The 72089-nt window shown below is 33.3% G+C and overlaps 1 protein-coding gene and 2 non-coding genes across 3 annotated transcripts; all 3 read right to left on the bottom strand.

The window, feature by feature from the left end:
- Positions 1-14465: 14465 nt before the first annotated feature.
- On the bottom strand, positions 14466-14573 carry LOC131169730 (small nucleolar RNA R71). Its single transcript, XR_009140629.1, has one exon. It is a non-coding gene; the product is annotated as a small nucleolar RNA R71 (small nucleolar RNA).
- Positions 14574-49097: 34524 nt separating this feature from the next.
- Positions 49098-54334, bottom strand: LOC131179325 (probable flavin-containing monooxygenase 1). The gene is made up of 5 exons (XM_058145954.1): positions 53838-54334; positions 53509-53746; positions 50219-50394; positions 49754-50112; positions 49098-49628 (listed from the first exon to the last, which is right to left on the bottom strand). The coding sequence occupies exons 1-5, from the start codon at positions 54273-54275 to the stop codon at positions 49283-49285; spliced, it is 1557 nt and encodes a 518-aa protein (XP_058001937.1). The 5' UTR covers positions 54276-54334; the 3' UTR covers positions 49098-49282.
- Positions 54335-70589: 16255 nt separating this feature from the next.
- LOC131169655 (small nucleolar RNA R71) lies at positions 70590-70696 on the bottom strand. The gene has a single exon (XR_009140548.1). It is a non-coding gene; the product is annotated as a small nucleolar RNA R71 (small nucleolar RNA).
- Between the last annotated feature and the right edge of the window lie 1393 nt (positions 70697-72089).

Genomic DNA, 72089 nt, shown 5'->3' with positions numbered 1-72089 from the left:
TGTTCAACTAGCTACGCACTGGGGTGGAAACTTCGTGTCCCACATCGGAAACGGGAAGAAAAGATTTGGGCCATATATGTGGGAGACTTCCTCACCTGGTCAGCGCGCTTTTGGGAATGAAACCTCCCAAGGGACAAATCCGTGAGGCCCATGGGCCAAAGCGGACAATACTAACTAGAGAAGGATTTGGGCTGTTACACCCCTTACCAGTTTATTGTATAGCCGAGCAAGAAGTGCCACATTCGGTGCCGGAGCACCCTATCATGTCTTGTCATGTCTATTATAAATTTTAATGTCATTTAAATCAGGTAATTTATGTGAAGAATTTTTTTTTTATATATTTTATTTATGTGGAGACCCGGACAGATCCTCCTCTGTTTTATTAGCATTTAGCGGGTTCCACTATCACCTGTTAACATATTCATAGTCATCTCACATATTTCCATATCATATTCTCTTTTATCATATCATTCACGACTATTTATGAGATCTCAAAATGAAGTGTCATCTATTGCATTCATATGGAAATTCATAGATAATAAATTATAAGTTTTCCTTTCAAGTCCAAAATGAAATACATCATAAACTAGTAAATACATCATGACTAAACATAATGAACCAAAATACTAGTCTATACATGAGCCCTACCAAAATACAAAAGACCGGTTTTACCGATGTGGGATTTGCCTAGGGTGTTACAATCCACCCCCGTTATGGGACTCAGCGTCCTCGCTGAGGTTTGCCTGCACGCGGAGCGGCTCTGATACCACAAATGTAATGGTCTGGCCCACTAGTGATATTGTCCTCTCTGGGCTGAAGCCCTCACGATTTTAAAACTCGTCACTAGGGGTTACGAACCACCAACTTATAAACCCAGCATCTCTCCCGTGTTTTGTCGATGTGGGATTTGCCTAGGGTGTTACATCTCCAGTACCTACGCGATGGAAAACCAACGTGCTAAGCATAACGCTTAGTGGTGCATAATTTATAATAGCAATAATTTAATAATTCAAAATAATATATACAACTCATAATTTCTCGGTCTTTTACTGTAACACCCTAGGCAAATCCCACATCGACAAAACACGGGAGAGATGTTAGATTTATAAGTTGGCAGTTTGTAACCCCTAGTGACTCATTTTAAAACCGTAAGGGCTTCAACCCAGAGCGACAATATCACTAGTGGGCCGGGCTATTACATTTGTGGTATCAGAGCCGCACCGCGTGCAACTTTGAGCGATGTCGGCAAAACACGGGAGAGATGCTGGGTTTATAAGTTGGTGGTTCGTAACCCCTAGTGATGCGTTTTAAAAATCGTGAGGGTTTCGGCCCAGAGCGGATAATATTACTAGTGGGCCAGGCCATTACATTACAATATCACCATCGCTCAAGGTTGCACACGGAACGGCTCTAATACCACAAATGTAACGGCCCGACCCACTAGTGATATTGTCCGCTCTGGGCCGAAGCCCTCATGGTTTTAAAACGCGTCAATAGGGGTTACGAACCACCATCTTATAAACCCATCATCTCTCCCGTGTTTTGCCGATGTGGGATTTGCCTAGGGTGTTACAATCCACCCCCCTTATTGGACTCAGCGTCCTCGCTGAGGTTTGCCCCACCATCGCTCAAGGTTGCACGCGAAGCAGCTCTGATACCACAAATGTAACGACCCGGCCCACTAGTGATATTGTTCGCTCTGGGCCGAAGCCCTCACGGTTTTAAAACGCGTCATTAGGGGTTATGAACCACCAATTTATAAACCCAGCATCTCTCCCGTGTTTTGTCGATGTGGGATTTGCCTAGGATGTTACAATCCACCCCCCTTCTGGGACTCAGCATCCTCGCTGAGGTTTGCCCCACCATCGCTCAAGGTTGCACGCTGAACAGCTCTGATACCACAAATGTAACGGCCCGGCCCACTAGTGATATTGTCCGTTCTGGGCCGAAGCCCTCATGGTTTTAAAACGCGTCACTAGGGGTTACAAACCACCAACTTATAAACCCAGAATCTCTCCCGTGTTTTGTCGATGTGGGATTTGCCTAGGGTGTTACAATCCACCCCCCTTATGTGACTCAGCGTCCTCGCTGAGGTTTGCCCCACTATCGCTCAAGGTTGCACGCGGAGCGGCTCTGATACCATAAATGTAACGGCCCAGCCCACTAGTGATATTATCCGCTCTAGGCCGAAGCCCTCACGGTTTTAAAACGCGTCAATAGGGGTTACGAACCACCATCTTATAAACCCAGCATCTCTCCCGTGTTTTGTCGATGTGGGTTTTGCCTAGGGTGTTACAATCCACCCCCCTTATGGGACTCAGCGTCCTCGCTGAGATTTGGCCCACTATCACTCAAGGTTGCACGTGGAGTAGCTCTGATACCACAAATGTAACGGCCCGGCCCACTAGTGATATTGTCCTCTCTGGGCCGAAGCCCTCACGGTTTTAAAACGCGTCAATAGGGGTTACGAACCACCATCTTATAAACCCAGCATCTCTCCCGTGTTTTGCTGATGTGGGATTTGCCTAGGGTGTTACATTTACATTTTTATTGCTCTTTGGAAATAATTAACATTATCGGGATCTTTTATGATTACTTATTATATTTTAGGTCTTAATTAATTTTTTTATCAGTGCCCAAGAAAACCTATAACAAATTATAAAAGCTGGATGCACGGGTGTATACTGGTTAGATAGCCATATGTCTATCTAGTATACGTCTGTCAGGCACGAGGCCAGCTGTCGAGCACGAGACCCGCTGTCAGGCTTGTAAAGCCAGAAATAAAGTAGGCACAATGGCCAGTAAGTAGGCATATAGCCTGTAGAACAATCATACTAGACATATATTATCAGTTCATGATTTTCCTGAGGCGTGATCGCTATCTGTAGTCCCTAATTGGTATACCAATTTATCCAAACTAAATAAATAAGTCTAGGTATACTATGGGCAATTAAACATTTTTAATTAATTTAGCACTATTCACTATTACTATTTTCTAGTACTGTTCATTGGTACCATTAATTTCATATTAATAGGATATTAGTCCGAATTTACATATTCATATCATTTTTAATACTAAATTTTCCTTATGAGTATTTTAATTATCCTATATAGCATTTTTCCCATGAACCTTTCTTTAGGTTCATGTTGATGTGTTATTTTTATCTAGGAATTTGACTAGGTTAGGATGTCTATTTAGTCACACTTCCTTCATAACAATTGCTCCTCTATGTTTAAACTTGAATTTTAGTTTTTGAATCACTGAATTTGGGGTTATAGAACTCAAGTTATGATCAAAATACCAAAGGAATAGTATTTTGGGACAATTTCTGGGTTGGCAGTTTTAGTGACTAAACTTGTGCTAACAATTTGATTTGGTTAAAGGCAAAACTGGGTCAAGTGACCTTCATGAAAAGTGTAGCCCTATGTCTAAGCTTTCCATTGATGAAATTTTAGGTCATTTGGACCAGTATAGAGAGAGTTATGACCAAATGAACATGTACTGTTCATTTGGTCATTTTCTGGGTTGGCAGTTTCAGTGACCCAAATTGTGCTAACAATTTGAATTGGTTAAAGGCAAAAATGGGTTAAGTGGTCTTCATGAAAAGTGTAACCCTATGTCTAAAATTTCCATTAGTGAAATTTTAGGTCATTTGGACCAGTATAGAGAGAGTTATGACCAAAATCAACACGTACTGTTCATTTGGTCATTTTCTCGGTTGGCAGTGTTTGGTCATCTGGGTTTGGGCAGAGAATTGGTCATGATTTTGACAGAATTTGGGCAGGGTTTCTCCTTGAAAAATGAAGGTTTGGATGTCCCAAAACACCTCCAATTGGCCTCATACCAATTGGAGTCACACATTGTCAGTTAGGGTTCAACAAACACACTGGACTCATTGAGTCCCAACCTGCAGAAAATTTGACACTCCCAAAATTCAATCTCCTCCTTCTCCAAACTCCAAATAAGCATACATGTCACTTCTATTATCATCAATCTCAACACAATTAGGTCAAATTCAAAAATGTCACAAAATCCTCAATTTCAAGTGCACAACCCTAATTTCAAACATCAAATGCATATATATAACCATGAAATCAATTCCCACATATAATACCTTGTTAATTAACTTCCCTAACTAAACTAAAACCAACAAAATCTATCATTTTCATGGTTCCTCTAGGGCTGCCAAATTCAAGAGTTTCTTTCCCAAATTTTTCTTTTTAATTTCATGTAAATCTTCACTTGGTTTAGCATGATTTTCATGCTTAAAGAAGAGATTAAGAGTTTTGAGCACTAACCTTTTTGGGTGTCTTGCCAAACTTCAATTTTTTTTGCTTCTTTTTGGTATCTATAGCTTCCTTAGGGTGTAGGGAGTATTTTTTGTAAAGGGAGCTATGAGTTTTGGTGTGTGGAAGCTTGGAAAATCAAGCTTGAAAGCTTAACAAAAATGGTGGACTTGAGGGGCCAAGGTGGGCGGCACAAGGGACAGGGAGAGAGAAAGAAGTGGAGGAAGAAGAGGAAGGTGGTTGGGGTTTGTTGTAGCGGCCCGGCCCACTAGTGATATTGTCCGCTCTGGGCTGAAGCCCTCACGGTTTTAAAACGCGTCACTAGGGGTTACGAACCACCAACTTATAAACCCAGCATCTCTCCCGTGTTTTGCTGATGTGGGATTTGCCTAGGGTGTTACAATCCACCCCCCTTATGGGACTCAGCGTCCTCGCTGAGGTTTGCCCCACCATCGCTCAAGGTTGCACGCGGAGCGGCTCTAATACCACAAATGTAATGGCCCGTAAGTAGGCATATAGCCTGTAGAACAATCATACCAGACATATATTATCAGTTCATGATTTTCTCGGTAGGCAGTACTGCTATCTGTAGTCCCTAATTGGTATACCAATTTATCCAAACTAAATAAATAAGTCTAGGTATACTATGGGCAATTAAACATTTTTAATTATTTTAGCACTATTCATCACATTATTTTCTGCATCTGTTCATTGGTACCATTAATTTCATATTAATGGGAAATTAGTCCCAATTTACATATTCATATCATTTTTAATATTTAATTATCCTTATGAGTATTTTAATTATCATATATAGCATTTTTCCCATGAACCTTTCTTTAGGTTCATGTTGATGTGTTATCTTTATCTAGGAATTTGACTAGGTTAGGATGTCTATTTAGTCACACTTCCTTCATAACAATTGCTCCTCTATGTTTAAACTTGAATTTCAGTTTTTGAATCACTGAATTTGGGGTTATAGAACTCAACTTATGGTCAAAATACCATAACTGGTCCGTTTGCCTCTAAGCTGTCCAGAATTTACAATTCCTGGTCAATAAACTTTGACTAGTCATTTGATCATTTTATGGTCATTTTTAGACTTAGGTTCCTTCACAAGATATGTTCCTCTATGTCTTAGGGACTCCCAGGTACAATTTCATAATTTTTTAAGCTTGGTATAGTGAGTTATGGTCAATGTATTAACCTGGACTCTCAGTCCTATAAGGGCAAAAACTAACTTCAGGGTAGTATGTTTGACCCTCTTTTTAGGGTCTTTACACTTGGAATTTGGCAAAGGTGTCTAAATCAATGTTGTAGCCCTAAGTATCATGTTTCCAGATCATATTGGCACATCTCAAATGGAATTTCCTAGTGGGAGTTATGGCCAAATGAACACACGGGTATCAAATGGCATTCTGGGTTCAACTTAACATTTTCCAGATTTCAATTCCTAACTTTGGCTAATATTTTCCCTTGAATGCAATGGTTTCTAGAGCTTGGTCAAAACATAAAAATTGTTGTTCTGTGTCTTATAAAACTTTTGGCACTAGTTTCACTCACTTTTCAGCTTTGGAGACCAAGTTATGGCATTTTTGCCAAAACTGGTCAAGCATACCAAAGGAACAGTATTTTTGGACAATTTCTGGGTTGGCAGTTTTAGTGACTCAACTTGTGCTAACAATTTGATTTGGTTAAAAGCAAAACTGGGTCAAGTAGTCTTCATGAAAAGTGTAGCCCTATGTCTAAGCTTTCCATTGATGAAATTTCAGGTCATTTGGACTTAATTTATTGTACTTAATTTTGTTTTAAATTTTCATAAGCTTATTTTTCTTTTCTTTAAATGCCATAAGTCTTTTTATTTTCCTTTCTTTTCTTTTCTTTCCTTTTCTTTTCTTTCTCTTCCCATTTTCCAAATTCAAATTCATAAAATTAATTTATGTTAATTATTCTATTTCCAAATTTTAATTTGACATTTAAGTCAAAATTCACCTCTAGGGGTAAAATGACCAAAATGCCTTTCATGGTACTCATCGGGTTATTTTTATTATTTTATACCAATTTATAAATTCTCTAAACTTTAATTTATTTTTCTTTAAATTTTTCCTATATTTTCTTAACATTTATTTCTTCAATTTATATCTCCTCACTATAGTTTAGGTGTAGTTCCAGACATTTTGACTGTCCGAACAGACATTAGTCGTCAGAACAGTAAAATGTACGGACTACCTACGGCGAGGGCATTACATCTTCATTTTAACAATTTTTATAATATCCATAATGGACCACTATGGATCAAAAATGTTTGGGCGTGAACATATCACGTTTTTTAGGTGGACTACTATTGCTATGTACCAAGACATAATTAAAATGATTGATTAAAATTATAAAAATGTACAAATCTTTTTTGGTAAATATGCATGATTCTTTAAATCTAACATGTCAGTAGTACCACTCAAATATTTAATTTTGATTTCAATTATGTATAATCAAACTATTAAAAGCTAAAAGAATAAAAATACTTATGGATTTAGGATTACAAATATTTTACTAAAATAATAAAAATACTTATGGATTTAGGATTACAAATATTTTACTTCATTTTAACTTTTTTAATAATATACATACAGGACCACTATGGATCACAGATGTTTGGGTGTGAACCGTATAACGTTTTTTGGGTGGACTGTTATTGCTATAAACCATGACATAGTTAAAATGATTGATTAAAATTATAAAAATCTACACGTCTTTGTTTGTAAATAAGCATGATTCTTTAAATCAAACATGTCAATGGTCCCACTCAAATATTTAATTTTGATTTTAATTATGTATAACCAAACTATTGAAAGCTAAAAGAATAAAAACTTTTATAGAATTAGGATTACGAATATTTTTTTTCATTTTAACAATTTTTATAAAATCCATAATGGACCACAGATTACAAATGTTTGGGCGTCAGCCATATCACGTTTTTCAAGTGGACGGTTATTGCTATGAACCAAGACAAAATTAAAATTATTGATCTAAATTATAAAAATATACAAATCGTTTTTGGTAAATAAGCATGATTCTTGAAATCTAACATGTCAGTGGTCCCACTAAAATATTTAATTTTGATTTCAATTATGTATAATCAAACTATTAAAAACTAAAAGAATAAAAACATTTATAGAATTAGGATTACAAATATTTTTCTTCATTTTAACAATTTTTGTAATATTTATAATGGACCACTATGGATCACAAATATTTGGGCGTGAACGATATCACGTTTTTTAGGTGGACTGCTATTGCTATATACTAAGACATAATTAAAATGATTGATTAAAATTATAAAAATGTGCAAATCTTTTTTGGTAAATAAGCATGATTATTTAAATCTAACATGTCAGTTGTCCCACTCAAATATTTAATTTCGATTTCAATTATGTATAATCAAACCATTAAAAGCTAAAAGAATAAAAACATTCATAGGATTAGGATTATAAATATTTTTCTTCATTTTAACAATTTTTATAATATCCATAATGGACCACTATGGATCACAAATGTTTGGGTGTGAACCATAGCACGTTTTTTAGGTGGACTACTATTGCTATATACAAAGACATAATTAAAATGATTAGTTAAAATTGTAAAAATCTATAAATCTTTTTTGGTAAAAATGCAAGATTCTTTAAATCTAACATGTTTGTGGTCCCACTCAAATATTTAATTTTGATTTCAATTATGTATAACCAAACCATTATAAACTAAAAGAAAACTAAAAGAATAAAAACATTTATAGAATTAGGATTACGAATATTTTTCTTCATTTTAACAATTTTTATAATATCTATAATGGACCACTATGGATCACAAATGTTTGGGCGTGAACAATATCATGTTTTTTAGGCGGACTGCTATTGCTATATTCCAAGACATAATTAAAATGATTGGTTAAAATTATAAAAATATACAAATATTTTTTGGTAAATAAGCATGATTCTTTAAATCTAACATGTAACACTCTAGGCAAATCCCACATCGGCAAAACACGGGAGAGATGCTGGGTTTATAAGTTGGTGGTTCGTAACTCCTAGTAATGCGTTTTAAAACCGTGAGGGCTTCGGCCCAGAGCAGACAATATCACTAGTGGGCCGGGCCATTACATTTGTGGTATCAGAGCCGCTCCGCTTGCAACCTTGAACGATGGTGGGGCAAACCTCAGCGAGGACGCTGAGTCCCATAAGGGGGGTGGATTGTAACACCCTAGGCAAATCCCACATCGACAAAACACGAGAGAGATACTGGGTTTATAAGTTGGCGGTTCGTAACCCCTAGTGACGCGTTTTAAAAACCATGAGGGCTTCGGCCTAGAGCGGACAATATCACTAGTGGGCCGGGCCGTTACACATTAAGAAACGGGCTTTAAAGAAAATTCTCCCTCAACTTCAATTAAAGAAACCAAAAAACTATGATCCTTCTTTCTTTGAGCCAAAGCCTTTGGACTATTTGGTGCATCTGGCCTGTAGTATTTACATATTGGAAACAATTATTTCAGAGCCCAGTACTGTTGAAATTGCATCCATCATTAACTTGAAAGTTCCAACACTAAGTAAAGAAGGAAATATCGATGGTACTTAGGCTAAGGGACAATTTGCTATAGAGAAAACTAAAAAGGAAAATGATGTGGTAGGGATGGAATGCTCAAGTCAACAGTGCAAGACGTGAAGCATAGAGCTCAGAATGTCTCTCAAAAAGCGGATGTTACTAGTCCTAATTCTTTATCAGAGGGGTCGAACAAGGAAGATAATATTCATAGCACATATATCCTTTATAGAGAAAAAATAGTGGACAAAGAATCATTGGATTATTCCCTGGCTGAGGCTTCAATGGCTAGCCTAAAGCCATCACAGGTGCCATGAGGATCCTAGCTTGGAACTGCTAGGGAATTGGGCAAGCCCAGACAGTTCGAGCTCTTTTTGAGCTCATACGTTGACATCGCCCCTCCATTGTGTTTTTTATGGAGACAAGAAACAAGAAGAAGTATATTAAAGATTTAAAAAGAAGAATGGATTTTGATCATGTCCACTATGTAAAATCGCAGGGCCTTTTAGGAGGTTTATGCTTATGGTGGAACAATGAAGTGAACTTGGCTATACATAAATCCTCTCCTAATTTTGTAGATACTACTATGCAAATGGAGGGAAGTAATTTTATTTGGCAGGCTATTTTTGTTTATGGATGTCCAAATTAGAGGAACAGGAGAGATTTTTGGAATCAATTACATGCTATCTCATCTCCTCTATCCCTTGCATCTTTTTGGGTGATTTTAATTCTATTGCCTCCCTAGATGATAAATGGGGAGGTGTTAATTTTTCTTTCTCACAGACGAGAGACATGTATAACTTCATTGAATCAATGGAGCTTATGGATCTTGAATGTAAGGGTCCTTATTTTACTTGGTTCAATGAATAATTCGGAAGGGCAGCAATCTTAGAAAGTCTTGATAGGGATTTAGCATCCATAGAATGGAGAGAAGCCTTCCCAAAGGCCTATGTTCTGCATGAAGCCCTTATCAGATCAGATCATTGTCCTCTGGTCTTGTGTTTACATGACTTTCTAATGCATAAGAAACATTTCTCATTTAAATTTGAAGCTAAGTGGATGCTTCATTCAGAGTGTTAGGCTGTTATCTCTTCAGCATGAAATCATCAAATCATCCGATCGCCAATGTTTTCAATTATGCAAAAGTTGAAAATGTGTAGAGGAGCTTTAAGCAAATGGAGTAGGGAGCACTTCAAAAAGGAACTATTTGGAAATCAATCAGTTGACAAATCATCTCAAGACTTTGTATAAGAATCCATCAAATGAAGCTAAAAAGTTGATTAAATATCAAATTCTATCCCGTCTTAAAGAGTTATGGAGTATAGAAGAAATTCACTGGAATAAGAGATCCCGCATTAATCGGTTACAAGAGAGTGATCGTAATACGCGATTTTTCCATGTTTTAACCATGCAAAGAAGACAGAGGAATGTTATTTTGAAACTTAAAATGATAAATGGCAACTGGGTTGATTCAGAAGCTAAAATTCAAGATGAGATTATTTCTTTCTTCCATAATTTATACTCCAACTGTACTATATATGGGGAAGATGAAGTTGTTAGTCTCTTACCTAATATTGTGACTCTAGAGATTAATATGAAGTTGATGGCCATTGTTCAAGAAGATGAAATCAAAGCAGTCGTGTTCAGTTTGGGAGGATTGATATAACACCCTATGTTCTAGAGTGCGTTCTCACTGCTCGTGACGATGTCCATGACACTAGGATGCTTGGAATTATATTTAAATGTTAGTGAGGAGACATAAAATAATGAAATACAAGAAAGGAAAAATAATAGCAATAAAATGTAACCAAGTTAAATGAGTCAAAAACCGTAGCGATGGGTGACCGCACCGGGAAGTTGCGGCGTGGACCGTTGACTAGCCTTGGACCGCGGGAAACCCTGAAAAATATTTTTAAGACTTAAATGAACATCTATTGAAGTATAAATGACATTAGAAATGTCAAAGAAAAATTAATTAATTAGTACAAAGAAAAACGAAAAATCGAGAAACCAACAAAAATCGGTGTTATCGAAAAATCGGGAATGCAACCCGAATAGGGGCATTGTGGTCATTTGACATCCCGAGTTGCCTTTTGACCTAAATGTCCATTAAAAATAAATGATATTACACTTTGAAAATGTCATGAAAAATTAAAAGGAGATACATTATGTAAATAGTGAAAGTGTGGTAGCCAAATTGCAAAAATTAGAAACTTTAAATAAATAACCATTAAATTATTCCTAAGTACTCCACTAACTCTCATCTTGAGCCACCTATATAAGTAATTGGGACAGATTATTCCACTAAACCATCTCATTTTCTTTAAGCTTTCATCCATGGCCGAAATGAAATCCTCCCAAATTCACCATGGCCGTTTCATGCATGAGCTCAAGTTCTCCATGATCAAGCCATTATTTCTTCAAGCTTCCTTCATGAAAAATGATCCTTACACCATGGGCAACCTATAGGCGCAAAAAGGAGAGGAAATTTCAAGGATTTGTCAAGCTCAAGTTGATGTTAGTGCTTAATCTTTCCATTTTCCTTCAATAATCCTTGTGTTGAGCTTTGGGTAAGTTGAATTGCTAGGAAAAATTGAGGAAATGATGAGTATTGGTGAACCTTAATTTTGGCAGCCATGGAAATGTAGGGTTAGTGACTTATTCTTATATGTATTGGATAGGAATTAAGGTTGATTAACTCAAATAAAAGTTGTAGTAGGTTAATGTCCAAGTATGTACATATTAGTGCTTGAATTAAGGGTTTGAAATGGGACCTTCATGCTTTGGCAAACTGCCATGTTTGGCAGCCTATAATATCATGAATTTGTGTGTGAATATGAAGTTTATTAATGAAATATGATAGTGTTAAATTATGGGCAGCATGTGTAAGTGATATTGAAGTATGAGTATATTGAAGTGTATGTGTAATATTGATATTGAGATATGTTGAATTTTCGTGGAAGTGAATGTTGGGCTTGAATGGTGAATTGTGTGCATTGAGCACTTGAGTTTTCTACCCAATATGCTTGCTGGAATTGTGTACAATATATATATGGAAGTGCCATTGATTGAATATTGAAGTAATGAGGAGGAGAAGGAATATCAAATTGGAAGTGTAAGTGTTTTGTGCAGGTTGTGTATTGATGGCAGTACCTAAATTAGGTCATAAGTGCCAAACTGTGAACCCAATTGGTATGAGGCCAATAGAGGGTAAAACTAGACCCCAAATAGGCCAACTTTCATGTAGAAATGTTACTGATGCACACATTTTGCATAGTCATTTAGGTCTAATTTCATAACCATTTTATTTGATTATTAGTCATTTTTAGTTAGTTTCATTAGTTAATTAGTTAGTTTTTCATAATTGTCGATTTTGGATTAATTTGTAATTTTTACTTTGTTTTGTAGGAAAAATGGTGTTTTGAAGGACTAAAGAGAATTTTGCCATTGATGAGTGCCTTCCAGCAAAGGATGTCAAAACAAGTTTTCAAGCTGAAATATGATTGACCAAGCTGCATAACTTGTCGCATAAGCTATGCAGATTTGCATAAGAAGAAAGATCACTGTTCGAACCAAATGAAATGTGCATAAGGAGACCGCATAGCTTATGCACATTCTCGCCTCCTTATGCACATTCACGAAATTGTGCATAACCTATGCACCAAGTCATGCAACCGCATAAGTGACCAGATCCGGTAAAATCAGATAAGGGACTGCATAACTTATGCGATCCACTTATGCGATCCTTGAAGAGTTCATTAATGAGTGGTGAGATTCCCTCAAATAATTCCTCCTAGAACATACTATTTTAGGGCTCCATGTCAGAAAAATGCTATATATAGTCTCATTTTCCCATTTTAGAGGGGAGACAAGGAGCAAAGAAGAAGATGAGGAGGCTGAGCAGAATTTGAGGAGTCATTTTCACCTTCCACACCATTTTCAACCAAGATTTGCAGATTTCTTTCTTTCTTTACACTTTTCTACATTTCTAGTGTTTAATTTCTTACTTCTTAGCTTAGATTAAAGCTTTATTTCCATTTAAACTCATCATATCTTGTAAGCATTATGGATAGTGAGTAGTTTACTTTTGATTCTAGAGTAAGGGTTATAATATTTGAGATATTTTGTGGATTTTGATTGGGTAATCCATATTTTGTGGTCTTAATGAGTTTTATTCATTTCTTGTATGCTTAATGACATGCTTAATGAAGGATCCCATTGAGTAATGTTCTTAATCCATGGTTGAAGCACCGAAAGGAGAAGGCCTTGTGATAGATAATCAGGAAATTGGACTTAATTAACTTAGACCTAGAAATAGGCTAAGGATTAAGAGGATTCACAGATTAATTAAAGAACTTAATGGGTCTTAATTAATTCTAACTCCACGAAAGTAGGATTAGTTTGATTAAGGCACTCTTTGTCTCACTCGAAAGGGAATTCAAAGGATTTAAGAATTAATCTCCTTAAAACCCATAAGTTTCATAAAATTGGATAACCGATTTAAATCCCAAAATAGCTCGAATATGAAATCCCGAACTCCGGAATCACCTTTTTACCATTGTTAATTTCTAATCGAATTTAATCATTTGCCATTTTAAATATTGCCATATTTGAACTTGCTTATTTCTATTTGATGCAACTTTAGTTTAATTAATACATTGTTGAATAGAATATTAATTTTGCACATTTAGATTTCATACTCCATTACCCATTAATTCATTATTTTAATTTCATAAATACTTCAATTTAGTCAACTTTTATATCGAAAATTCAATCATTAACACAACTCCTCGTGGGATCGATATTTTCTATACTACTTGTAATGACCCGTGCACTTGCGGTTGGGACGCATCAAGTTTTTGGCGCCATGTCGGGAGTTGTTTGTTTAAGATTGAATTCTTGATTATTTTAGTTGTTTTTAGTTTTATTTTTGCAATATTTTCATTTTGTGTTTGTTTATTCTTTTTCAGGTACTTTTAACCTTTTATGAGAAGAGCTAGAAGCACAACTGACGCATCCTTATTGTTCAATCCTGAAATTGAAAAGTTTTGTAAAGCCAACAAGAAAGAAACCAGAAGAAGGAAAGAAGCTTTGAGAGAGACTGAATTAGAAGCAGACATGGCTGATGAAAGAGTTAGAATTGATGTTGGTAATGCTGGAAATGGTCAAAACAATGAAAATGAAGCCCAAGGGGAAGAAGTTGTTAATGCAAACGTGCCTAGGGGAAGTATGATGGATCATGCTTTTCCACGTTTTGATGATTTGAGAGAGAGCATAGCAAGACCAAGGATTGATGCAAATAGTTACAAGATGGATTTTGGAGTTCTTCAAATGATTCAAAATTCTCAATTTGGAGGACATCCTTCTGAAAATCCACACACACACCTGAAGAAGATTGATATGATTTGAGACATGCAAAAACAATCTTGAGTGTCTGATGATGCAGCAAGATTGAAGCTATTTCCATTCTCTTTGAAAGATAGAGCATTGGATTGGCTTGATTCTTTACCTCACAACTCCATTACAAATTGGGAGCAACTCACTGATGCATTTCTTGCACAATATTTTCCACCTGGAAAAACTCAAGAGTTGAGGAATCAAATGACAGCTTTCAGACCAAGAGAAGATGAAACTCTTTATGAGTCATGGATGAGATGGAAGGAATTAGAGAGATTATGCCCACATCATGCCATTCCAAAATGGATGATAAATCAGAATTTCTACACAAATGTCACTCCTGCAATCAGAGGGATTATTGATGCTCAAACAGGAGGAGAATTCATTATTAAGCATGAAGATGAAGCTTATGAGCTATTGGAGAAAATTGCAAAGAATACTCATCTTTGGAGTAGTCCAAGAGGACCAGCTCCAACTCAGAAAAGGCAAGCTGCTGGAATATATGATCTTGATCCATTCAACATGATTAATGCAAAGTTTGATGCACTTACAAATGTCCTTGCTAAGAAGATGGAAGATTTGAGTATGTTGGTTAGTTCATCATCATCAGCTGGAAGTTCACAACAAGTGGCTTATGCAGAGGAAACAACCAGCTGTGGAGTAGATTATGGAGAACAAGCAGCATATGTTGGTAATTATGGAAACAAGCAAATGGGGAATCCTTATTCTCAAACTTACAATCCAAATTGGAGGAATCATCCCAACTTTTCATGGGGAAATCAGCAAAGTCAAGTTCCAAATCAGCAGAATAGGCAACCATTGCCTAATTTTCAGCAGAAAAATATGAACCCTCCAACAAAACAGCAAGAACGAAATTCCACCACTGAAGCTTTATTGCAACAGATTCTTGCCAACCAAAATAAGCATGATGAGGAGATGAGAGAGGTGATAGCAAGGTTGGAGCAGATGCAAACACACAAGAATCTTTGGAAAATCAGTTGCACAACAAGCATCTTCCTCAAGTGCCAAATCTTTTGGAAAGATTACAAGTCAAACAGAAAATAAAAGAAAGCAATGTAAAGATATTAATTTAAGACTTGGTAAAGTAAAAAATGATGAGAAGAGTGAAAATGATGAAGAGAGAAAATGAAAAAATACGATGGGAGTGAAAAACAAGAGAGTGTAGAAAAAATGTAAGGAGAAATTTGAAGAAAAGAAGAGAAATACATACCTCCTGAGCCCTATAAGCCACAACTTCCCTTTCCACAAAGATTTCACAAAGCCAAGCTTGATAGGCAATTTGGGAAGTTCTTAGAGGTTTTGAAGAAACTTTACATAAATGTGCCTTTTGTTGATGCTCTTTCACAAATGCCCTCTTATGCAAAATTCTTGAAAGAAATTATCTCAAACAAGAGGAAACTTGAAGATGATGAAACTATAGCTTTGGAGGAAGAATGTAGTGCTATCCTCCAAAGGAAACTTCCTCCAAAGCTTAAGGATCCAGGGAGTTTTTCAATTCCATGCCACATTGGAGAATCATGTTCTACAAAAGCCTTATGTGATTTAGGGGCTAGTGTTAGCCTTATGCCCCTTTCCATCTATGAGAAGCTCAACATGGGAGATCTAAAGCCAACCCCACATTCTCTTGATTTAGCCGCGGAACAATCAAGTATCCTGAAGGGATTTTGGAGAATGTGCCCCTGAAGGTTGGAAAGTTCTATATACCTGTTGACTTTGTCATCTTGGACATGGAGGAAGATTCTAATATTCCAATTATCTTGGGGAGACCCTTTCTAGCTACAGCAGGAGCATTGATTGATGTTAAGGGAGAAAAGCTGACTCTTAGGGTTGGTGAAGAGCAATTGGTTTTCAATATTAATAACACTATGAAAAAGCATCATTCTGAAGCTGATACTTGCTTGAGAGTTGATATTATTGATGAGCTGGTTGAAGAACACTTCAGAAAGAAATATCCAGAAGATCCACTTGAAAATTGTTTGGTTCATGGAGGAGGCATAGATTATGACAACCCTCATGTAGCTGCATATGCTCAACACTTAGAGGGAAGTCCACCATTCATTTCTGCTCCAGTTTTTCAACTCACACAAAAGGAAAAAGCTGAATTTAAGCAATCATCATTCAAGGAAGAAGATGCACCTAAGGTAGAACTTAAGCAACTTCCTTCTCAGCTCAGGTATGAATTTCTTGGCACTAATAACACTTATCCAAAGAATTGTAAATGCAAATTTGAGTACCTTAGAAGCTGATAAGTTATTAAGAGTGTTGAGAAAATTTAGGAAAGTTTTGGGATACACCATAGATGACATTAAGGGAATAAGCCCACACTTTTGCATGCATAGAATCATTTTGGAAGAAAATTGTAAACCATCTATTGAACATCAGAGGAGGTTGAACCCAAATATGAAAGAAGTTGTTAAAAGGAAATTTTGAAGTTGCTTGATGCAGGATCATATATCCCATCTCGCAAAGTACTTGAGGTGAGCCTAGTACATGTTGTCCCAAAAAGGGTGGAATGACAGTTGTCAAAAATGAAAATAATGAATTAATTCCCACCAGAACAGTGACTAGTTGGCGAATGTGCATAGATTACAGAAAATTAAATGTTGCCACTAGAAAAGATCATTTTCCACTTCCCTTCATTGATCAAATGTTGGAAAGACTAGCTAGGCATTCTTACTTTTGCTATTTAGATGGATATTCAGGTTTTTTTCAAATCCCTATCCATCCAAATGATCAAGAGAAAACCACTTTTACTTGTCCATATGGAACCTTTGCTTATAGAAGGATGCCATTTGGGTTGTGTAATGTACCACCACTTTTCAATGGTGCATGATGGCAATCTTCTCAGATTTCATTGAAGACATAATGGAGGTTTTTATGGACGATTTTTCTGTTTATGGATCTTCATTTGATATATGCTTGGCTAACCTTTCTAAAATTTTGCAGCGATGTGCAGATACTGACCTTGTGTTAAATTGGGAAAAGTGTCATTTCATGGTCCAGGAAGGGATAGTGCTTGGACATTTGGTGTCTAATAGAGGAATAGAGGTTGATAAAGCCAAAGTTGAAGTGATAGAGAAGATGGCTCCTCCTACCAATGTCAAGGGAATTCGAAGTTTCCTAGGACACGCTGGGTTCTACAGACGCTTTATTAAGGATTTTTCTAAAATAGCTAAACCTTTGTCTAATTTGCTAAGTAATGACACACCATTTGTATTTGACCAAGAGTGTTTGGATGCCTTTTGCAGGTTGAAGCAAGCTCTTATCACTGCACCAATCATGCAACCACCTGATTGGAGCCTACCTTTTGAAATTATGTGTGATGCTAGCAACTATGCAATTGGGGCTGTTCTTGGTCAAAGAAAGGACAAAAAGGCTTATGCTATTTATTATGCTAGTAGAACCTTTGGATGAGGCTCAAACAAATTATGCAACAACTGAAAAGGAATTTTTGGCAATTGTCTTTGCATTGGAAAAGTTCAGACCTTACATTATTGACTCAAAGGTGGTTATATTTTCATATCATGCAGCCATCAGGTATTTGCTCCGTAAAAAGGAGGCTAAACCTAGGCTCATTAGGTGGATTCTGATGCTACAAGAGTTTGATTTGGAGATTAGAGATAAGAAAGGAGCTGAAAATGTAGTTGCTGATAATCTTAGTAGGTTGAAATTGGATAGTGAAGAATTGGATGAAATCCCTATTGATGAGTTTTTCTTGGATGAACAACTTTTCTCTCTTGTTGCTAAACTACCTTGGTATGCAGACTTTGTGAATTATCTATCTTGTGGAGTTTTACCTCTAGATATGACATGGCAACAAAAGAAAAAGTTTTTGCATGAAGTGAAGTTTTATAGATGGGATGATCCTTTACTCTTTAGGAGATGTTGTGATGGTTTAATTAGAAGATGTATTCCTGAAGAGGAGGTACAGAGTATTTTGCATCATTGCCATGCTTCTGATTATGGAGGTCATTTTGGCATCTCTAAGACAACTAGTAAAATTTTGCAAGCTGGTTTCTTTTGGCCAAATCTTTTTAAGGATGTGAGGAAATTTGTGTTGGATTGTGATAAATGTCAAAGGAGTGGAAATTTGTCAAAAAGAGATCAAATGCCCCTAAATAATATTCTTGAAGTGGAATTATTTGATGTTTGGGGAATAGATTTTATGGGGCCATTCACTCCTTCATATGGTAATAGATACATCTTAGTTGGGGTTGACTATGTGTCAAAGTGGGTGGAAGCTATTGCAACTCCAACTAATGATGCTAGAGTGGTAGTGAAATTCTTGAAGAAATTTGTCTTGAGCAGATTTGGAGCTCCTAGGGCTATAATTAGTGATGGGGGTTCCCATTTTTGTAATAAGCAATTTGAGAGCTTAATGAGGAAGTATGGTGTAGTGCACAAGATAGCTACCCCATACCATCCTCAAACTTCGAGACAAGTTGAAATTTCTAATGAGAGCTCAAGCATATTTTGGAGAAAACAGTGAACAATTCTAGGAAAGATTGGTCTATCAAACTAGATGATGCTTTATGGGCATATAGGACTGCCTACAAAACCCCTATAGGAACTACTCCCTTTAGGTTGGTGTATGGTAAGTCTTGTCATTTACCTGTGGAGCTAGAACATAGAGCATATTGGGCCATTCAAACCTTGAATTTTGATCTTAAGCAAGCTGGTGAGAAAAGGTTGTTACAACTTAATGAGCTTGAGGAATTGAGGATGGATGCTTATGAAAGTGCCCGTATGTACAAAGAAAGAACTAAAGTTTGGCATGATAAGCATCTGAGGAAAAAGGAATTCAAAGAAGGTGATTTAGTTTTGTTGTTCAACTCAAGATTGAAATTGTTCCCTGGAAAACTTAAGTCAAGGTGGACTGGTCCATATAGAGTTTCTAAGGTTTTCCCTTATGGAGCAATAGAAATTTGGAGTGAAAAATCTGGGAATTTTAAGGTCAATGGGCATAGATTGAAACATTACATAACTGGAGACCCAATACTAGGAGCAAGCTGTTACAAGCTCTCCAATCCCTCACCTCTTTTCAGTAAAATTCATGAAGAGTCCAGCTAAGGACTATAAATTAGCCCTCTTGGGAGGCATCCCAAGTCCTTTTATTTTGCTTTTGTTGATTTACTTTCATTTTCATTAATTTTGTTTTTATCTTAAATCTCCCCAAATTCAATTTTTGACATTGTTAAATTTTGTCTCTTGTAGATGTAATTCAATGAAGAAAGGCTGGTGAACTGTTGGGAAAGTAATTCTTAACTTGAAAAATTTTGTCCTTCAAAAGAACTGATAAGTTTTTGCTGCATAACCTGTGCAGGAGCTGCAATCTGGTTAATGCAGAGGAAATGTACATTCTGCAGCAAAAAGAGTGTCTGCAGCTAATGACTTGTGCTTTTGGTGAGGTTGGGTGTGTAACTTTTTAATACTTGTGCTTATAATGTTAATATGGTGGTAAGTGAGTTATTTTTGCAGTTTTGAGCTTATTTGGGTTGTAGAATTCAAAGTAGAAATGCTGCATTCTCTTGGCAAATCTTGGAGATTTCATTTCTCATTTGTGGTTAGATGCAACTTTATGCAGATTTTATGGAATTTTATGTGCTAAATGTTGATTTGCAGAATTTGACTTAAAATGGCATAGTTCTCAAAGGTCTTTTATGTAGGATCAATGTCTACATGCTTGTGTGATGCCTTTCTGATACACTTTGTATATATTGATGTGTTTTTAGTGAAAATTTCTTGTGGTTTATGCTTCATGGAATTATATTTCTTCATTTTAGGGTATTTTTCACACTTGCAATCCATGTTCTATTGCATTCTTGATCTTGTTAAATTGTGCATAAGCAACTGCATAGCTTATGCAATCCTGCATAACCACAATTCTTGCCATTTTTCACCTTTATTGCAAGTGCATAAGGAGAGTGCATAGCTTATGCAACTCTGCATAACCTCATTTTGTCAAAATTCACATCTCCAGAAACTTGCATAAGCAGAGTGCATGACCTATGCACATTTGCATAACCTCAAATTCTTCATTTTCTCTCTCTGCCGAAGTCTGCATAAGCAGAGTGCATAGCCTATGCACTTCTGCATGACCAGAAACCCAGAAAAATCAAACCTGCCGAGGGGTGCATAAGGAAGATGCATAAGTTATGCACTTCTGCATAACCAAAACTCTGAATTTCCAAACTTTGCCGAGGGGTGCATAAGGAAGGTGCATAAGCTATGCATACGCATAACCAAATCAGAAAATTCCAAAAGTTGCCGAGACCTGCATAAGCAATGTGCATAGCCTATGCACTTCTGCATAACCAAAGATTCTGAATTTCAAAACCCACCGCACAGTGCATAAGCAGAGTGCATAGCCTATGCACATCTGCATGACCACCAACCAAAATTCCAAAAATTGCCGAACAGTGCATGAGCAGAGTGCATAACCTATGCACTTCTGCATGACCCGATTTTCTGAAACACCACTTCTGCCGAGAGATGCATAAGGGGAGTGCATAACTTATGCACTCCCGCATGACTTCGCTCCTCAACATTTCAAGGGTCACCGAAACATGCATAAGGACAGTGCATGACCTATGCACTTGTGCATAAGCATTTCTCAAGTTTAAATCATTCTGAAACATGTACAAAAGAGTGCACAGGTTATGCATAAATCATTTTCCCCTTATGCAGTCTCTTACAAACCCGATTCAAATTCATTTTCGGCAAACAAAACTTCCCACCTCCACTTCCCGACTCTTCACCCCACGACCGCCCTTCAACCTCCATTCCTTCCGGCATTCTCGCCGTCTCTCTCCCATCTTCTCCACTAGCACTCTCATCACGAAAACCCTAAATTCCCCCCTACATTTTCATTTCCCCCTATCTCTTCTCCATCGGCAATGGATTCCCCTCCACATTCCCGCCCCGCTTCTCCTCTCGAAGTCTCTCCATTGTCATCGATACACCCCACGCCCAATCCTCCTCCACAAACGACACCCCCACCACCTCCCCCAACCACATACAAACGCAAAATCCGGTCCAAATCTGTGCGACCCATGTCCTCTGCTCCTCCTCTGTCCAAACGCAAAGACCCACCCATCCCACTGTCGGAACCGCCTCCCAAAAAGCCAAAAGCTCCAGCCTCTACACCCTCTTCCAGCAAAAAGACAATTTCGGCAACCTCATTTGTATCAAAGCTACCCTGGCCTCTCCCTGATACAATTCAAAAAGCCGCTTTCAAGAGACTCAAAGATAGAAGGGTACAACCTACTAGGTATATATCTGCTGATGCTCTACAATCTCTTGGTTTATTTGACAATGTAGTTGCATTTCTTGATGGTATGGGTTGGACAGAATTTGTGCATAAGCAAGAGGTAGTTTATCCAATTCTAGTTTTGGAGTTTATTTCTTCATTCTCTGCTACCCTCAACTTGCATGATGTAGACCATAAACCAATTATGACATTTAGATGCTTGGGGCAAAATAGAGAGCTGTCATTGGACCAATTTCATGGCATTTTTGGTTTTGCAATTGATGGGTTCTTTAGAGTACCACATACTGGAGTAGAGGTAGCCAACAAGGGCATTTGGAATCCTGCCCAATTTTGGAGAATCATAACAAACCAACCTCAAACTTTCTCTGCTGGTAGATCCAAAACATCCCAAATCCTTGACCTTGCACTTAGGTTTATTCATAGGCTGATGGCTAGCACCATATTGGGCAGAGGGACTAGTTGTCTTTGTGGGCAAATCTGAACTATTTATGTTATGGTGTGCATTTCACAAAGTTAAGGTATCTCTGGTTACTTCTTTTGTGAACATGTCTTGCATATTGCCACCAAATCCATAGATGACATTGTTTTGGGTGGGCTCATTACTGTCATAGCCAAGCATTTTGGTTTTAATCCTGCCGAGCACTCAATCCCAGCACTTGAGGACACTTTATATTTTGATACTGCACACTTAACCAAAACAGGGTTCCATTTATCATATTTTGATATCGCCCACCCGCAGCAGTAAATTGAGCCTTGCACAACCAGTAAACCAACCTTTCCCATCGGTCCCACAGCACCCTACTACACCTACCCCACCCATCACCAGACAGACATCCCAAAGACCTCTGCCACCCAATTCCTCCTACAGCTGAACCTACCTCATCCACAGCACCTCCTGCATTCAACACTAAAGCCTTATTCACCTACCTTGACAGGCTTAGTGATGATATCTACTTTGTGGATAGGAAGCTTGACAGTGGTCTTGATACACTAAAGGATCGTCATGATCAGCTATTTGACCTTGTCATGGAAACCAGGGACAAACAGAAAGAACTGAAGGAGATGGTGAAGCAACTCATGATCTTTCTGGGCATGCCACCCCCACCTCCATCACCTCCTCCAGCACCATCATTTCGACAATGGCAAAATGACCAAATTTCTTAGCAACATCCTTAGACAAAGGCAAAACAATAGACATAGATTAGTGTTTATTTTACTTTTGTTCAATCTTGTAGGACCTTTTCTTTGTAAATATGTTCAAACATTTATAGTTTTTTTTGGATTATATTTGTTTGTTCTGAATTAGTTTCTTTTAAATTCTGTTTCTTTTGAAGTTTTATTGGATAGCTATTACATTAGTCTTCTTTGATTTTTATTGCACTTATTGCCTTTTTGTACATATTTGCCCATACTCTGTCTATATTTCAATACTTCTACTGCTGGTTGTACATTTCCCCTTGCCAATTCCCATGCAGCAGCTTTTGTATACACTGCACAGCTATGAATTTCCTCATGCACAACTTTTGCATAGCTCAGTAACCCTTTTCGCTACTTATGCAAAGATTGCATGAGTTGTATTTCCCTTATGCAACTGTCCTGCATAGCCTATGCCACATATATTGCCTCTTATGCAGCACCGCACGGCTTATGCACCTTACCTATGCACATACTCTGGACAGCTCTTAACTCTGCATAACCTGTGCAGCTTCTTATGCATCCCTTTATCTTGAATTCTCATACCAGGTAACTCTTTCTTTTTGCTCTTAATTTTTACAATTCCTGGTCAATATTATTTGCTTTGAGTTTTGGTTATCTACTGTTTGAGACATTGAGGACAATGTCTACTTTTGAGTTTGGGGGTGCACATTTTGATTTTTAGCTTTATTTTTCACATTTTGAGTATAAGAGCATCTCATCCCATTTCATTTACATATATTGTAAATATTTTACATATACATCCATACATACATATTCATTACACATTTACACACACATTATACATCACTTAGAAATTGTACAAACATACAAATAGACTTCCTCCATTTAGTTCATGCATTACTCATTTTAGGAATCATGCACCATGCATTAAAATCTTTTGCCAAATCCCTTGAGTATTGAAAATGTGCCTATGAGAGTGATTTGACTCACCTTTTAGTTGGGTTTGTGGATTGAAAGTTCCTAAAAGGTGCAAGGTTTTGAAGTGTCTATCCCTTGCCTATATCTTCTTAGCCAAAAAGCCACCCAACTAGTCATTTGGAGATGGAAGTGTTTAGAGGGAGTTATTGGATATAAGGTAGTTAAATGATGTCTCACCAATCCTAGAACAAATTTTCTAAACCTTTCAAGGCAAAATACCAGCTTATACTTGAAAAGAGAGATGATTAGGCATTCTTTGATTTAAACCTCCTCATTTTAAACCTTTGGCCTTTTTCCTAATTAAAATTGACCCTTGCAAACCCCTTTTGAGCCTTTTTATCCCTAATTTTTCTTGAATCCCTTATTGCTACCTAGCCAATGAACCAAACACTACAACCCTTTTCATGAGAATAATTATTTACAATATTAGGTACATAAAAAAAAAAAAAGAGAAAAAGAAAAGAAAAGAAAAAAAAAATACAATAAAAGGGAGAAGAAGTGCTTGTCATCTTGTAAAAGTGCTAGTATATGTGCTTTTCACCATTGTCATTCAAAATGAAAGAAATCCACCCATAGTATTAAAAGAAATGAGTTTGGGGGTGGCAATTTTAGGGACAAGCATCAAAAGAAAATGCAAAATACAAGTCTAAAGTATCAAAATGTCCCTCCATTCTATGTGTCTTGTAAAATATGCTAGCACTTGGCAATCCTCATTGTGTATTTCTTTCTCCTATGTAAAAAAAAAAGAGAGAAAAAGATATAATAAAGTGTACCTTATGTTTCAAAATTGCAACATATTCTCATGCTTTGAATACTTTTTACCCATTTTTTTTCTTCTTAGCCTCTTTTTGAATCCCATGGCCCCATTACATCCATAAAAAGACCTTTGATCTCTTGATAGTACTTGCTACATTAGTGGAGATAGGAGTAGGGAATTTGCCTATGGGATTGGAAAATTATCCATTCATTCATTTAATTCCATCATTCTATATAGAGACACTTTGACTATTAGTTGTTCTAGAATTCCTTTTGAGCATGACTCTCTCTTTTGATTGGTTGGTTTGGGGATTTTGAATGATAATTGACTTGATGGCTAAGCGGTGAAAGCTTGGATAAGCATTAAATTCTTTGCATTTTGAAGGATGGGTATATGGATTGTTGGTATGGCTAAAGGTGTGTTAAGTTACTTCAATTGGTAATTTTCATAACTCTTTGGATAAGGAACCCCTAAAAACCTTGCACCATATTCTAAAGTTTGCTTGAGGACAAGCAAAAGCTTGAGTTTGGGGGTATTTGATGCATACATTTTGCATAGTCATTTAGGTCTAATTTCATAACCTTTTTATTTGATTATTAGTCATTTTTAGCTAATTTCATTAGTTAATTAGTTAGTTTTTCATAGTTGTCAATTTTGCATTAATTTGTAATTTTTACTTTGTTTTGTAGGAAAAATGGTGTTTTTGAAGGACTAAAGAGAATTTTGCCATTGAGGAGTGTCTTCTACAGCAAAAAGATGTCAAAAACAAGTTTTCAAGCTGAAATATGCATTGACCAAACTGTGCATAACTTGCCGCATAAGCTATGCAGATCTGCATAAGGAGAAAGATCACTGTTCCAGAACCAGCCGAAATGTGCATAAGGAGACTGCATAGCTTATGCACATTCTCGCCTCCCTTATGCACATTCACGAAATTGTGCATAACCTATGCACCAAGTCATGCAGCTTCGCATAAGTGACCCAGATTCAAAAATCGCATAAGGGATCATAACTTATGCGATCCACTTATGCAAATCCTTGAAGAGTTCATTAATGAGCTGGCAGGAGATTCCCATAAAAAAATTCCTCCTAGAACATACTATTTTAGGGCTCCATGTCAGAAAAATGCTATATATAGTCTCATTTTCCCATTTTAGAAGGAGACAAGGAGCAAAGAAGAAGAGGAGGAGGCTGAGCAGAATTTGAGGAGTCATTTTCACCTTCCACACCATTTTCAACCAAGATTTGCAGATTTCTTTCTTTCTTTACACTTTTCTACATTTCTAGTGTTTAATTTCTTACTTCTTAGCTTAGATTAAAGCTTTATTTCCATTTAAACTCATCATATCTTGTAAGCATTATGGATAGTGAGTAGTTTACTTTTGATTCTGGAGTAAGGGTTGTAATATTTGAGATATTTTGTGGATTTTGATTGGGTAATCCATATTTTGTGGTCTTAATGAGTTTTATTCATTTCTTGTATGCTTAATGACATGCTTAATGAAGGATCCCATTGAGTAATGTTCTTAATCCATGGTTGAAGCACCGAAAGGAGAAGGCCTTGTGATAGATAATCAGGAAATTGGACTTAATTAACTTAGACCTAGAAATAGGCTAAGGATTAAGAGGATTCACAGATTAATTAAAGAACTTAATGGGTCTTAATTAATTCTAACTCCACGAAAGTAGGATTAGTTTGATTAAGGCACTCTTTGTCTCACTCGAAAGGGAATTCAAAGGATTTAAGAATTAATCTCCTTAAAACCCATAAGTTTCATAAAATTGGATAACCGATTTAAATCCCAAAATAGCTCGAATATGAAATCCCGAACTCCGGAATCACCTTTTTACCATTGTTAATTTCTAATCGAATTTAATCATTTGCCATTTTAAATATTGCCATATTTGAACTTGCTTATTTCTATTTGATGCAACTTTAGTTTAATTAATACATTGTTGAATAGAATATTAATTTTGCACATTTAGATTTCATACTCCATTACCCATTAATTCATTATTTTAATTTCATAAATACTTCAATTTAGTCAACTTTTATATCGAAAATTCAATCATTAACACAACTCCTAGTGGGATCGATATTTTTCTATACTACTTGTACGACCCGTGCACTTGCGGTTGGGACGCATCACAAGCTACCCTTAAAAAAGGGTCTTCTCTTCTGGTATGGCAATGATATCCCTGGCTTACTCCCATTTAGCTCCATATAAGCTCTACGCAAATGCCCTCTTTGGTACTTACCTTAGGGCTACTTACCAATTTTTGTTTATAATAAAAAATAAAAAAAAAACTAAAGAAAATAAAAGAAATAAAGAAAATAAGAAAATATTAATAATAATTTACATTGGATTCTAACTCTATTCTCCTAAAGGGTTAAGATTCCTAATTAGTTATAACTACCTAAGGGTCCACATCTTCTAACATATTCCCAACACTTCATGACACTTCTTGAATTAAAAAAGCACAAAAAAATAGATCAAATATCAATTGGAACCTAAGAAAATACAAGAACATGCATAAACATACAATTTCCAAATTCTAGCAGATTGACAGTAGCAAGAAATTTGATTTTTGAAAAATAGTTAGACAAACCTAAAAATCATGAAAAAATTACAGAATATAGCCAAAACATCATACAACATCATAAAATTCATAGATTAAACAAAACCCTAGCCAAATAATCTACACAAATCGTAAATTGTCCTAATGATAGAATCACACTACTTTTTTGTAAAATTCATAACTCACCAACCATAACAGATATGAATGCGAAACTAATTGGAAAATATTCACAAGATTCCAAACTTAATTTTAGACATCAGATTTATACAAAAATATAAAGAAACAAGGGAGATATGGGCTTCACAAGTCGGGCATCCTGCAAATCGGATTTTATAGGAACTATAACTTCAAACAGCCATAACTTATAAAATATTAAAGCTGTTTTTGTGGTTCTTGAGCCTAAAATTAATAGAATTTTGTGTAAAATATGAATATAATTTTTACAAATTTTTTACAGATTCAGAGAATAACGAAAAATAATAAAAATACGAGAGACAGAAAACTAAACATGTGCAGAGTTGTGTATCCCCTCAAATTAAACATTATTATATGATCTATATGAACATATAAAATAAATTAAAAACAAGGAACATAGAATTAAACATTACATGGCATAGATCTTGTAAAGAAAATAAAAGAACTAACCTTTAAGAAATATCGCTAGGAAGAAAGAATAACTAAAAGAATTTTGGCTATTCCTCTCTTTAAATTTTTTTCCTTTTTTATTTATTTTTTTTTTTGTCTTCTCCACCACCTCTCCTTTTCTTTTTCTTTTTTTTTTTTTTTTTTTTTCCAGTAGGGTATTTATAGAGTTTTGGGAGAGAGGTGTGACAGGATTTGGAGTCCTATGGTGATAAAATTTAGATAACTTAAACAACTGGGGTTGCAGAATTTGGGTGAGACTGAGATATGAGTGAGGTGTTCTAACCAATAGAAAGAGAGGAAAATGGGGTGGCACCAATAGGGAGTGAGAAAGATAGTGGAGCCAAAGGGTTTGAAGTACTAGTGTGATAAGGTTCAGATAACTTAAACAACTGAAATTGAGGAATTTGGGTGAGATTGGGATATGGGTGAGGTATTTCAACCAATAAGAAGAGAGGGAAAAGGGGCAGCATCAATAGAGAGTGAGGAAGAGAGTGGGGCCAAGTGGGAGAGAGAGTTTGTATGGGAGAGGGAGAGAGAAAAAGATATTTTCTTATTTTAATTTTCAGAAAATAAATTAAACGGGTTCTATTTAAAATTCCTAACTAGGCTTTCTTAGGCCAATAGGGCCTAATTAAACTTAATTAGGTCTATTTAAGAACTACCTATATTAAATTTTAAAAAAAATTAATTTAAATTAAATTAATTTCCCATAAAAACATATTTTTTTTTCAAGATCATGCCACGAAATTAATAATTCAGTTCCATGCCTTCAATTATATCTTACAGTCATGCAATTTTTCGTCATCGGGTTTCCCACGGCCTCAATGCACATACTCATCACAAAATAAGGATCTACAATTTGCCTCCCACTTTGGCGAAAGTTAAAATCAATGCGAAAGCATTGCTTAAGTTTCGTTAAAGTGAAACTCAATCTTCTAATAACTATGAAACATTGGCTATAAGGATCGAGTACATCTTGCTCGGTTGACATACTCTATGTTATGAGACTAGCTACAGTCTCATAACTGTGATAACTGTGTCACGTGAAAATTGAGTACATCTTGCTCTGTCGATACACTCTGCATCAAGAGATTAGCTACGGTCTCATAACATTGATAACTGTGCCATGTGAAAATCGAGTGCATCTTGCTCTGTTGATACACTCTACGTCATAAGGCTAGTTACGGTCTTACGACAATAGCAACTGTGTGATTTGAAATGTTGTGGATTCGTATTTAGGACCACGGTCCTAAACTACTTACGTAACCCCCTTGCTATCTTGAGGAAGAATCAGACCCACTCGTAGTTCGACACTTGAAACTGTGGTGATGCATGTTCTTCTATGCCTTACACACCTACAGGTGACATGTTGATGCGTGTTCTTCTACGCCTTACACAACTATGCCATATGCCCTAAATAATGTCTAAGGACTTACCAAAAAATATCTATCATGAAATATTGTGGGTTCGTATTTAGGACCGCGATCCTAAACTACCTACGTATCCCCTTCGCTATCCTGAGGAAGAATCAGACCCACTCATAGTTCGACACTTGAAACTGTGGTGATGCATGTTCTTCTACGCCTTACACACCTACGGGTAACATGTTGATGCGTGTTCTTCTACGCCTTACACAACTATGCCATATGCCCTAAACAACATCTAAGGACTTACCAAAAAACATTTGTCATGAAATGTTATGGGTTAGTATTTAGGACCACAGTCCTAAACTACCTATGTATCCCCCTCGCTATCCTGAGGAAGAATCAGACCCCCTCATAGTTCGACACTTGAAACTGTGGTGATGCATGTTCTTCTATGCCTTACACACCTACAGGTGACATGTTGATGTATGTTCTTCTATGCCTTACACAACTATGTCGTGCACCCTAAACAACATCTAAGGACTTACCAAAAAATATCTATTTCATGATTTGAAAAAATTGATATGACTGGGTCTCAAAACTCTTTTTGTGATTTTTGTGCTTTTTGTATGCTGTTTCATATCATGGGCATGCTGATTTTTCTAGAGATTCTAAAAAAACTTAGTCCTCTGGGGACCTCTTTTTGCAAAAACTTTTTTATAACCTCAAAATTTTTTAGAAAAACTGTTCACCAAAAAAGACTTCCTTAAGGTCACAATACAATTTCCCTTTGATTTTTCTTTTTCTTCTCTCCCCCCATGGTTTCTGCCTTGACTCATTTCTCTTCCATGAACTACATTCTCTATGCCCTAACTTTTGCCTGAAATGCCCTTTTGGGTTTTTATCTCAGTGGGCTTGCTCTAACTTTTGCCTAAGCGGCCCTTTTGGGTTTTCCACTCAGCAAGCTCCTTTTTTTTTTCTCCTTTCTTTTTTTTGAAATTGGACAATTGCCAGGGCATTCATATCAAGCACCTATTCTGTCATGCTCACAAGACATAGATTAAATCAAAACAATATCGTTCAATTACCTAATCATTTGATGTATCCCTTAAGATACAAACATTCACAATCATAATTAAATAAAATATATTCCTAGTTAATGCAATAAAAAACTTCTTTATTTATTCAGGTACACCATTACTCCCTCTTACATTTAGTTTTGCTAAATTTTCAACCTTCCAAAGTTAGAAATAAGCTTTATAACCTGCTGAATGGCCTTTTCAGGTTTTCCATCCAGATCTTCTCTCATCTCTCCTTTTGCCTAGACCACCTTTTGTAGGTTTTTAATCTAGCATTTTTTTTCTTTTCTTTTTTTTTTCTTTGACCCTTACTTTTGCCTAAACCGCCTTTTGCAGGTTTTTAGCCTAGCGGGCTTGTCTCACACAAAGTACTATTTGAGCCTGTCTAAATTGACTGGTTCTTAAAATTCATTCCCATCTAGGTCTAATATTCTTACAGTAGAAAGATCTTTTTGACTATGTATGGACCATCCTAGCTTGGGTTAAACTTTCCTCTTAAATCAAAAGGGACGGGCCAAGCTTATTTCAAAATCATGTCTCCCTCTTTGATCTTTCTTGACTTCACCTTCTTATTAAAGGCCCTAGCTATCTTCCTCTGATAAGCCTGCATATGATACAAGGCTCACATCCTCTTTTCATCAATCAAAGCTAGTTCTTCATATCTCTTCTAGGCCCACTCATTTTCTAGGATCTTAGCTTCTAGCATCACTCTTAAGGATTTGACCTCTTGTTTAATGGATAGCACTACTTTAGTCCCATACACTAAAGAGAATGGGGTTGCCCTCGTGGATGTCCTTGTAGTACTACGATAACCTTAAAGAACATAAAGGAGTTTTTCAGGCCAATTCTTATATGTTTCGAACATTTTTTTTTCCAACTAGAACCTTTCCATTCATATGGGGACCACACATTCCTGCATGTACTTCTTTCATTATTTTCTCAGCTTATTTTTTTATCACACATAAGAGTTGTAGAGTTACCCCCCAACTAAAGTAAGTTGAGTGGCTAATCTATGAATTATTGCTCTATATCTTTTGTAGGCTTATTGCAAGTATTCTCTCACTTCCAAAGACCTCCTTATGTCTTCATATCATTTTCCTTCTCCCTCTAGGTCCACATGTGCTACTACTAATCCTTCACAGCATAAAATTTTACTCCTCATTAGGATAACTAGCTAAGTCAACTTTTGATCACTCTTTTCCTATGGGGAGACCAGCGTGGCTTGGGAATCGGCCATCTAATTTTAAGCTCGAGGCATGTGCTTCTTGATACTTTGTTAACAAAGCTATAAATTTATCTCTTTCTTCTTAGGTTAAATATTCAGCTAACTTAATGTCTTTAGGATTATTTGGTGTACCTAAATTAATAGAGATAAATTTAAATGCATTAATAGAAACTGATTCTAAATGATTATGAATGCCATGCATATGCCTATTAGAATAAACATCAAACAAGTAAGCAAAAGGACTGGTCATGTTGTTGATCTTCACCTTAGAATTAGCATCAAGTATATCAGAAATGGAAACATCAATATCACTACTATGAGCATTACAAAAGACAGACTCAAACTTAGGGGTATAGCTTTAGGTGTTTGGCTTTCATGTAGTCTTTAGATCAATGGTGCTGATTTTCTGCTCTAATTCTTTCACATGTAGTAACCCCTAATCATATGTCAAGGTAATTGCCCCCTCTTTCAAGAACTTAGGAGGCTTTGGCTCTTCTTCCTCTTCTGTTGGCTCATAGCCCAAACTATGACTCGTGATTTGCCCCTTCATCTCAAGAAAAGTCACCAGACCATGTATACTTTCTCCTAGGCCTATGCTAAGAAAAACCTTCATCCCTTTCTTCATAGTAGCCACTTTTAGATCCAATTAGTTTTCATAGATCCCAATAACTTGAAAATCAGACACTAGTGGAATTGAACTATCCAGTTGTAATGTAACTATCTCCTCATCAGAATCAGTCCAGACATCCAAAAGACCCTCATCATAGCTAGAATTATCACAAATGTCAACAACCATTATAGACTGAGGTTCATTGGGCTTTTGGATGGGTTGGATAGGTTCATTGGGCTTTTGAATGGGTTGGATAAAGTCAATAATTCTGTTAGGGTTATTTGGGGTGATGGAGATCATGTAGAGTCCCGGTGTAGGTAGAAATTTTGGTTAGACATAGGGCTAGTGTGGGTTTTTTTTTTATTGATTTTTTGGGTCAATTATCCTTTTGGCATCAATTAGATCTTAGATATCATGCTTAAGTTGAAAGCATCAGTCGGTGTCATGACTGTGGGCATTGGTAGAACCGGTAATATTAGTTGATATCATAGCTAGGTGAGAGTGGATTTGGTAATGGTCTGGGTGCTAAGAGCTATAGGAGGTCTTGAGCTTTGAGACACTCCAAAACCTTGGATAAGGGTTGGCTAAATTGGAAAAGTCCCCTTGGGGTGAGAGACACAATTTGAACCTTAATAACTTTAATGCCACTTAATTGGCCTACCTCGGGGCCTCTTTCTAAAGTTGATCACAATTTTCTCTTCTAGCTCAAACATCTTGGCGTTTAATATTTCATTAAGCATGGCCATAGTTTCTTCCATCTTAAGTAGTTCAGGTGAAGTCCTTACTAGTCTCTTCCCTTCCCTAACCCAAGTAACCTGATTAAAAGTCTCTTTGGTATGTTTTGAGGCTATGTTTTTTCAAAAAAATAGGATTTAAGAGTTAACCTAAGTATGCTATGTACATGAATGCAATGCATGAAGGGACCATTTTTTTCTTTTTTTTTGTTTTTTTTTATTGCCTTTACTTTTACAAAACCAAAACCGAACCATACCAATAGAACCAAAACTGAACCAAAACCATATCATATAAACTGAACTAAAATCGGACCAAAGATTGAATCAAAACCGAAAAAAAAATCTCAAGAACTAAATCTTTGGCCCCTTATACCTTCAACTCTCACGTGCAGGGTAAGAAAAAATTCTATCCTAAGCTACGATACATTGGAAACACCAACAGGGGGTGGTGTAGGATGATCCTCCCCTCATAAACAAATGATTTATATCCTTAAAGTTTAACCATAAGTAAGCATCCTCTTACTTAACATGGGTTTTGAAATGGACTTGAGCCTCTACCCACATTGGGTTTACGCATAGGCCTAGGTTCATCTCAACTACCACTAGAACTTATGGTTTGAATAGTAAGGTTATAAATACAGCACAACAAAAATCTACGGGGTACCTAGGGCTAAAATCTATAGCTCATGGGCTTCATCGGGTAGAAAAAGGGTCACCCATGTGAGAGCTTGTCCATTAAGCACAACGGCCAGAGCTGTGGCTCTTTTATATACTTGAAGGTACGGGCATGGGGTGCAAGCATTCACCAATTCATCATAGCTCGAGTAGAACTATGGTCTCTTTGGCTAATACTAACGGGGCTAAAAAGGGTAAAGGTGATCCGTGTGATAGTGTAGTGCAATGCAAAAAGTTTAACAGAGGAATAATATTATACTAATAGAAACATGTTGGAGTAACTATCCATTTAGTCCCTAGTGGAGTCGCCAAACTGTGGGATGGTAGGCGTAAAGCGATATATCATCCTTTAGAATTATATAAAATGCACCAGGTAATGCCCAGCAAAGATGGTGGAGTCACAATGGTCTCACTTAAGTACCACCTTCTTAAACAGCATTTCCTAGACATGCACTTCATAAAATCCTAATAGAATCAAACCACTGGTAAGTACCATCTTCCCATAATGCTACCACGGTACTAAGGATTTATGCCACATATTCAGTGTTTCTTCCGAGGGTCATGGATGGCAACTTACTCCTTGCAGAGTTTCCACAACCGTTATTACCATAGCCAATGTCTAGGTTCGGGATAGTGGGTACGTAAGGGAAAGGTGTTAAGCACCCCTTACACCTGGTCTAACCTCGTTAATTCAAGTGCCAATCCTCTACTAATGTTTCTAAAAGTCTTGTTTATTATTCCTTTATTAAACTTCATCCTAAAAAATGTAATTCTAATCCTACACACACAAGTAATTCACAAAAGGGTTGTTGTTTACAAACAATTTTCATGCACAAGTAATTCCTATCTATGAGGTTCCTAATTATTTAAATGATATTTATCAGATGACTAAAATTATTTTAATATTGAGAATTTAATTTACAAACAAATTCAATTTTAAATAACCCTACGTTTCTATTTAACCTAATTAATTAATTTTTACCAAGTTACCCTAAGGATAATTGAACTAAGTTAATTATGTACATGCGTAATTTATTCTAATATCACATAAGGCCCAAACAATCACAACTTAATAAAGATTTCTAACATACAAATTTATTTTACAATTATCAAGTATTAAATCAAATTTATTTTACATGCCAATGCTAGTTTAATTTACAAACAAGATTAATTTTTATTTACAAAGTATTTGTTTAAATTAATTACATGAAAAAGTCAGTTAAATTAAAAACAAAGTTAATTTCAATTTACCAAATAAAAATCCTATTATTACTACAATTTCATGCCAATGGTTATTCTAGAAATTTAGAATTACTTACTTGTTAGTAATTGTAGTTGTCATTGGGGCAAGCTACCCTTAAAAAAGAGTCTTCTCTTCTGGTATGGCAATGATATCCCTAACTTACTCCCATTTAGCTCCATATAAGCTCCACGCAAATGCCCTTTTTGGTACTTACCTTAGGGCTACTTACCCATTTTTATTTATAATAAAAAATAATAAAAACTAAAGAAAATAAAAGAAATAAAGAAAATAAGAAAATATTAATAACTATTTATATTAGATTCTAACTCTATTATCCTAAAGGGTTAAGATTCCTAATTAGTTATAACTACCTAAGGGTCCACATCTTCTAACATATTCCCAACACTTCATGACACTTCTTGAATTAAAAAAGCACAGAAAAATAGATCAAATATCAATTGGAACCTAAGAAAATACAAGAACATGCATAAACATACAATTTCAAAATTCTGGCAGATTGACAATAGCAAGAAATTTGATTTTTGAAAAATAGTTAGACAAGCTTAAAAATCATGAAAAATTTAAAAAAGATAGCCAAAACATCATAAAATATCATAAAATTGATAGATTAAACAAAACCCTAGCCAAATAATCTACACAAATCATAAATTTTCCTGATGACAGAATCACCCTACTTTTTTATAAAATTCATAACTCACCATCCATAGCAGATATGAATGCGAAACTAATTGGAAAAGATTCACAAGATTCCAAACTTAATTTTAGACATCAGATTTACACAAAAATATAAAGAAACAAGGGAGATATGGGCTTCACAAGTCGGGTATCCTGCAAATCGGATTTTACAGGAACTCTAACTTCAAACAGCCATAACTTACAAAATATTAAAGCTTTTTAAGTGGTTCTTAAGCCTAAAATTAATAGAATTTTGTGTAAAATATGAATATAATTTTTACAAATTTTTTACAGATTCAGAGAATAACAAAAAATAATAAAAATACGAGAGACAGAAAACTGAACATGTGCAGAGTTGTGTATCCCCTCAAATTAAACATGATTATATGATCTATATGAACATATAAAATAAATTAAAAACAAGGAACATAGAATTAAACATTACATGGCATAGATCTTGTAAAGAAAATAAAAGAACTAACCTTTAAGAAATATCTCTAGGAAGAAAGAATAACTAAAAGAATTTTGGTTATTCCTCTCTTTAATTTTTTTCCTTTTTTTATTTATTTTTTTTTTGTCTTCTCCTCCACGTCTCCTTTTCTTTTTCTTTTTTTTTTGTTTTTTTTCCAGTAGGGTATTTATAGAGTTTTGGGAGAGAGGTGTGACAGGGTTTGGAGTCCTATGGTGATAAAATTTAGATAACTTAAACAACTGGGGTTGCAGAATTAGAGTGAGACTGGGATATGGGAAAGGTGTTCTAACCAATAGAAAGAGAGGAAAATGGGGTGGCACCAATAGGGAGTGAGAAAGAGTGTGGGGCCAAAGGGTTTGAAGTACTAGTGTGATAAGGTTCATGTAACGGCCTTGCCCACTAGTGATATTGTCTGCTCTGGGCTGAAGCCCTCACGGTTTTAAAACACGTCACTAGGGGTTACGAACTACCAACTTATAAACCCAGCATCTCTCCCATGTTTTGTCGATGTGGGATTTGCCTAGGGTGTTATAGTTTAGATAACCTAAACAACTGAAATTGAGGAATTTGGGTGAGATTGGGATATGGGTGAGGTATTTCAACCAATAGGAAGAGAGGGAAAAGGGGCAGCACCAATAGGGAGTGAGGAAAAGAGTAGGGCCAAGTGGGAGAGAGAGTTTATATGGGAGAGGGAGAGAGAAAAAGATATTTTCTTATTTTAATTTTCAGAAAATAAATTAAACGGGTTCTATTTAAAATTTCTAACTAGGCTTTCTTAGGCCCATGGGGCCTAATTAAACTTAATTAGGTCCATTTAAGAACTATCTATATTAAATTTAAAAAAAATTAATTTAAATTAAATTAATTTCCCAAAAAAACATATTATTATTTTTTTTTTCAAGATCATGCCACTAAATTAATAATTCAGTTCCATGCCTTCAATTATATCTTACAGTCATGCAATTTTTCATCAATGGATTTTCCACGGCCTCAATACATATAGTCATCACAAAATAAGGATCTACAGTGAAGAGGACTGAAACTATTAAAAGTATTGAGGAATTGCTCTAGCGATGGAGAGTGAGCATTGATGAGAAAGGAATTTGCTAGTGTAGGCGTGAAGAGGAGGCGGAATGGGTCTTAGGTCTGCTGGTGATGGAATGGAGGACAGAGAATTGTGGTTCTTTAGGGGTGAATATGATCGAGAATGGTCCCTGCTGATCTGATGGGTGTAGGTTTTATCAGAGAATCTTGTATCGAGAATAGAAACGTGAAGAATAGAGTCAAAAGGGGAGAGGAGGCGTTTTTTTTTTCAGAAAACTAGGAAGCTTTGGAAGTTTAACAAAAATTAATTCATCCTTAATTAATTTCTATCCTCTTCTATTTCTCCTAAAAAATAAAATGGGAGTATATCTCAAACTTAATGGCCAAAATTAAGACCTTATAAAATATTTTTCCTCTTTCTGAAAAATAAAAATTAAAAAAAATAGAATTCAGAATAATTTGAAAATGTGAAATCAAAATCAAAATTGAATCCAAACAATTAATTTCATTCACTTTTAATTTCTCTTTTTTTTTAATTAAATGACAAAAATAAAATTATTTTTTTGAAACCTAAAATTAAAATTAAAAACAAAGATAAAAAAAATGAAGTAAAGATTGAAATCGAAAATGCCAACTCAAATTGAAACCAAAATTCAAAATAAATTAATTTTTCTTTTTCTTCTTTTTTACCGTACTTTTATTTTATTTTTATTATTTTTTTAATTTCATTTTAGGGCCGAACAAAATATAGTGTCTACAATAACGATAATTATTACATCCTCGCCCACGGCTATGACCACGACTATGGCCACGACCACGACCACGATCGCGACCACAATCATGATTATGTATTACTACATTCACTTTAGGAATGGAGCAGATCCAATGGGATGAGCTTCATAATTTTTTATTAGTAACTCATTATTTTGCTCAGCTACAAGCAAGCACGAGATCAATTCTAAATATATTTTAAAACCCTTTTTATGATATTACTGCTGCAGCAGGAGCACTTTTGAAGCATGAAAAGTTGAAAAATTTTTTCTATAAGTCTTCATCTATAACCTTTTCCCTGCAATTTTAATTGGGAACTTGTTTTAAAAATAGCAGAATTGTACTCATTTACGATTTTGAAATCTTGTAACTGTAGATGCATTCAATTATAATGAGCTTTAGGTAGCATTATTATTTTCTGGTGTGGTCATATCATTTTTTTAAATTATCCCATAATTCAAGTGAATTTTTTACTGTTAAATATTCTGCTTACGAAGAAAAATCATTACTTTTGCCTTATTTTGGATTGATGCTTATTTTCCTACTTGGATTGTATACCTAAGATTCTTACTTCAAGGTGAATATCAGCATCAAGCACCCATGATAAATAATTCTCACCCGTTATGTCAAGGGTCGCAAACTCAAATTTGATCAGATTTACATGACGCAAGCTAATATAAAACAACAATAATAATTATAATAAATTATAGATAACTTTAAATAAAATAAATAAACTAATCAAATTTTTAAATAATTAACGATGCATTTCAAATATTAAAGAATTTTTTTAATATTATAAATTTAATTTTTTTAAATCTTATTCAAAGGAAATAAATCAAATAATAAAATAACTAATAATTAAATATTAAACATAGCATTATGAATACATAATTATATATTTTTAATGGGATATTAAATTACTATTAAAATAATCAATTATCCTAACTACCAACTTACCATTTAACCAATTAATATTGATTATTATGAATATATGAGCACATATTAAGCAAATAAAATTACCAATAATTTTGTTAAGAAACATACATATTTAAATGCACATATAATATTATATAACATATATAATAAATTTATAATATAATAGTGTAGAAAGAATTACCTTATTACGAATAACAAAATAAACTTTTATTTTAAATTTGAAACTACAAAGAAACTTCATGTTGATAATGTATTATAAATTAAAAGAGAACTATAAGAAATATTGCTGTACAAAATCCTGCAAGTGCACGGATCATTAATAAGTAATAAAGTAATAAGTAGAGTATCACTCTCACGAGGATTGTGTTGAGTACTAAATTATAGCAATTTTAATTATGTAGATGATCAAAGTTGAGCCGATATTAAATTTAAAAGCAATTATTAAAACCTAATCTATCAAATAATAAGAATCAAATAAACTAACAACTAATAAATAAGAGATTTTAGGACTAGGATTTCATTGCCTCAGCTCACTATGACCCAACACTTAACTCGCCATTCATAGATAACATTACTTTGAAGGTGAATTATCCTAAAATATTTAATGTCCTCTCTCAAGACACAAAAGACGTGTTAGAATTAAAATCATACCTATTTTCATGGTATCATGTTAATTGAAGCCCATTAGGCTCTTTGATATTCAGTTTACCCTTGAAGGATTTAAACTTATCTCTAAGTCATAAATTCCTAAGTACATATTTTGGATATCCAATGCAAAATTTCATCTTTTGGTCCTTCATTCAATATCTAAAATCATGCAATTATGGGATCCAAACATAATACAAGCATTAGGCACACTAGAATTGAATCAAAAGCAAAAATCACTCCATTGATTAAATAAAATTAGATTAAAACCATAGTTGAGATTGAAGAGTTACATCCAACCCTAGAATGAAGAAAACTATATATTCATGGTTGAACTTAATAATTAAGTTCATCAAATAAAAGAAATAAGATATAAGAAGAAATAGAATTAAAGAACCCGAAAGAGATTTGTAGCCTTAAACTTGTGGAACTTTAGCTCGAATCTCCCTTTGTGCAAAAAAAAGTGAATCTTTTCAAGTTTGATCTCCCATGTGAATCTCTTAGAAGGTAAGATTAGGCCCTCCTAGTAAAACTTTGACTTCTTGTATTTATATCTAAAGAAAAACACTTATTTTAGAATCCTAACAAGCTTAGAAATCCTTTAGGAATGGCCAGGAGTCGTAAAAAGTTAGGTTAGAGTTTCTGACGCTAAAAACAACACGTGTAGTGTAATCCCTTTAATTTACATGGCTTTGACCCATGTAGCTCACTGGTCTTTCAATTTTTAGCTTTTCTGCAATTTAAAAGGTTACACAAGTCGTGTTTTTATTACATGGAACATTTAATTTTATTATTATAGGAACACAGGCCGTGTAATCTATTACATGGGCCATGTTGTCTTATTACTCCTCAACACGGACAGTTTAATGCATAACATGAGTCTTGTTCTTCTCTGGCTCCTTTTGCACTGCATTTTCGTATTTTGACACTTCTCTAATCACCTCTATACCTTCCCAGACTATAGAAATATAACTGATTGTAACACCCCTATTTGCATAGCCTGGTATATGTCACTGTTCTGATGATCGGTGTCGGTCTGGACAATTAAGGGGATTAGAACTACGTTTAAGACACCTAGATAAGCCTTAAACGCAATTAATTAGTAATTGCCAAATAGTTAAGTTTAAAGAAGAAAAACAAAGCATAAAAAGTTAAATGAGCTGGGAGTCACAGCGATGGTTGACCTTCTCGGGAATGACTGCGAGGTCAGTCTAAACTCAAATTTCGAACCGTAAAATGTGATGCCGCAGTCCTTAGGATTATTACGAACACAGTGGAAAAGAGAAAATCATAGAAAAGAATTGTTAAGCAGGTCAAATAATTAGGTCAGAGATCCGGAAGAAATATCGAATAACTTGCAAACCGAATTGAGCTAGCAAGGGGAATTTGGTCAATTCACCCCTAGAGCTGACTCCTGACCTAACTGTCCAATAAAATTGGAGAAAAGAAAATTTTGGGATTAAGAATTAAATTAAAGAACTAATGAAAAAATAAATGCAAAAGAAAAAAAAAAGGAAAAAATGTTATTACATCATTGGATGACATCATCATGATGTCAAAATCCATTTTAATTTTTCTACAAATATTGACCGAATCAAAAGCATTTTTTTAGGACATAAAATAACAAAAAAAAAGAAAAAAAATCATTTTGGTCTTCTTCTTCTTAGTGTGCCGCCCACCTCTCTTTCTTACCACCATTGAAGAAAAACCATGGAAGCTTGAATCCAAGCTTGATTCCCACCACTAAAACCTACTTTGTCCCCAAACTAGTCCATAAAAACTTGTTAGATCAACTTGAGGAAGCTTTAAAAGAAGGAAAGAAAAGAAGAAAAGGAAGAAAGGGAAGAGTTGAACTTCAAAGTTTAAGGTTAGTGGTGAATTGAAAATTTATTGTTTAATACTTATGTTTTTAGTGTAAGTAGCTTAGAAATTAACTTAAAATCAAACAAAAACAATTGTTGAGGGACTAAATATGAAATTTGTCCAGGTAGAGTTAGGGTTTGATATGAATGAGTTTGAGGTGTTTGAATGGTTATTTGAGGTGAATTAGGTGTGAAGATTATGAATGTACACTTTGAAATACATTAGATTGAATTTTATGTGTAGCTAGGGTTTTGAGCATGTGAAAAATTGAAGAAAATTTTGAGAATTAGCCAAATGATATAGTTAACCTTATTTGAGTTGAGTAATGGTCAATTGTGACCATTTGTGGTGTGTATGAATTGTTGGAAACAAGTTTAAATTCGGATTGGTGAGAGTCATTCTACAGGCAGCTTGACCTAGGTCCTTTTCAGGGACTAAAACTGAAAATTTAGCAACCCAATTGGTGTGAGGCCAATTGGGAATGAAACTAGACACTAAATGGCACATTTTTCATTTAGGAATCATGCCCAGAAAGTGACCATAACTTAGTGAACAATTAGGCCAAATCTGGAATTGGGCACAGTGACCTATACAAAAATAACCAAATGAATAGTAGTTATATAAATGACCATAACTTGGTCTAAGAAGGTCCAAATGACCTGAATTTTATACCGATAGAAAGCTGAGACATAGCCCTACAACTTTCATGAAGAACACAAACCCAAATTTTGACCATAACCTATTTGAAAAACCACCTGCAATCAACCTACAAAAACTACCATTATCCAGTAAATGCCCAGAATTCTGGGTAACACCAAATCTGGCCAGCTATGTTCAAATGGCCATAACTAGGGCTACAAAACTCTAAATGGAGTGATTGAAAAATGGAAATAAAGTTAAGTCAATAAGGAATAACTTCTATGAAGAAAACTTAGCCAAATTACCACAGCAACTTGACTAATGAAACAGTGTAAAACCGAACACCAAATCTAAAATTTTAGAATTTCACCTATGAAACTTAAAGTTTGAGGAAAATAACCAAAACCAACAAATTAAGTAACCAAAATGTAGTATGTGGGTGAAATTAGAATTCCCATACCTATTAAGCATTAGAAAGTCAACAAATTGACTTGAATAGTGTCATAAATAATAACTCCGAAATGAAAATTTTCAAAAACGTTAGTTTAAGCATATTGGGGCTAGAATTAAGTATATATGAATTAATTATTAGATTTATTATGAGATAAGATACTGAAACACTATAAATTGCGTGTTTCAGCTGAAAAAGACCTGGAAAAAAATAGGGCAAACTGAGTCAAGGCCTAGAGGCGACTCACATCAGGTTTGTGCACAATAACTTTTCACTTTCGATTTGTTATTAGAAAATTATTTCAATACATTTTGGAATAATCTATGCTAAATAATGTTTCGAGAAATGCTGTGCTGCCATTTTATGAATGGAAATTTGAATTGGAAATTGATTTGTGTTTTGCGTGAAATGTTTAAATAACTTGATTTAAATTGTTTTTTATTCACACTTGGCGTGGCAGTCCCTTACTATGTTCCTCCTCCACTTGTGGGATTGAGTTTGATATTTGATCACTTTCCTCCCTCTCTGGCTTGCCAGTCTGAGGTGAGTTTGGATGAGTACTCATTAGCTAGCTAGCCACCTCCCTCATTGATTACGATTAGTGGGGTGAGTTTGCCTTGTCGTGGTGTACAATACGGCATGTTTGGAAATTTTGTGTCATGGCCTAAGTTGTGTTATCGATTGGCAACACTATGATTATTAAATTGTTTGATCAAATTTGTATTATATTAAGCTTTGAAAATTGTGAAATATTTAAATTGTGATTTGTTATAAATATGATTTGAAAAATTGTGAAATATAATTGTGAAATATTGAACTGTGAATTAATGATAAATGTTTTATATTTTGCGTTTTATACTTTATTGAGCACCATTGAGTATTTTTATACTCAGCGATAGCTTTCTTTACTATCACAGATAGGGAAAATGACATAGCAGCAGAGTGAGCTGCTACAGAAATAGGGGAGCACAATTTGACGATTTTTGTATGTGTATATTATTTATACCCATTGTGTTTTGGTTGATGTAAATATGATATTGTCATATGTACGTATGTAAAATTAAGCAGTTGTATAGTAAATTATAATAATATTACCTTTTGGATTTTTATGCCTGTAAATTAAATTGTGATTGTAAATTATTTATTTTGAATGCAATGTGTATAAATGAATTTGAATTATATGAGATGACAATTTTGTTTTGAATTATGGTGATTGGGTTGATTTGTATTGATTGAAAGTAATGGTGGTTATGATTTGATGAAGTGTATATTGAAAGTGTTTTTGCAGGTTTTTAAAAAACTATTTTCTTAAAATACAGACTGCACTCTGCCGAAATTTTTAAAAAAAAATTGCGTAAAAATAAAATGGACAAAAAAAAATTTTGAGCTAGTTTTTAAACTTCTATAAAAGGTAAGAAAATGCTCACCACTTCTAAAAAGTAAGAAAATTGTTTTAAACTCCCTTGTAGTATATTTAATGGGTTACCTATAGGTGAAGTACGATAATTCATTAGATGTACTACGGGATCATATTACATCTTACTGAAGAGTAGGGTGTGACACTGATAAAGGCCGAAAACCATGGGATCAAACCAAATTAAAACAGAATTAAAAAGAAAACTAAAATGCTTTCAAATAAACATAAAAAAGACTAAATGCTAACAAAATGAAATAAATATTAACCCCAAATGCCTATATGGTTTGACTACATCAAATACCTCCAAACTCCATCATTTGCTTGTCCTTAAGCAAAGTGAAATCTAAATGCATATGAGAGGTATTTTCCTTTTCAGTATAACATGAAATGAAATTCTAGACTTTTTAAAGACAACCTTAAAAAATTAACATGTCAACAACATATCAAAATGCTAAGAAGTCAAACATCCATTGTATGCACTAATATTTAGCAAAGCACAAATTACCAACCCAAAACAAATGTACACATACTAGTTGCAAGAAATCACATTACTTAAATAAGTACAAGTGAACTTAGCAATCTCTAATGCCTTTATGTAAATGTATTTAGTTAATTTTCTCAAGTCCTATATGTAGATCTCCTAACCTTATCTCCATTAATGTAGCACACACTATCAAAAGATCAAAAGTTCTTTTCGTAAAGTTGTAATGGTGTTAATGGCAATAATATGGAAAAAAAAAAAAGGATAAAAGGTAATCAAAATATGAGAGCCATTAATCTATAAAAGATCAAGACACACTAAAATTTTTCTCTTTTTTTTTTATTTATGAAGAGAAGAAATTTACAAATTGACTCCAGTGCTAACATACTTCTTGATAATTGAATAGGGACTTTATTTATACTCTTGGATTTATTACACTTGTCCCTCTTTGGTTCCATCCCTAAACTCGTTCTTTGAACACTTAGGTGGAGTAATTCTTTATAATTTTTTTAACACTAGCACTTTTATTTTATTTCTTCCATAATTTTTTCTTTCCTTTTTTTGTTCTTAGTGTACCTTTTACTTTTACAAACAACCTCTCTCATAAGAGTAAGATAAGTGTTTAAACTTAGGGCTAGGTGAATAATATGGGTAAACGAAGAAAATATATAAGTAAAAATATAGACTTAAGTTAGTTATAAGGGATGTATTTTAATCAAGAGTGGCTAAGGCTATAGTGACACTAAAATCAAAGCTATAATGAGGTTAAAATCAAAGAACACCTAAATCATCTCTTTATCAAGTGTATGCTAGAATTTTGCCTTGATAAATTTAAAAGACCTATTATAGAACTAGTGAGACAATTGAAATCATATCTATGCACATATACTTGCGCTAAGAACTCAAAATTTCATTATAATAGAATGATGTACACATGCTCAGGAAAAATAATTTACACAAAATTAAATATCAATTCCATTGTGAACATTGTTCTTCCTTTTATACTTTTCTAAGCAATTTACACATCAAATCTCTCAAAGTCACTCTAATCATTCATCAAAACAATTCTCATCATATCAAAAGAGTCAAAATATTGGAAAAAATTTTATTGATATTATACCTAGAATGCAAAAATTTTCTACTTAAAATGCAAAATCTAAAACACAAATTTTATTGCACTCCCAAACTCAAATTTGACATTGTTATCAATGTCATTAGGATAGCATAATCAACTCAAAAGCAACATCATAAATGTTATCAATAAGGAAAAGCTAATGGATAAAGAATATTCCCCTTTAAAGTGTGCCTTCGCTTGAAGATTTATATACTTATTCTCCATTGCTTCTTTCAAGTACTTCTTAACCTATAAAGCGAACAATAAGTAAAACAAGTTTAGAAGATGATAAAATTATATATATATATATATATATATATATATATATATATATATATATAAAGTAATAGTAAAGCTTTGGTTGCCTCCCAACAAGTGCTAATTTAAGGTCATTAGCTTGACCCTTTCAGAAGTGCTAATAAAAAAGTAGCTTTCACGTATAGTAATTATCATATAACACTACATATGAGTCTTAATTTATGGTACCCTCAAGATTGGCAAGATTTGAAACAAGTTTGCATGCAATATGAACAACACATGGCTTAGAATAATATGCTTAGAATGAGGGTTGCTTTAGCTCATGGAGGACATATCATAACGAAAGTGGTGTCCATGGGAGAAAAGGATCTATTGGTGCTAGATGTGTAAGTACCATTAATGAGCTCAAATTGATGGTCTCACCTATTTTCAAATCCACCAATATCTATTCTAGCTCTTCTTCTTATGGGAACTTTACTAATAACTCAACACCAAAGGAGTCTTATTCTTCAACTTTAGGTTCTCTCTCTTTTAGAAGCTCAAATTCCCATAAAGCTTCTGCATTCTCTTAACTTTGCTTGTTTAACCCCTCATCATAAAACAATATCTCATTGTTCACCATAGGTCATCAAAATTTTTCAATTGAGCTACTGCCTCTTCAAGTCCCACTTTCTTCTTTTCTTGGAGCTCAAATGATTTCTGTGAAATATTAGGTTGATAGATGTGCAGAGGATATTGATGACTTCAACTGTCATGACCTAGGGATGGAGTTGGGACGTGCTTGTTCAACTAGCTACGCACTGGGGTGGATTAATGTCCCACATCAGAAACGGAAAGGAAAGATTTGAGCTATATATGTGGGAGCCTTCCTCACCTGGTCAGCACGCTTTTAGGAATGAAACCTCCCAAGGGACAAGCTCGTGAGGCCCATGGGCCAAAGCGGACAATACTGACTGGAGATGGATTGGGCTGTTACATTGTGGTATCAGAGCTGGACTCCCTCTAGTACAGTGTGTGGTGTGAGGATGCACCAGGCGAAAGCTGGTAGGCTTGTCACGACCCAGGGATGAGGTTGGGACGTGCTTGTTCAACCAGCTACGCACTGGGGTGGATTCATATCCCACATTGAAAACGGGAAGGAAAGAACTGGGCCATATATGTGGAAGCTTCCCTCACCTGGTCAGCGTGCTTTTGGGAATGAAACCTCCCAAGGGACAAGCCCGTGAGGCCCACGGGCCAAAGCGGACAATACTGACTGGAGATGGATTGGGCTGTTACATCAACCTTGTAGTGAAGGATCCCAATGCCAATGGTAATCAAAATTTCCCATATCATTCAACAAGCGAATGGCATTCTCCTCCTTAAAGAATGTGATCACTAGTAGCCCAAGCTCCATTATCTACCCAATTCCTTATTGCTTCATCACAACCATTATAGAAATAAAGAGTTATAAACTGATTTGAAAGATTATGATGAGGAAATCTCTTTATTCATTCAATAAATCTTTCCCAAGCAACATAAAAGGGTTCATTGTGTTGTTGAATAAAACTTATGAAGACTTGCTGATGAAAAATCTCAATGTACCTCATAAGAAAAAACAAGTAGAAATAAAATTAGAAATATAGAAAAATAAAAATGAAAAAACATATAAAAGAAATAAAATTATCTGGATTAACCAAATCACCAATCGTTTGATATCAAGCACCAATCCCTAGCAATGGTGCCAAAAACTTATTGTGCAAAATCCCAAATACACAGATCATTAACAAGTAATAAAGTGATGAGTAGAGTATCATTCCCACAAGGATTGTGTTGAGTATCAAACTGTAATGATTTTAATTATATAGAAGATCAAATTTGAGCCGAGATTAAATTTAAAAGCAATTATTAAAACCTAATTTATCAATTAATAAGAATCAAAGAAACTAACAACTAATGGATAAAAGATTCTAGGACTAGGTTCACTGCATTAACTCGTTATAATCCAAGACTTAACTCGCTCAATCATGGATGACATTACTTTGAAGGTGAATTATCTTAAAATATCTAATGTCCTCTCTTAAGAGGCACAAAAGATGTGTTAGAATTAAAATCATATCTATTTTCATGGTATCATGTTAACCATTAGGCTCTTTGATATTCAATTTATCCTCGAACAATTTAAGCTTATCTCTAAGTTATAAATTCCTAAGTTCGTATTCCAGAGATCCAATATCAAACTTCATTTTTCGATCCTTCATTCAATATCTAAAATCATACAATTATGGGATCCAAACATAATGCAAGCTTTAGGCATACCAGAATTGAATCAAAAACAAATATCAATCCATTGATTAAATAAAATTAAATTAAAACTATAGTTGAAGTTAAAGAGCTACAACCCAAACCCTAGAATATATAAAAAAAAAAAGAAAAAGAAAAAAAAAACTATTTATTCATGGTTAAACTTAACAATCAAGTTCATCAAATAAAAGAAACAAGACATGAGAAGAAATAGAATTAAAGAACCTAAAAAAGATTGGCAACCTTGATCTTGTGGAACTTCAGCTTGAATCTCCCCTTGTGCAAAAAAAGTGGATCTTCTCAAGTTTGATCTCCCATGTGAATCTCTTGGAAGCTGAGATTAGGTCCACCTAACCACACCCCCCCCCACCCCCCCTCCCCCCAGTAAAACTCTAACTTCTTGCATTTATATCTGAAGAAAAACACTTTTTCAGAGTCCTAATAGGCTTAGAAAACCTCTAGGAATGGCCAATAGTCATGAAAAGTTAGGTTGAGTTTCTATCGCCAAAAAAAACAAAGGCCATTTAATCCCTTTAATTTACACGACCCTAACCCATATAGCCCACTAGACCTTTAACTTTCAGCTTTTCTGCAGCTCAAAAGGTTACACAAGCCATGTTTTTATTACACATGCCGTGTAATTTTACTTTTTCAGAAACACGGGTTGTGTTGTCTTGTTACTCCTTAACACAGGTTGTGTAATGTATAACACGTAGCCGTGTTCTTCTCTAGCTCTTTTTACGCTGCATTTTCGCGTTCTAACATTTCTCCAATCACCTCCATACCTTCTTTTACTATCGAAATATACCTAATAAAAGCCGAAATCCATGGGATTAGATCAAATTAAAATAGAATTTAAAAGAAAACTAAAAATACTTTAAAATAAATATAAAATAGACTAAATGCTATCAAAATGAAATGAATATCAACCCTAAATATTTATATGGTTTGACTGCATCAAATATAGTAAGAAGATAAAATAATTTGATAGAGAAAATAAAAATTACTTTGGTAATGAAAAAATACTTTTTAATTACTCTTCTCTCACATACTTTGGATGTATTCTCTTTTATAGCTCTCCTCCATAAATATTCTCAATAAGTTATCAAATACAAATGCATTAGGAGTTTAAAGAATTGAATTGGATGGGGTTATGAATATTCACTTAATTTTTTTTTAATAAATGATTTATTTCAAAGGAAACTAATATATTTGACTTTTTTTATAAATGATTTATTTCAAAAGAAACTAATATATTTGACTAAGCTTATTATTGACAACAAAAAATATGCCATCGGGGCTCTTATTCAAAAACAACTGAAAAAACAATTGGTGGGCCCGCCGGTTAGTGAGACTAATATGATGTAGGCATGATCTTGTTTCTGCATATTATTTCTGTTATTGCTCATAATAACCCGACGCCATCTCCTTGAGCGACAATTTTCATGCTCATAAATTACAAGCATAGATAATGATTTTAACACAGAATCAGAAATCGCCTTAGCAACTCTCCAAACAGTAACAGAATCTGAAATCACATGGCAACTCGTTTTCCAAACAGAAACTGAGAACACATCAAAACCACGAACGGCTACTTCAGAAAGGCGAAACATAATCCATGGGTCCATATGGCTCAAACAGTTCAGCAAAGAATCCTCTCTTTCTCTTTGGGTTCCATCCCATGTCTTTGCAGAGTTGATCATTGTACCATATATGAAGAGTAGCAATGCATGATCTCTTGTAATATGGCCCTGAATATCGTTTCTTATATTGATCCCATTTTTCCACATCTTCTTCCATCTCTTTTATGCTAGGCGTCTTGAATGTACCATCAAGAAGCTCTGCTAGCCATCGGCTTCTTATCTCTGAGGTGTACAAGTTGGAAAGACTTTCTGAAAATCCGATCACTGCCAGCTGTGGAATTTGTGGATGAATGCATTCCCTGAGGAAAAAAATAATTCAATTAAAATGACTTCAATTGAATTGAATTCTTTTATTTTTTTGACTATCCAAACGCATAAGAATAAATTTTCATAAAGGAATGTAATCTTTATAAAAAATGCTAACCTGTAGAGAGGAATTGCTGTAGTAGGGGACCCAACTAAGCATTCTTGAAACATTGCAGACATAAAGATGTCTTTGAGCTTCTTATCACCTTTAAAACCTGTAGCCAATATGACCAGATCAGTCTCTAGAGTTTGGTCCTCGCCATCAACATTAATGCCTTCTTTGCAGAAGCTGAAACTTGGAGCTTTCTTCAATATGATGCTTCCCTCTTCAACTTTGTCATAAAATTTGTCTGGAATCGTTGAGACTGTACAAGAATTAATTTCTTGAAGGAAACTGTGTTTGGGCACCATTCCAAATTTAGCCAATGGAAGCTTATTCTTGCAATGGCTTTCCATAAATTTTGAAAAAGCCCATCTCTGTAAATTTATTAAAACTCAATTAGCAGCCTTCTGAAATCGGAATTGTTAGAAATCATTTTCAGGTGATACCAGGGGAGGAAATGAAAAGAAAAAGAAAGGTTACCAAAGGTGTGAGAATATTTGCCAAAAGACTGAGTAGGAAACCTTCACCAGGCTTATGAACGACGAGTTCTGAGAAGCGATTGAGATAGAAATAGGCTAGAGGCACCCCCCAAGGAAGGTAGTCAGGGACAGTCCAATGTTCAGTTTTGTATAAAACTCTGCATGGACGTTCAACCCCTACAAGCCAAAGATTATAAAATTAACAGATCGTGATTGACGATCAATCTTTCATCAAAGAATCGGGGTGGAACAAGAAATTTATTTTTGAGGGGACGAAAAATAAATATTAACAAAATTAAATGAAATCTTAATAAAGTTATCAAAATAAAAGTCTAAAATTTTAAAATTAGATAATGTGAAAAATATAAATAAAATTTACATAAAAATATTAAAAGAATAAATTTTAATTTTTTTTAAAAATATACTAAAGAAAGTCCAATTCTATTAAGATAAAACTCATTCATCTCTTATGAATGTTTTGTGGTTAAAAAAAAATTAATCATAAAACACATGTTCAAACTTTTCTTTCTCCATTCACATGTACATGAGGTTTTTTCAAAATAATCTATTAGTGATTGTTGAAAGAAATAATACAAAAACAATATGCTTCTTTATGAACAAAAAGCTTTTTCAGTAGAATTCGTTGAAATTGAGTGTCCGGAAAAATCTATTGGACATCTCTTCGAATTAATGGATAGTAAATGAAAAGATGGAATTTATAAACCAATTAGGTTTTTGTCCGCACGTTAGCGGTATAATCATTACGGTATATTATTTAATTAAATAAAGATATGATTATATAATTTTTCTATATATTTATATTTACTTTATTTAAAATATTTTAAGAATAATTTAAAAAAAATTGAAGATATAAAATAAATAAATAAGTAAAAAAATAAATATAAATTGAAAAAATATAAAATAAATAATAAATTATATTAATTAAATGAATATTATTTTAATAATATTTATATAATTTATTTATTATCCTTTTCTTGATTATTAAAATATCATTTAGTAAGTTTGGGAGAAAAACTTGATTCGCCATTATATCTTTTATTTATATTAGGAGGTGGCTAATTTGATTTTTGATGTATAATGTTAATTTATAATTTATAACTATGAGTTTTAAATTTTTTAGTATTAATTAAATTATTTTATTATAAAAAATTAATTATATAATTTTATAATTATAATGAAAATAAAAAAATTACTTTGATTTGCGTAATTTATAACTTTTCATAATATTAATATAATTGCAAATATTTTTAGGAATTATTTCTTTAAAAATATTGTTACATGATTACAAATCTTTCTATATATAGAAAACATTAATGCTGTATTCTCAACTTAAGCAATTAAAAAGCCTCCTAATATTTAGTGAAATATACATTTAGTCTTTATATTTTCATAATTAAATAATTTATTATCTGATTTTTCAATAAATGAATAGAATAATCCCTGCCATTAATTTAGGTTAAGCAGTTGTTAGTGTAATATAACTAAGCAAAATGAAACAATTAAATTCTTGACTTTTTGAAAAAGCTAATGATTTATTCTCAATATTTTTTAAATTAAATAAGTTAGTACTTCACTTTTAAAATTTTACATGGACCTAATTAATAAATATTATAATATATAAATTTTATTTATTCATAGTGTACTATATTAACCAAACATAGTAAATTTCATATTTTAAAAAATTTATTACACATTATGAAAGTTATTAATTTGATTAATATTATGTTTTGACTATCCTAATTTTGAATGTGTTTTATCATACTCATACATATTTAATGGGTCCATAAAGAATCAATATGGATACAAATATTTTAGTAGAGTTATTTCCAATGAAATAGTTATTTAAATTTGTGTCCATTTGAAATTTAAATATAATATATATAATTATTTAAATTAAAAAGTATGAACTATATAAATATAAAAATTAAAAAGTATGAGACTTATTTTGATTTGAAAATATAAGGATTAAAATGTTGATTTTATCAAAATCAAGGATTTAATTTTTTTTTAATTTTGAAAGTATATAAATTAAATTGTATATTTTACCAAAAGTTAAGGATTAAATTGTAAATTAACTAAAATCAAATTATTAACTTAATAATGACCGGAATGATCATTGCATTATCACTGGGACCTTTATGAATAGATGCACAATCAAGTTTGGATTGTTCATTGTTGTGCAAAAAGGCTTTTCACAGTTCTACAGTGTGTACAGCTTACGCTGTGAAACTTAAGAGGCCTTTTTGTACAACAATCCAAACTTTGTTTTAAAAATTTTTTTCAAATCTACTACAATCCAAAGTTGATTTAATATCTACCCGTAAAAGTGACAGTGACAACCATCATGCAATGAACATGCCGGCCATTATTGAAGTTAATCATGAAGGTTTTTGACTTGCTTAATTGGTTAAGAATACAACAATTAACTTTTCTTCTTCTCTCCAAAAGGCTCTAGGAATGATGGTGAAAAAATAATTAGTTGTAAGACCAATGCATTGTTAGAGTCCAAAATTAGAAAAGTTTTAAAAATACAATCAGTGTATGTATGTATATTATAATTATTTATCATATGTAAGTTATATCATAATTAATAATTATATTATATTTATTATATATATAATAATTATATTGAATAAATTCTTTTAAAATTAACAGGAAAAACACTAAATTATACCCGAATGTATATATCTATTTAATCTATAATGTCACATTGATTAAAAATGATGATAAATCTTATTTAAATTTATAGTGATATCACCTATAAATATTTGTTATAAAATTTCTATTAATTAAATATATAGGCACCCAAATATAAATAAGAATTTCCCAAATCAAAAAATAATAATTATTCTTGAACTTTTCACATTAACATTATTCATAGTCAATATTAACCTTGCATCAACACTTTTCCTAGTCAACATTGTCATGCTGCCTTCTGAGACCAAAATTAGAAAAGACAAATAATTATAGAGTCCAAAATATTGAAATTTACCATCACCATTATTTAATATGTATATACCCACAAAAAATGTAATAATATAATTTGCAGTGCAAGACTACCTTCATCCAAAAAGATTAGCAAGCTCAAAGTAATTAATCTTTTAAAGTACATACCCAATTTATATAGTTAGTGAAATTGTGGTTCAGATTAATTAGCAAGATCCTTAATTATTCCTAAGAGATAGCATCAGCAGTTGAACCCATTGTCTTGCTGTTCACAAAATGAAAATTAATTAATTAATTAAAGAAGATGGGCGTATATGGTCTTACCATTTGCTGCACAGCACTCCATTGCAATATCCAGTGCAGATTTCTGGAACCCCACAACAGTAACTCGCTTCCCATGTAAGAACTTCCTAGCACTTTGAAAATCCATGTTGAAGTAGTCCACTGCATGTATCACCTCACCCTGAAATGCCTCAGGGCCCTTTCTCGGAGGAAATTCTGGAATGTTAGGAACATCGCTGAACCTCCCAAGACAGAGGATCACAAAATCCACTTGATATACCTGTATTTACGGTCAGATCTTTGTCTATGAAAAAGGAATTACAGAGATGATCAAGTTACATGGGAGATCTGTGTTTCACTAGTACGGTTACCTCAGTTGCAAGGCTTTGAGTGTCTTTTACTTCTATTTTCCATTTTCCTCTGGAGCTGAAGGGCTCGCCATTGCCACCCCAAAGACTCCATGATTGCATCTCTTCCTGGGAAGGGCCTTCATAGTGGATTCCAACAACTTTAGTATTGAACTTGATGTGCTTGAGTAAGTCAAAATGCTGAGCATAAGACTGAATATAATCTAAGACTTGATGTTGGTTTGGGAAATCATCTGTGACTGAATCTGGCCATGGAAAATCTGAGAACTGATACAATGGTTTAGGAGTTTGGAGCTTTGTATTCTCCACAGTTTTAGTCCATACTCCTCCTGTGCCGCTTCTTGCTTCAAAAACTATGGGATGGAAACCCTTTGATAATGTGTATTTACAAGCAAGAAGTCCACTGATACCAGCTCCTATAATTGCTATCTGTTTCTCCATTTCTGTGTTTCAGAAGCTATTAAATATGCCTTCGGAGTTATATAAGAAGCAGATAAGATTGGTATGTATTTTGACGTTTCACAAATAATTTAAAAGTGCTTTTTTTGTTATTATTTTTAATTGAAGATTTGACAAGTAATTGTATAATCCAGAAAAGATTTCTACGGATACGTCATTGAAGAAACCTCGCCAGCATTTTAAAAAACTTGTGTCATTGAAATTTAATCAAGTTTTATGGTCCCCCGACAATTAAGTTTAAAATTTTAATTCTTCTTACAAAATCGCCAACAAAATTAAGCAACCTCATTTAATAAATATGCTTAAAAAATTGTCAGATAATCTAAATTTATAAATAATTTACAAAATTAAACTACTTGACCTAATAGTAATGCTTAAAAAATTATCGTGTGGTATTAATTTAAAAAAATTATTAATAATTATTTCAAAATTTAAAAATAAATATTATTTATTTTTTACTTTTTTTAAAAATACGTATCCAACTTTTAAATTTGAAAATAAACCAATTTTTAAAAATAATGATTATCTAAAAATTTTATTAAAAACACTTATTTGTTAGCACTAAAATCATTAATTTATTAATTTATAATTATATGATTAATTTTATGGGTCTTGTAATTTTTGAAGGTCTCCATAGCTTTTCCATTAGATAATCAAGATTTCAAAATAGACCAAAATTTTAAAATTTTAAAGGTATTCTCTGTAGTAATTGCAAGTCAATAAAAAGTTAATTATTAAATGATCATAACAAAGAGATATGCATTAATTATATATATTTTTAATAGTTTATGTAGTTAGTTGAATGTTGTTCTAAAAAATTCAAAATATTGTAAAAAAATATTTATAAATACTAATATGCATAAAATATTTAATTTTAAAAGAATAAATTGAAGACCTCAAAAAAAATCAATAGAGGAAAAAATGAAGATCATAAATTAGAAAATGATTATGGCTTTTTATATTTTTTTTTAATTATTTCTTTGAGTATTAGCATAATATTTAAGATAATAACTTTGAGTACATTTTTTTAGAAGAACCTTTGAGCATACTTATTATATATATATATATATAAGTCATTGATGGTCTTTTTTAAATTACATTTATACTATAAAAATATTATATTATTATGTTCTTATAAAATAATATTTAGAGAAAAATAGTTAATAATTATTTGAGAAATGAAATTGTAATTTGATTTGAATACATATATAATTATTTAAAATTTAATATAAATTTATATTTATTTGTTATATTAAATTAAATTAAATAATATGATTTTAAAATATAAAATATAGAAATGAATAATGATTATATTATTAAAATAAAATAATAAACAATCCGTAGGGATAGAATGACCAATGGGTTTTATAATTATCATCTTAGTTTTCATAACTTGAATGTAACGACTTGAATTTTCTTTTAAAATAAAATATTCAAATTAAAGTATTACTTTATTAATATTTAATGCCTTAGGAACTTAAAATTTTCAGAAATGCCTTTATGTTTTTATTTTATTTATTTTGTTAAATTAAATTAATATTTTTCATAATAGTGATTTTTAAAACAAATTATTTACATGTCATTATTATTATTATTATTATTATTATTATTATTATTATTATTATTATTATTATTATTGTTGTTGTTGTTGTTGTTGTTGTTGTTATTGTTGTTATTGTTAAATTGAATTTTGTTCTATCAAATTTAATTAACTCTCAATTATAAAATTTATTCAATTTAATAATTTAAAGTTAATTAAATTAGGCCTAATCATATAAAAAAAACCAAATTTTTGTATGCTTTGCGTTTTAATTCTAACATTTCAATTTTGGCAAAATAAGCCAAAATTGAAATGTTTGTAAAAATTTTATCCAAATTTGAATTTCAATTTGGGAGAGTGTGTCTCTGCGGAGGTGGCATGTCATGTAGGTTATTTTCCTATAAAACTCTCTCTCTTTCTCTCTCTCAACAAGGTGGTTCAAGTGGCCACCAATGTGAAGAAATGCTACTTTGAAGTTTCAATTGAAGCCTTGAACGACAAAGCATTCACTGAAATGATGTTTATTGAAGGCTGCTTCATTCTCCAGTTCATCTTGTGTTCATCAATTAGAAGTACAAAGATGAAACCTCATGTTGTAGCTTTTATGATGCTAGATTTATTCCTATTGAAGAACCAACTTCCTTTTTTCGTGCTCAAGTCATGGATGAGTTCTAGGTTCACATCAACAACTTTATCGAGAGAATTTGCCATTTTCTCTCTCAACAAGATTCAGCATTTTCCCTTTCAACAAGTCTAAATAAGGATAAGTTACTGAATAGCAAACTCTTATGGCGCTAAGCCAAACAATGATGCAATAGGAAGAAAGTGATCTAGATCCTTAGCCTATCCACCTTCTTGAGCATTTTTATACCTAATTCACTAAAAAGATCAACCGAACTTCCCATCACAGGAAAAATAGAGATAGAGAAGTAGACAAATATTTTTTGTAGAATGGTTTAACATGCGATCAGTGTTGGAACAGTACAAAAAGGTTGTTCAAGTGTAAAAACCACAAATTATCAGTGCCCTTATATAAGAGACACTATGCCAACATCGTTAGTAACTTCTTGACTTAATCTTAGCATTTTCCCATAAAAAATAGGTAAGACAAAATGAGAATAGAATCCAAGAACAAAAGGAGGAATGGAAATGCTTCAAGTAAAGGCAAAAAAATGGGAAGCTACAATCAAGAAGGCACTTAACCTCTTAAGCTTACACATTGCTAAAGAAAAACCACTATACTTTTTCAGTTGGTGTTTACTAATTTACTATTACATCTATGGTTTCAAACAATCAATTGAACATAGACCCTTAATTTATAGTTTTAATATTTCTTTTTCAAGAATTTGGTTTGAGTCTTCACAGTATTTGTGTATTCTAATTCATTTGTTATAGAAAGTGGCCTTAGTGAGGTGAAACATAGTTGATGGCATTAAAATACAGAGCCATTACCCTTTACTTTTCCAAGGTAAGGCTACCACTTGCACCTGGATGGTTTGCAACCATTACCCTCTGATTAGCTTCCCTAAGCTTATCTGATGGACTATTTTCTCTGTCAAATTAAAGGAAAAGAAGTGTATAAGTTTGCCAAATTGTGCAGGCCAAGATATATATATATATATATATATATATATATATATATATATATATATATATATATATATATACAGAGAGAGAGAGACTAACTAGAAAGAAAGAAAAGGAGAGAATGTTATTTTTTTTTCTTTAAATTATTATATTATGTGTTAAGTGGGTCCCACATTTTTATATAAGATAAACCACATGGGATGCCACCTCAATAGAGACACACTCCCTCCAAATTGATTTCAAATTTTGATAAAATTTATGCAAACCTTTTAATTTTGGCTTATTTTGCCAAAATTGAAACGTTAAGATTGCAAAAGCATACAAAGGTTTTACTTTTGTGTATGATTAGTCCATTAAATTATTTATTATTATTATTATTTTCTTTAAATTTAATATATATGTATTCTGATGTTTTGGACTTAAATGAAAAGATTTAAAGGTAATTAAATAAACTTTGAAAAGTTTAGGGACTACGGAGATGTTAAAAATTTTCGAAATAGCCTAGCCACCCCCTTTTGTTTTTCTTCCCCCAAAATCCACTTCCCCTTCCCCAACTTCGACAATAGCCACCCATGGCTAGTGAGCTTTTCTAGCGAAACTAACCGACACTGCAAACTCTAAGGAGCCATGAATGCCGTGGGGTGGTTGCAAAGATGGGAGAGAGAAGAGAGAGTAAGGAAATGCATGCAAAGGGCAACAACTTCCATGATGTCATTTGGTAGCCTTTTCTGACAGTCCAGGTGGTGTTTAAATCCTCAGAAACTCATTTTCATTTTTTTACCGACCTTGCCTCAAATGGTGGCGGAAGGAAGGACATTCATAAAGGAGAGAGAGAGAGAGAGAGAGAGAGAGAGAGAGAGAGAGAGAGAGAGAGAGAGGTTTTAGAGCTTTATAGGCCAATTTCGGCCATCTAGTGACTGGAATGGATGATTAGGCCCAATAATCTTCATCTACTCTCTATAAGCTTTGTTTGACACTAACCATCTCTCAGTTAGAACTCAAAAGGAGAAGATGCTCATCAGATGGCCTAAACTAAATCGATCAATATCTAGCGATCGAAGTAGAGTTTCAACAAACCATCTATGGATCCATCACTAGCAACTTATGGACATCTTGAATGTACACTCGAATCGTTGATAGCTCATTGACGCCCAAGACTAAGTTTTCAACTTGATTCAGATGCTTGACAGCCCATCCTAGAACATAGTTAATATTACACTTGATTTCATCATTTTTCATACATTCTAGATGCATTCCAGGTAGTAGAATTGGCAAAGGTAAGCTCAAACTCAACTTCTGTAGTTTTTACCTAGTTTTAAGCTAGCTAATTAAATTGTATAATATTCCTAACTTAGTGAAATTAGGTAAAAAGAATTTAATTAATAGAAGGATGATGAAAAGGACCTCCAAGAATATTTTCATAATTTTTGAAGTTCTACAAATAATCATTTAGACTATAGACGGGTTAGGAACCTGAATGGAAGATTAGACAATTGGACCTAGATTAGGTTTCTTATAGGTCCTAGATGGGCAATGTGACTTTATGTTGTGGGCCTGAGATCCTGTGTGTTATTGTTGCTACAAACTTGTTGAGTTTTCTTACAGGAGCTAGGTCTAGTTATAGAGAGACTCTGCCAAAAATTTGGCAAAATTATAGGATAAAATTATTACTTCTTTAATTTAATTTAATTATTTCTGTCAATCAATTGATAGAGGTCAGTACTGTGTTTATATGGGTGATAAGGGCCGACCATCTTCTCCTTCCTATAAGACCAGTTATAGTTAGATCGTCAGCTCTATGAGTTAGTTATTGGTTATTTTTATAATTTCAATATTATTTATATATTCAGTATGCTCATGCATTTCATAAATATATTCGGTATGCTCATACATTTCATAAATATTTAGCATGCTCAATCTATGTATTTATGATGTGTTTGCCGCCCTAAGGATAATTTAAAGTTGTGTGTGTGTGTGTGTGTGTGTGTGTGTGATGGAAATGTATTAGACCGATAGACATTGCTTAGGTTAATCTCATTGGGACCCGATCCTTATGGATATAGAAGGTCATGGTAAGCATGGCTTTAAGTTGATCTTGCTGACCCTTGCATATGGATTTAAGTAAAAGTTCGGCTTGAGTTGGTTTGCTAGTAGGTTTTAGATTAAGAGAGCTGTTATAGAAGATTAGCTCTCATTTTGTATATGGATGTAGTATACTAAATGTTTGTGTAGCTCCAAATTATCTTCTCATGTAAATTTTGATTGTATTATTTATTATATTTATTGGTTGTGCATTTCATGTAGGATTTACACTAGTTTTAAGTAGTTGTAGAAATTACATCTATAATCAATATCTAAACTCTCTGGGTCAAATACTTATTATTGTTCAACATATATTGCCTCAAGTTGCATGAAGAGCATTTTCTATAGAATTTAACCTACATTTTTCTCCACAAGTTGTACTGTTTAATATTAGCTTTATTATGTTTAGATAATTATTTACTTATTTAATTATTATTTATTTATTTGTTCTTCTAACTCTGTTGTGACTCTAACAAATACTGTATTAACAGATAATGATAAATGAATTAAATATATTGGACATCAAGGTTAAGCTAGGCTCTCCCCAATTGTTGTGCTAAGGATTAGATTGAGTTAGACTCCTTTAATTGTAATATAATATTTATAAATTTAAACGATACATAATTTTTTTGCATTTTTTTATAATTATAGATAGATTTTAAGTATCGTGATATCCAAACTTACTTAGCTAGTCATATATATGGCTATATAGAACATAGGATCAATCCTCCAAAACCCCTAAAGAACTTTTCCATTCTACTTTTAGTAATGATAGTACAAAATTGTGTAATAAAATATTAAAAAAGACTAACAAACTCATGCATAAAATAAGAAGGGTTTGTAAAAAATTTTTCAACTCCTTTTCTTTATAGATTAAGGGACGAGGAATTATCATTGGTAATTATAAATTAAGCACTAGCCCTGTAAAAATCCATGCAACTTGTCACTTGTAAAGTAGATCCTTTGCCTAAATTAATGATCAAAACTCCATTGATTTTATGCACAAATTCATTATTTCAAAAGAATAATCTAGTAAAGTCCATCAAAGTCAAACCATAAATTGAGAAGTTAATAAGCAAATTGAGGCTATCATTCCCTTTCTAGTTTTGAAAACATATATTCTTGTTATGCAAATAATAGACAGAGGAATTCATAATGTTCATTAGCAGTACATAACCTAAAAATTGAGAAACACATTCACAAATTTTAAAATAAGGCCTAATGATTCCAAAAATCTGAACTTTTTTGTATTTTGGTGTTTTAATCCAATTCTTTTAATTGGGGAAAGTGTGCCCCAATTGATGTGTCATGATAATGGCCTTTTTTTTATTCTATTTGTGTGGCTTCCACGTGACACATAAGATTAAAAAAAAATAGTTAACTATAGTTAGCAACTTAATCAAAAGGTAAATTTATAATCTATAAATCTTAAATTAAAAATCCACTCTTCTTCCACGCTATTTTCGACCATCAAAAACTATCTCTGCTCTGCTTCCTTTATAGTTAATAATTATATAAAAGCAAAGGTATGTGTTATGATAAAACTCAGTTGATTGAGCGTATAATAACAAAAAGAAAACCAATAAAATTTAATATAATACAATAATTATGTGCATAGTTCACCCTTTCATTAGGGCTATGTTTATAGATATATAATTTTTCACTATTAATAATTATATAAAATACATCAATGAGCTGAAAAACCCTTTCATAATAGTTTACTCACTACAAGAAAACATGCAATTATTGACATTAATAATTTAATTTAGGTACACTAATTAGTGTCATTAAATGTTTATCGATAATTTCTTAGGCATCGGCGCTTGCGTTGCTATAAGTGTTGTCGCCTCACATTTTTGTGACACTAGACCTTTGCGTCGATAATATTAATTTGGCAACACTTTTTGTTTAAGTGTCAGCAATTTGATGACACAATAGATCTTCAACGTCGTCACGTTGACTACACTCTGAATTCATTTTGACATAAACACGTTAACACTTTTTTTATAAACGTCACCACATTGGCGACACATACATTCATTGGCGTCATCATATGAATAACACTTGTTCTTTAAGGGTCCTAAAATTGACAACACACAGTAATGGTTACATCCCGAATTAACTACACTATGCATGTATAGTGTCCCAAATGTGGTGACCCTTGTTCTACAAGCGTCCCAAATTGAATGACACATAATTATAGTTGTGTCCCCATTTAACTACGCTCTAGATGTACATTGTCCTGAATATAGTGACATTTACCTAAAAAGCATCCCCATGGACAATGCTTAGTTATGATTGTGTCCCTAACTGGCTACAAAATGCCTATATAGTGTCCTAAATTTGGCCAACACTTACTATAAAAGCATCACAAAATGGACGACACATTATTTAAGTTGTGTCCTCATTGTAGCTACACTATTTACATAAGGTCTTCAATTGGGTACAAGAAAGTGTAGCTAATTCATTAAATTTCAATGCAATTTTTGTTAATTATACCCTATACTAATCAATTTTTTTTTAATAATAATTTTAAACCTATAAAGTACTTACATTATTGAAAACATATGAAACACTAATTTTTTTTCTAAAACAAATAAAATTTATGATATATTAATATATCACATTTGGTCAAGCAACATTTGGTTACAAAATGAGAATCCAATCCAATAAAAGGCAAAATCATCCTAATGATGTCATATGTGCAAATCAATTCATCAAAACACAAAAACCAGATATCTTCATGTCTTGAAACTTGATGTCTAGTTACATTTGATTGCTCTTTATATTTCAATTATTCTGCACATCAAATAAAATGCAAGTATAAAGATAATTAGTATAAGATAATATGGTGAAATTTGAAGTTATATCAACAAATATTCAAAATAATCAAATGAAATATTACATTTGAATAATCAATTTGGCAATATTACAAATGCAAGACATGAAAATAAAATAATAGTGCAATCACAAGAAAATACACCACTTAAATTAAAAATAATAAAGAAATCAAATTAATTAAACACAATCCTAAAATAAATAAAATGTAAAAGATAAAATGATTTGAAAAAAATACTCACATCAATAACTCAAACATCATGTCAATCTTAATTATCTTGAGATTCAGTAAAATTTATTTGAGCCTAAAAAATAAAAATAAATCATATAAAATTACATTTATATTTATTATCAATAGTTTTACTATAATAATCAAATATATACTAACTTAAGAAAACATAAGTATGAAATGAGAAAATTCAATTCAAAAAATATCCCAGTCTATCTGAAGGCTAGCCATCTTCCCTTCATAATGATTTTTAAGTCTGCCATCTTCTCTTCATACTCTTCTTTCATGTTTGCTATCTTTGTCTCATAATTGCTTTGCATGTCATGAATTTCCTTTTGAAGATCGTCCATTTCAGGCTGACTTGTTTTTCTTTATTGAAATTTAGGTCCAAAAATCTGTGTAGGGGTAACTCTTAGTCCACATTGTCTAGCCCTATCATATTGGTCTTGTCCTATGACTTTAGTGAACATTTCATCCTCTATAATATTTACATTATAATCTTCAGATGTTGCAACATGTTCAACAACAATATTCGTAGCCATCTCCTATTTTATAACTTAAAAATATAGCATAATATACTCTAATTTTCTTTCAATCACATATATAAAGTAGATATCAGTTTTAGCTTAAATATAATTTACCACAATTTCTTGTGCTACTAGATTGTTGAAATTCTAATCCTTTCTTTTATGAGTTAGTGTGAAAAACTCAATTTGTCCTGGCTGTTTTCCATGTGTCATTTCCTGTCATGACAAATTATTAAGTATTTAAATGAAATTGTAATATATATATATATATATATATATATATATATATATATATATATATATATATATATATATATATATATATATATAAACTGAAACTAACATATTCATATCTTTTTCTTGCAAAACTCTTTGAACCAGTGGTATGCGTTTTATGATAAACCTATGCTGCTTTACCTCTTCATGAAAAGCTGTAAAAAAATATAATAAAAAATCAAATTGATACGCTTTTCATTCTCATCTTCAAAAAGAATAATATCATGAATATCTTAACTTACATCATTATATACTTTAACTTTTAAGTTTTGTAAAATAAATAATTCTTTCAAAATAGCAAACATTATATAATTCAAATTTGAAATGTACTTGTGATTTCTCTGAAAACTAGTATTGAACAAGCTTTTTCCATTAATTTGGATGGACTCCAATTAGAACTAACCTTTCAATTTCTTCTTGAGTTTTTAAAAGCAAAAAATGTTTACTTTTAAAATAAAATTTGAAGTCTTTCCACTTACGAGTAATTGATTCTAGCACCCATTTTTGCACTTCAATATTATCAGGGATCTCAAAATATTTCTATAGTAATTTTAAAAATGAGAAAGTCAGTATATATCAAAAGACATTAAAATTTAAGAAAAATATAAAAATTTTGAAAACAAGCCACTTTAAAATGGAATTTTGTTACCTTAGTCAATTTTATCAAATCTTCTTTATTGTTGCTAGTTATTTTCCTCCAATCTAACCAATCGATTGAACAAAACTCCTTTTTTCTTGCAACAGTACCCAACCATCCTCCCAAAATCCCTCCTCCTTTTTTAATTGGTTGTCCCAACCCATTAAATTGAACCACAATTCTTTGACCTTTAGGCAAGATCCACACATCCTTGGTATGTATAATTCCTCACTTTTTGCAGACAATCCCTTACTCATCTGTATAATAAATCAATTAATTTTATAACTTTTATTACTATTATTCAAAGGCAATGTAAGATCTTACATCTTATTTCCACATCATCATAAACTTCATTACTTATCCCGTCATCTTGTGTTTGACTATCATTAAATTGAGTTTCACTAGGTGGTTGAGTCTCACTATTAGAATTTGGGTGGATAGTTTCCATCATTGCAGATGCACTTGCACCTTGGCTACTCAAAAGGCATTCTCTCAACCACTTTCTTGCCATCATAAATGACACAAATAAAGTTAGGAATACTTGAGTTATCATATATAAAGCACATAAAAAAAATACATGTTCTATGCTAATTGAGACCATTTATAAAAAAGATGCATAGGAAAATCAATTTATTAGAAAACATATAAAAAGCAAATAAAAACATACATGTTTGAATCCAATTGCCATTAGCAAAAAAGGAAAAGAAAAACTTATTCACTAGAAACATTTGGCTCATCAATATCCTCTCTAACCCAATTGTTGTGCTCATTATCATCAATAGTTGCATCCACAACTTGAGGCATGCATTGGGTGTATGTATCATCATCCTCAAGTTGTGAAACAATCCCCATATCATATAAATCTCTTGGTTTTGTATAAGTTACTTATGGCCATTTGGTGTGCTGGATCTTGTACATAAAATACTTGTTTTGCTTGAGATGAGAAAACAAAAGGATCATCTTGTAAGGAATGGCCTGTATGAATTAATCTAGAGAAGTTAATCAAAGTGCAACCATTTGCATCTATTTTTAATCCCCTAAGGGACTTGACATCAACCCAATCACATGTAAACATCACAACTTTGAACATTCTGTAATAATCTAAGGCTTCCATAATATGGTATCCCATCCACCTCCATAAGCACTCTGTTATTTTGGGTTTTCCTTAATCATTCACAATATCTTGTATGAAATTTGAAGTCATTAATAATGAACTCATTAAATTTTCTAACAATATTGTTTGGGCCTCTAGCAATGGATACTATTTCTTCTGATACATTGCCCTTTGTCATCTTTGGCACCTAAAATTTCATATAAAAGGTATGTAAGAACTATTTGCACATATAAAATATGAAAAGTTTCTTTATATTGAAACAACATTTATTCATAAGTAACTCACTTGGTTTAAAAGCCACTGAGGAAATTTTTCTACAAGCCACTTTTGTTCAATATGTTGATTGGGTCGATTGGGTTGATATGCTCTTCTTTAAGCAACCAAAAATTCACTAGTTATAGTTAAAAAAATTATTAAATTAAAAAAAGTTAAATAATTAATATTTTAATAAACTTTAAAAACAACTGACCTATGATAAGGAGATATCTTATCATAGTGAAGTAGCACATAACAATGTACTTGTGCTAAAGCCATATTATCAAGAACAACAAAATCTGTTTTCCCTAAAATTCACCCACCAGTTGAAAACATATACTTTTCAACATTATCAACATAATCAAAATTCCTCTGTGGATGATTGAATGTTGTTTCGACTCCTCTAAGATATCATGAACAAAAAATCAAACATTCATTTGCAATATAGCCTTTTGCGATTGAACCCTCTGGTTGAGCTCTATATTCGCACATGTAATTTTAAACGAACCAAGTCCCTTTCAATATAATAGTTTTAAGATAGTAATTAGTATTAGTGATATAAGAATAGTAAATATGGTAATATTTTATTTAAAAAAATATATATCTCACCTCTCTATAGGAAACTTCCATTTGTATTGCACAGGACCTCCAAGTTTGGCTTCTCCAACTAGATGTATGGTCAAGTGAACCATAATGGTAAAAAAAAACTTGAAAGAAGTATCTTTTCCATATGACAAAGTGTTTGAGCCACTCTTGCTTCTAATTGATCAAGCTCATTTAAATTATTTATAACACAACGCTTTAAAAAATGATGATAACTCGAACACAACAAAAACAACTTGAGTAGGCATGCATGCTCTTAAAGCTATCGAGAGAATGTCTTGTATCAAAATATGGCCATCATGACTTTTAGATTTGATAACTTGTGCTCTTTCAAGTTTACACACCTTGAAATATTCTATGCATATCCATCTGGAACCTTCATATTTTTTAACACCATTAGGAAAAGTTCTTTTTCTTTTGAAGTCATTGTGTAGCATGCTTAAGGCAAACATTTAACATTGTTATCTTTATATATAGGATGGAGTTCATGTCTTATGCCCATATCTACTAAATCAAGCCTTGCTTTAAAGTTGTCTTTGCTCTTGCCATCAAGATTCAATAATGTACCAATTAGATTATCGCATTCATTTTTCTCAATATGCATAACATCTAAATTATGACAAAAAAGATTGAACTCCCAATAAGGTAAATCAAATAATATTCTCCATTTCTTCCATAGACAATGTGTCACTACACTTGCCAAGATTTTGCATCTCTTTTTTTAATGTTTTTAAAAGTTTGAGTATCTTTAATAAAATTATCAACATCTTCAAACACCAATGCTTCATCATTAATGCAGAACTACACAACAAACTCATGAATTCTAGATGTTTTTGCGTGTTCTCTAAACTATTTCTTAGTTTTTGTTAATGCTTTTGTCACACCTTACCCTTTTATAAGATATGATATGTTCCCATAATAAGCCTAATTAATTACCAAACTCCATCTACCAATAATCCATTAAATATACTATAAGGGATTCAAATTCATTTTCCCATTTAAAATTATCAATAAAAGGGCTATAGTGATTTTAAGATTAAGAAAATACTACGAAATTTAGTTCAGAGAAGAAATAATATTTTTAAAACTTTAAGAATTTTGGCCAAAAATCAGCGTGGTGATGGCTAAAAATATAATTATCAAAAATTTAAACCTTTAGCAATAATATGGATCACAATTACTCAACTAATCAATAATTCATCAAGTCCACATTTCCTCAATGATTTTCTTCATTCGATATCCAAAAGAAATAAAAATTTACAAATTTACATTTAATGGAAATCAACAAAATAATATTACATTGTTTTGTACGACTGCTCAAATGATTTTTACATACATACAGTTTTTATTTACATCAGAAACAAAATACAAAGAGTAACCTAGAAATATACCTTGTCTGTCAAGGAGTACAGCTTCTAATGTGTTCACTTAGCTACCTTATCTTTTTCCCTACATGCGACAGCATAGAAATAGCTATTACTGAGTATTTAACTCAGTAGTGCACAACGTAATAATTTATAAATCATCATAAAACATAATTAATCAAACCATGATAAAATATTCAAGATGCTCAAATTTTCATAAAATATGAAACCAGTAAAAATGTTCTCAACATTAATAAATCGTTATTCACAAATCATTTATTTTCACAACATATTTATTAAAATAATTAAATTCATTTGTGTTGCCAACTACACACAATTTAAGTCATTACACAAAATTTCACGATCAATACTGCGTTATACACCACGACAAAGCTATCTCAACCCCAATAGCCGTTACTAATGGGGAAAGTAAGGCTAGCTAGCAAATATGAATGCATTCATTCAATCTCAAGCTCAATTGGCAAGCTATAGAGGGAAAGTAACAAATCAATCTCAACCTCATTAACCGTTATCAATGAGGGAATAATCAAAGTTTGCCATACTAACTGTGATTTCCAAATAATTTAAAACTAGTTCCATTCAAATCACAACATTTCAAATCATTCCATAAAAGAATTTCTATTCAAATCACAATATTTCAAATCATAACAATCAACACATAGGATTGGCAACACATTAAATTCTCAAGCACTTCTAAAAACACATTTTATCCAGCCACCCCCTTACTATAATAAAATCAATGGCCAACATCCACCTTTTCAACAAAATAATATATTCTTTTCAACATTCAAGATATTCTCAAAACAATGTAAACATTTCTCAAAGACAAAGTAAATTTGATAAGTGCATAATTTATTAATTTTACTTCCATCACATTTAATGTTTCTAGGGTATCTTTATGCCTAATTCAATTGATTAAAGTATAATTATCTATTAGGCATATGTTTAGAGAGTTGTTGGAATAATTGTGTTAAATGAAGAAATTTTTAGCATGTGCATTAATTTGACTCTTGCTGTATTTTTCAAGGTTTTGGTGAAGTTGCAAAGCATAGAAGTGTGGAAGGAAGCTTGGAAAGGTTGAAGGATTGAGAAGCATTGTTGATACAAAGTACACGGGTCGTGTAAGCACAACCATGGACCCGTGTAACATTCTGCCAGAAGAAATCCAGAGAACCGAGGAAGAAACAAAGTACACGGGCCGTGTAACTTGACCCGTGTAAATCCTGGAGACCCGTGTAACCTTCTGTGCCAATACAAGACATACCCACTCAGCTCTAGTAAGTTACACGGCCCTGGGCTGTGTAGTGATACACGGGCCGTGTATCCGTCAACAATCAGTTTCCTGATTTTGCTCCAGTTGTAGTTTTGATACAGAGAGAGACTCCTAACACCTCAGGGACTCTAAAAACCTAACCCTAGGCCATTTATTGTAAATAGAAGAGGCAGCAGCCGACACAAGGATCAGACCTTTGTTCTCTATTCACATTCTAGATTTCTTCAATTTTCTTCTTTATTTTTCTGCAAGCCATAAACATGAGTGGCTAAGTTTTTAATTCAGTTCAAGGGATTCAAGTTCTTTTGCATGATTTGTGAGACCAGGTTCTTAATTTAATTTATGTCTTTTGAATATCTATTGTTTTCTAATTTCATTGTTTTTGATCTATTGAATGATTTATTGAAAAGGCCTATTAGTTAATTGTTTGATGAGATTAATTGCTAGTTTGTCTTCATAATCCGTAATTATTGTGTAAGATTGAACGTGAGTAGCAATTAGATTTTATTGATTATGATCCAAGTTTTTGATAATAACCTAAGGAAACAATAGGATGAATTAAATGATTTATGCTTCATAAATTGTTGTTCAGCTTAACTACTTCCTTTTCTTAAAGCAGTTATTAATTTGATGAGGATTTCTTAATACCAATTTAGTTAATAATTAGAGTCAATAAGAGTGCTGGGCTTGAATTGATGATTATAGGGAAGTTAGGGATTTTACCTCGCTGTTTGGTAAATCTACGTTAAGTATTCAATAAGAGATAATTGTATTTCTTTTGTCTATGATCAAATTAATGCATTGGAATGTGAATTACCTTGGACTGAAGTTTGTTTAATTTGAGAGTTTCTTATTTAATTTTAGATCTTAATTTTTAATTTTGATTTCTTCTTTGGATTGCGAATTACAAACACCCCCCCCCCCCCCGCCCCCCAACCTTTGTTTCTTTTTTTTTTTCCTTACAAAAGTGCACAGAATTTAATAATTTAGTCTCTAGGGTTCGACCTGGATTTACCACTTACTACAAAAAATATTTCATAGCTGGTAATTTCAGTTAATTTAATTTCTGGTGGATTCGACAGCCATCATGAATTTTGGCGCCATTGTCGTGGACTGAAATTTATTGGATTTTGTGTTTTTAGTGTTAGGATATTCTGTTATTAATTTTGTTTATGAGTTGTTGCTGTTTTCATGTTTTCGAAAAAAAAAATTACGATGTGACTATTCATCAAGAATTTTGGTTGAATTTGGAGGGCGGTCCATACTTATTTTGAAGGAAATGACGTTCTGATCAAGACCAATCAATCCATAGGATTCTTCAGCCCCACTCTCTTGAGGCCAAATTCGATTGTTTTCTAGGGTTTTGAGGCATTTTTTTATTTTTACTTTGATTTTTTTTTTTTGTTTATGACAAGAACTTCTCAATCTGGTGAGTTGATCTTTGATCCAGAAGTAGAAAAAACAGCTAAACAGTTGAGAAAATTGGCTAAGCAGGCTAAGCAGATTTCGATTACATCTGAAGGAGTCCAATCTCCAAAGGAGTTAAGTTCGAATTCGAATTTGGATTCAAATTCCGAAAATGAAACCATGGCTGTTAGAACCTTGAAAGAGTTGGCTGCTCCTGATCTAAACCAATAGCCTTTGTGTATTCAATACCCTGCTTTAAATGTTGCTTTTGAGTTGAAATCTGGACTAATCCATTTGTTGCCTAAGTTTCATGGTCTTGCAGGTGAGGATCTACATAAGCATTTAAAGGAATTTCATGTTGTGTGTTCCAGCATAAAACCTCAAGGAGTTTCAGAGGATCAAATCAAGTTTCGAGTTTTCCTTTTCTCACTGAAAGGAACAGCTAAGGATTGGTTGTATTACCTTCCTTCTGGATCCATCAACTGATGGAATGGTATGAAGCAGATATTTTTGGAGAAGTATTTTTCTGCTTCCCATGCTGTCAACATAAGAAAAGAAATTTGTGGCATCCGGCAGTCCAATGGAGAGAGCTTATATGAGTATTGGGAGAGATTTAAGAAGCTGTGTGCAAGCTGTCCCCATCATCAAATAAGTGAATAGCTCTTGATTTAATATTTCTATGAGGGACTTCTACCAATGGATCACAGTATGATATATGCTGCTACTGGAGGAGCTTTGGTTGACAAGACCCCAGAAGAAGCGAGGAGGCTGATTGCTAACATGGCAACAAATTCTCAGCAGTTTGGCATGAGAATGGATCACACACCTATGAAGGTTGATGAGGTAATGATTGTATCAAATTATATAGACATTTAAGGTTAACATCCATTGCATTTTGTTAGCATTTAGTATTCTTTTATGTTTATTTTTATATGTTTTCATTATTATTTTAGAAAGCATGTTAATCCGACCCAATTCATTGATTTTTATATTTTGTCAGGTGTTTTTATGTGGTTCTAGAATCAAAGATGAGTTTGGAAGAGATCTGAAGGTCAAAACGTGAAGAATACAAGGCCAGAAGCAGTACACGGGCCGTGTAACCTACCCCGTGTAACTCTCTGGACTGAAGAAAACATGAAAAATGAAGTGGCAAAAATTTACATGGGGCGTGTATCACTACACGGCCCGTGTAATGTTCCCTGACAGCAATTCTGATACGACTTTTCTTCGCTCCAACTCGACTTGGATGGACTCCTAATACTTCTAGGACCCTGAAATTAGGGTTTTTACACCAGATATAAATAGAACAAGTTAGGAATTGAGGGAGAGGAGAGAATTTACATTCAAGAACAAAATTTACATTCAAAGGGAGCCGATTTACATTCAAGGATGCACATCAACTTCTAGGGAAGCAAGGGAGAAATAAGATTTGCAAGATTGCTATAAGGGATTTTCAGCTGAAGTTCCAAAAGTCCAAGGCTGCAATTCTTTTTCTGGGTTCTTTCACTCTATTTTCTTCTCATGTCTTCTCTTTATCTTTTTTATAATCTTGATTGTAAAACTTACCATGGGTGAGTGGGTTCTTTATTCTTGGGTTAGGGTGTAGCACTCAATTTCATTATGGATTTGGTTTGATTTTATTTAATACATTGGGTATTTTATTCTTTGATTCAATCTTTTGTGATCTTAATGCATGCTATGTGTTGGCGCCCACTGTAACACCCTAGGTAAATCCCACATCGACAAAACACGGGAGAGATGTTGGGTTTATAAGTTGGTAGTTCGTAACCCCTAGTGACGCATTTTAAAGCCGTGAGGGCTTCGGCCGGGAGCGAACAATATCACTAGTGGGCCGAGCCATTACATTTGTGGTATCTGAGCTGCTCCGCATGCAACCTTGAGCGATGGTGGGGCAAACCTCAGCGAGGACGCTGAGTCCCATAAGGGGGGTCGATTGTAACACCCTAGGCAAATCCCACGTCGATAAAACACGGGAGAGATGCTGGGTTTATAAGTTAGTGGTTCGTAACCCCTAGTGACGCG

This window comes from Hevea brasiliensis, chromosome 1, assembly GCF_030052815.1.
Source record: "Hevea brasiliensis isolate MT/VB/25A 57/8 chromosome 1, ASM3005281v1, whole genome shotgun sequence".
NCBI classification, from domain to species: domain Eukaryota; kingdom Viridiplantae; phylum Streptophyta; class Magnoliopsida; order Malpighiales; family Euphorbiaceae; genus Hevea; species Hevea brasiliensis.
The sequence above is the reverse complement of the archived record's forward strand: the minus strand, read 5'-3'. Positions and strand labels throughout refer to the sequence as shown.

Bases quoted from the DNA above. Each gene is read 5' to 3' on its own strand.
- LOC131179325 (XM_058145954.1), bottom strand. From the start codon at position 54,275: ATGGAGAAACAGATAGCAATTATAGGAGCTGGTATCAGTGGACTTCTT. The intron at 50,113-50,218 runs GTAACCTTTCTT...ATAAATTTACAG, and splicing joins CAAATATTCTCACACCTTTG to AGATGGGCTTTTTCAAAATT. The intron at 49,629-49,753 runs GTTAGCATTTTT...TTTTTTCCTCAG, and splicing joins ACAGCAATTCCTCTCTACAG to GGAATGCATTCATCCACAAA.